Source organism: Platalea leucorodia, assembly GCF_965183815.1.
Source record: "Platalea leucorodia genome assembly, chromosome: 1".
Classification (NCBI taxonomy): domain Eukaryota; kingdom Metazoa; phylum Chordata; class Aves; order Pelecaniformes; family Threskiornithidae; genus Platalea; species Platalea leucorodia.
Genome location: NC_138823.1, coordinates 116,936,290 through 117,008,378, shown reverse-complemented (window position 1 = coordinate 117,008,378; position 72,089 = coordinate 116,936,290).

Sequence of the window (72,089 nt, the reverse complement as noted above, 5' to 3'; positions counted from 1 at the left end):
ACAGGGTTGTACCAAATTTAGGTGTATGTAATAGATCATGAAGGGAGAACTCATTTTTTCATGTTCTAGACAGCTGGTATATGGGAAGAGAAACAAGAAAATGGAGAAGTATTTGCTTAAAAGAATATATCTTGGTTGCCATGTGAGCTGCCTTATGGAAAGAGAGAGGGTTGGCTATGGAGACTTTCTTTCTGTTACTTCATGGCATAGGCCAGGAGGATAGCTACTGGGTAAAGTCATGAACAACATTATTGAACACATAATCTGGAGCTCTACTGTTGTCAGTGGAGCTTGCCAGTAAACAAATAAGCACTTGTGAGGTGAAAGTCACCTTAATACCAAATGTGACCAAAGCTGATGGCTCCAGTGGCGTGAGTATTCAGCCAGTTTATTCTTCCTTAAACTCGTAGTTATAAATAACTCATTACAAATGACGGGCATCTTAATTAAAGAAAAAGTTGATTTATAAAACTAAATATCTCTTTATGTGTTTGTTCAGCTAATAATACCATAAATTACTGAAATGGAAGCATATACTAAGTGTAAAACTTGTACCTGGCAGTGGCTCATTCTGTACTACACAGTGTTTTCTCTCCTGCAGCATTTCCTGCACTTTTTGGACAAATCCTAAGTGTTCTGACTTGGGGTTTTCCTGTGGTCATGAATCTCAGAAGAAATTAAACCTCTGTCAATGATACTGTAGATAAGCTACAAGTCTGGCTTGTGTTTGGTTTGGTTTTGATTGCCAGTTAAGTGGACAATTCCTAATCTTTTCTTGAATGCTAATTGTTGCTATTAAAGAAATTTGCAGATATTGATGATGTAAAAGGGGGAACAGTGGGACCTGTATTCATCCCTGGTTTGTTATTTTTAGGCTCACACCCCCTCCCCACCCGCCTGAAAAAAGATACATCTTTCTGTATGTGGGCAGGCCAGTCTTCACCTGATGTAAAACAGCATAGTCCTAATGATTTTGTGGCAATTAACTGTTTTACACTGTTTGAGAATTCAGCCTGGTAAAACATCACCTGAAATCTAGTGAGCTGCTAAACCTCTCTCTACCGTTTTTGGACCCTTGTGCTATTTTGTTCTTCAAAACCAATGCATTATCTAGTTAATATTAGAGCAAGCTGAGTGCACTGGCAGAGCATATCACCCCCCAGTAATCACACTATCTTTTTCAGTAACAACTATTTTTGTATACTCCCTTTTCCCAGCTGCAATTTGAATGCCACCATTACAGGGTGAAATAAAAAAGAGAAATGATTGTTTTTCCCAAGTGCAACCTCTTCAATGAAATTGAGGACTATACTGTGATTCCAGGAAAAAAAAAAAAGAAAAAGACATGAAATGCATATGCAACAAACAGATACATGGCAAAGTGCTAAAGCTGATGATTAACACATAATAAGTCTAGTAAGAAGATATTAGTTGCTGCCAGGTGACTTTCAGGATATCTTGCTGGGTAATGCTTTTCTAGAGAATGGAATTATTATAAAGCAAGCTAACTTTCTCTGATTGGCTACGATTGATTATTAGATAGCAGAAGGCTGTCTCACAGCTTCAAGGTAAAAATGTTTTGTCCTATTTTTCCTTTAAAACCTGCAAGCTAACTCCATGAGTGGGGAAGAGGTGCCTTCGGTAGAAAGAAGGCTGCCTCCATTGAGGGCTCATTTGTGCACAAGGGGAGACAGTAAACTGCCCCAGGGTCAGAGGCTGCAGGTGAGAAAGCTGGGGTGAAGGACAGGAGAGGCAGGGGGAGTTTATTCCCCTTGAATGAGTAAGGTGCAGCAAACCTCCTAAGAAAAAGCCTAGGAATACAGCTTTTTGGCCTCAAAAATTTCAGACTCCCAAGTATTACCTATATGGAGTTTGACTCAGAACTGAGAAGACATGTTGGGGGGGGGGGGAGGTTTTTTGTTACACTAATAAATCTGACTTTTGACCAATCCTTTTCCCCTAGCTTGAGTGAGTACAAAGACAGCTATCACTAGGTAAAGGCTAATGGTCTCAGGAGTCTAGACATAAATCAAGAGCATTGCAGAACATAGTATCAGTCACTGCCTGACTGCATGGTACTTCCTGCTTTTGCACATTCCCAATCAATTAATTCTGTGTTTTCCACCAAGAAAAGCAATTTGTCAAGAGTGTGTCAAATGCGAACAGCAGTTCTGGCCTTTAACTGAGCATCTGCCTCAGGTTCTTCAGCGATGGCCCCACTTCTTTGTCAACTGCACAACACTGTCCCTTGTGATAGCACCCATCAGGGAGTCATATCCACCCTTTTTTCCTGACCCCCAGCTAGGTGCTGCAGGCCTACGGGGATGGGAGCAATGGGAAGCACTGTCCCACCATTGAACCAAAGGAAAAGATTAGGAGAACAGCGGTCTCTCTATCTATCCTCACTCCAAGAAAAAAAAGTTTTGCTTAAGTGGATGGGGTTGCTTTCTCTTCTCCAGGAGGCAGACAAACAGGGAAGGCTGCTGTTTGTTCATTCTTTTTTACTGCCAAAGGATCGAATATCATATTGGAGGGTGGATCTTTTGGTGACAAGCTAAAATTGACACTTCTGACGCAAAAGCTGTAGCTCCCCATCAGCCTGCAGAAGTAGGCAACATTATAGAAGCCGCCTTTATGCATTACATGTAGTTAAAGATGCAGTTTTAGTTGTTAGTCTTACATCTGTAGCTAAATAGACATTTAGACAGCCTAAGTGTTCCACTTTGCTTCATGTTCCTTTGGACATCCTACAGCGCCTTTTCTATTAACTCATTATTTTCTCTGCTCTCAAATCACGCAAGAAGTCTTGAATTCTTACTGAGGTTTTCATGGAGGTATGTCAACATCTTTGCTGTCATTCACTGTAACTAAAAGCACCTCCTATTTCAGTGCCTCTGATTTCCTATTTCTATCAGTTTCTTTTGGGTGATATATGTCAGTCAAGTTCAGTTCATTTTCACACCAGCTAAGCAGATTGATATGTTTCACTAGCCTGATTATACTGCTATTAACCTTGCAGGGATGTTTTGATGAGTTCATTCTGAAATACTTAGTTATCTGACAAAAAATATTCATATATTAGCCATGCAAGTGTTTCCCTGGGCTACTATCAGTGATTTCAAACACCGGGAGATCTACTGGAAGGCTGTGAACTGCTAAAATATTTGCTAGCAACTGCATGCTGCTCCAAGATGTCTTGTTCTTCAGACAAAACATAATTCACCCAGATAGGTAAAAAGTTCATATTCAGGAGAAAATTGTCTTAGCAGTGATTGGCATGACAATCTGGTTTGTAAATGCAGTTCACGGTAGATCCAACAGTGACAAAGAGTGCATCTGAACAGAGGTTTTGTCAACGTAATCTTGTTTGCTGTGAAAGGTGGATGCCATCAGCCACAAAACTGTAACATCGTGAGTGTTCTGTTTGGATATAAGATACTTTTGCAAATAAGTATAAGCCATGTGGCAAAATAATCAGAATCCTGAAGCCACAGGAAAAAGACCTAAATGGTGTATCAGCCTTTCTCATGATCTGGAGACAATCAGAGATCTGCAGATCATGTAACTTCTTCATGATAGGGAACCTGTCTTCTAAACCAAGTCTCTGCCTACACCTCCTATGCATTAGGGGTCTCCTGGAGAAATTCTTTAAATGCTGGACAGAGAGACAGAATCGAGCATCCCAAAGAAGCTCTTTCAGCACTTGCGGCTGAAAGAATATGGGGTGCAAAAGGGGCTATGAGACACCACTGCATCTGTCCTTGCTAGCAGAGCTGCAACTGCATTTGTTGACAGATGCCTGAGAAAAAAAATGATGGGACCTGTAGGATGCCTTCATTGTGTTTCTAATTCCTTCTGCACTGGGGCAGTGCTAACCCATGTGCTGAGGAAGCATTGCCTCCCACCTGAGCTGCTCTCCCCACACAGACTCTGACAGGAGATGGCCCATCCAGGCTGGACAGCTGTTGACTGGATTTGTAGCAAAAGAAGTCTCTGGTACTGTTGTAACTAGCCTGTGTTAAACTGCCTAAGTTTAGTGTTCAGCGTGCACACTTGCTACAGTTTGACTCTCTTTCTTCTTTTAATGTGTCCTGTCAAATTCTGCCTGGTCCTCAGTTGATATAAATCACTATTGTTCCTCTGAGGACAATACACTACCACTGTTTTTCCCAGCTGGGGATTTGTCCCTGTATGTTGAAACCAAAGATGTTGAAGAAATAAAATATTCATTGCAAGGAGCTGGGAAATGCTTCTAATTTGCTGCTTCTGATCCTTGCTGTTAACTGCCTTTGGCTCCACAGTGGCTGGCACAATCACATCAGAAAATGGGTGTGCGGAGAATTGGGAAACATCAGTATTGTTTGGATGACTGTGAGGCATGCCACTGCGTGGGTGGTTTTATAAAGGGTTATGTGCAAATGAGATAGATTGAAAGGGAGTTTCTAGCAGGAGGACAGGAAAACTAAAACGGTTGTTCAGATCCCTCCTAATAGCCAGGTTTATTGCTGTAGGAGAGGATTCTGCTCCCCCAGGGTGATCACAGGACTGTTTTGCCAGAGAAAGAGATCAAAAGACACTGATCCGCTAGACCAGCCGTCACAGTGAGAACTGGAGAAAACCCAAAAAACCTATTGCTGCCTGAATCGGAGTTTGTCCCCCCAGCCATAATGAAGGTCTTGAAAGGAAGGCTAGTCACAGCTATGAGCACGCTGGGGCACTGTCACTTCAGAGGTGTTTCTGGAGTGCCAGCCAGCCACACTGTTTTGGAAAAGCGTTTCTTATGTTGCTGCACCCTGTCAGTGCTTGCAGGAGAGCACCTGATGGTGCCAGGCGGTTGGGTTCCTGTGCTGTCACAGTTGGCAGTGGCAGGGTTGTCACCCAGGGAATCGGTGGCACAGAAATGGAGGGGGCAGCAAGCGCTAATGCTTAGGAGAGCAGTGCTCCTGTGCTCCGAGCTCTCAAGAAGGGCTGTGTAGTCCAGCCCTCTGGCAGAGGTTGAGATGTCAGAAGATGAGGAAAAAGCCAAATATAACAAGGATGGTGTTCAAGAGTCCAAAGGAAGTTCTTCTTCTCTACCTGTCAGCAGTTTGCAGAATTAATATAAACCTTTCCCAAAACCATGCATGACATTCCTGTGTTTCTACTGCATAGTGACTGACTTTGGTCAGTGATGAGTCAATGCTGAAGGGTGCAGAGCTGCAGTCTGCTGAGAGGCCTGGGTGAATGCAGCGGGGAAGTACTGGGAGTTCATCCCCATCCCTGGAGGTGGGAATATTATCTGCATTGTTCTTGATGGATGGTTCCCAAATTCATGGTCCACCAACAGAGAATCAGTGACCATAAACTCCCTTTGGCTGACTGTCTCCGTGATTCATTATCCTACCACTAGGCCTTTTTCCCAATATCTATGCTAAATCTCCTTTTTTTTGCTTATAAATTCTCTACTTCTTTTTCCACCTTTAATGAATGCAGAAAAATATTTAGCCTTTTTTCAATAGAGATGCATCTCAAATATTGTGGAACATTATCATATCTCTCCTAAGATGTCCCTTCTCTAACTAAATGACCTCAATTCTTCAACTGTTCCTTAAGGGCATTTTTTCCAGGTGTCTAAAAATTCTCTTTAGTGCCTTTCAGAATCCCTTTAACTGGACTGTATCCTTCCTTAATTATATTAACTGTATGGCAGCTGAGGCCTTACTGATAAAGCAGAACTGCTTCATGTCACAGACAATATTCCTGCTACATTCCCACATGGACTTTTTAAACAAATTTTAGTCTCATACCTAGCTTGTGATTGACAATGATGTCTTAGTTCCTTACTGCAGTATCAAAGCTAGTCATTCCCTATATGGTTCTTAAACAGCTGATTATCCCTACCTATGTGTAGAGCTTTTTATTTCCCATATTGAATTACAGTCCTCTTACCCCAGGCCAATTCTTCCATTTTCAAGGTAGTTTTGAAATTTCTACCTCTTCTGCAACATGCTTGCCACCCCTCTAACTTGCTGAATTTGCAGATCAAATGAGCACTCCTTGCTCATCCTCTCCAAACCATTGATGTAAATCTGACAAGCCTCGGGCTCAGAGCAGACCTGAATCCCCTTGATGTAACCCACTAGTCTGAAAGTCAGTCATCGATAGTTACTTCCTAAATTCAATTTACCACCTATTTTTATGCACCTGACTGGTAATTCTATCTATTATCTTTAACTTGGTAATTCCATAGGCATACAGAGCAACCAATAATATTTTTCATGAGTTCCCATGTGACCAAATTGAGCATTTGCAGTCTCTTCTTGCAAGACAGACTTGTCATTTTTCTGAATTTCTAGTTGCCCTTCTCTGCTACTGCTGCAGTGTAAATGCACTTTTTATTTCTTGAATATGAATGGCCCAAATTACACTCAGAATGCCAGATGTCTCGGGATGCCGGCTAATCTTTCTCTTTCAGCTGGAAATACCGTTCCATTTACATCAAGGATCATATCTGTCTTTTTCCAGAGTAAATTCAATCACTGGCTCATAGTCATCCTGTGATTGATAACAGGTTCTTCTTCTTTAGTTTTCTCTTAGGAATCATTTGTTTACTAAGCTGTAATTCTCCCTTCCCAGTCTTGGAAAGAGGGGTTAAAATAATTTGCTTATGTGATTAAATTTTGACAGTAACATCCCACAGAATGGATTGTATTGGTTTGATGTATGAGTAATGATCCGAATGCTCCTAGTCTATATTTTTACTGTGCGCTCTCCTTCAATTTGAGAACACTGTAAACACTGAAAAATAAAAACACACAGTTGAGTGATACATTGATATTTTACAAAAAAAGGTAAGAGATGACGGGAACATTGTAAAAACAATGAAAACAATGTTTTCGCGCTTTCTAATGGGAAGTTTCTTTTGTCTTTAATTTTTCCATGTTTTACTTCTTTCTTCTTCCTCCCAATGCATTTTTCCCTCCTTCTATTTCTCTATGTATGTTAGGCATACAAGACCCAAAGTTTTGTTGTTTTTTAAAATAAACTTAATTGGCAACATAGGTGAAAGATGTGATTAAAGATATACAGCTCCTCTTTCATAGAGCTTGGACGAGATAAGGTGGGCAGCCTGCCCACAGAGGTAGTTTGGCCCAAGTGCCAGGGACCTGACCTGACTGCTGGTGTGAAGAGCCCAGCCTAGACTGCCTTTTCATATTCTAGCAAATGAGAGACCTCTCTGGTAGGAGGGTGAGCGCCTCCATGGGCCAGCTGGGTCTGTTGCTCCCTTCCTGTACAGTGACCTGGGCAGGCTGTCAGGTTAGTCTCTAACCTGTTTAGTGCCCAGACCCTCTTCAAACCCGCTCATGTTGTCCCTGTCTTCTGAGGACATGTTTGCAAAGTCACGTTTTAGAGATCAGGTAAAGATACCAGGGCTGCCATCAAAGACCTTTGATAAGGAGCAGTCTTATGGTTCCAAAGGATGACTCAGGCCTGGGGTAAATCCAAGCAGCTGCTGCCATTGTGGCAGGGGAGGGAAGGGCAAGGTGTTGCCTTCCCTTGGTATAGAGCAGAGTAGCCCTCATCCCCACACAGGGCCATGGAGGCACAAACCCCTTCACAGGCTGAGCAAGTTGGAGGAAGGTCCTAGCAACACAGAGTCAGGCAGAGAGGGAGAAAATGTCCTGAGACACAAAACTTTGGGGAAATCCTGGGGGTAGCGTATGTAACTCCAGCATTGGATACCATCTGAATAGGTCAGCAATGAGACATGCTACAAAACCTTGCTTTGGCCTCTGAAACTCATCTCCTTCCTGCACTGCTGCTAGTGGTAGCACAAACTTGTTTTCCCAGGCTACTCACAGATGGCACGGGGCTTTCTCTTCTGCCAACTCCACTATCAGTCCTCCTCCCCTCATCAGAATGAACTACAGTAAAGAAATGACAATTCCCTCCTCCAGCCCAGTCTAGGCTGTGGAGTAGTGTGCTGTGGTTTAAATTTGTGCAGCCTGAGAGTCAGGTCTTCTTCATACACAGCAAGCAAGAACTTTATGTGGTAAGGTATCGTGGACACCAACTTGTGTGTGTAGTGTTTGTATGTATTGGACCAGGCCCTCTGTAACTCTTTTTTTCAAGGATTTTATATGTTTTTCCTCTTTCAGACAAGTTATAAACAAATGTGGAAGGTCTCTACTTTTTTGACGATGGTATTTAATTTTTCTTGGGTAAAGTGTTTTCTTTGTTCTTCAGACTCTTAACATTTTTCTATTGGCAATTCAGGCCCCAGTGTAACAAATACGTGCCTGGTTTTGTCAACTATTTTCCTTTACAAGTTACCAGCAAACACCCAGCAGTCCTCCACAGAACCCCATTTCCACACCACTCAGTGAGGATGCAACATATTGCAAACTTAGTCTTCTTTGAAATGTGGCTATGATGGTGTCTCTCTAATTGAAGAAAAGCTTTTATTTTTATACTTTTGTTATTAAAGTAATGGAATAGAGAGTACTGACAAACATTTTTCTCTCCTGAGATATGTTTGAGCAGATTAGTAAGGCTGCCATCTGGAACAGCAGACACTCGCATTTTGTGTGTAATAGCTAATCAATATGATGGTTGTATTATTAAATGCCTTATTTTCAGAAGAGGTACAACTTGGTCAACTAAGGATCAGGAAATATGACTCTGCCATCAACTTACTATGTGATTTTGAGCCAGGTCATTTGGACTCTCAGTGTTTAAGCTTGTTCATATGTAAAATAGGAATAATAAAGCTTTTGAGCCAGTAGATAGAAATCTATGAATGAAAACAGTTATGGAAATAAAATTGGCTGACTTGCTTTCTGGCATTTAGAGAGTTATAGACATAGGAACACGAGGAAGATATGAAGCCCGTCTATTTACATGAGATGGTACAAGTTCATTGAAAAAAAAAAAAAGAGTCTATTAACTAGAAATGAAACTTTCATAGTAATGATATTAGTTCTTTAGTAGATTAAATTGTGGGATTAAACTTAGCTGTTTAAGAATTAAATTACCTTTATCATTGAACAATGGTAAGGATATAATTCAGGGCCCCGCTCTCCATTCCTTATTCATTGGCTTTAACAGATATGTGCATGGGAGAACTCTTCCCTTTAACGTGAAACATGGCTTTTTTTCTCCCAAAGTTTGTACTGCATTCATTCATTGTAGATTTGTACCATTTGTACTGCTGAGTCATTTGCCTGCTCGTCCCAGTACAGCTCCTCGCAACTGCCTTGAGGAGGATTTCAAAGTGCTTCCAGGAAAATCAAAGGGATTAGAGGAAATGTGGAGGGATTTAAGACTTTGTGGGTGAAGGTGGTGGAGTTTGGGGAGAACTAGGCAGGGACTTTCAGTGGCAGATTCAGAGCAGCTTGGAGATTTTGGCACCAAGAACAGCTTTGCGTATCCCACAGCCTCTGAAATGGTATTTGTCCTGTTTCTTTCATTGGCTTGCTGCAGATTCTGCTCTGATTTTCTAGAAACTTTGTTTCAACATTTGTTGGATCTTCAGTAAGAATTTTCCTAGAGCTCAAAATTTCTAACGACTTTCACCGAGACTTTCACCCAGATAATTTTTGGCATCTTTCTTTGAGAACTGCTTCAGCTTCCTTTAACTTGGGTCAGCACACAGGAAGGAGCTGTCGTTCCATTTGACCTGCCTGCCTGGCCAGCCCCCGGCACAGTGCTTGGGACCTCCTCCCTTCACGGGCAGCTGCAAACTCCAAGGAGGTAGTTGTGCAGTCAGAACCAGAGCAGGAGTGCTGGATAGCACTATTTGCAGAAATATATGTGGTGGCCGTAGGTTGCTACTTTGTTTAAATTTTATGAATCTATTTTGCCTGAGTATCCACGGTTAGAGGCATGTTTAATTTTCTGTTACTTTTATGGTTCTCTTCTTCTAGGAACAATGAATAAATTCACCAAGAAAAAAGTGTGGCAAGAAGGAAGAGACTTTCATGGGTTTAGAAATGATGTTAATATATTTAGGTCTGTATTTTGCTTTGAGCTTGGAGTATATAGAGGTAAATCCTGCAGTCCCTGTTTTACCCTGAAAAAAAATCAGAATGTATTTTGTATCCATAAAATAAGAAAAGATCTGTGGTTTATGTTCTAATAATCCCATATCTTGGAAATTAATGACATGGTTTTTGTAATATGCACCGAGGAACATCTTCTTACAGCTACGTAGTACTGTGCTATAATTCCCACTTTTGCTAACCTTTACCAAGGCCAATAACTTGGAAAATGTCTTTTACTCTTCATAAGAAGTGACTGCTGGGTCCAAATCAAATTGCCAAACAGTTGTCTGGGATTGAAGAGAAAGGATGAAAAGAACAAGCAAATTGATATATGTTGATTTACTGGGACTTTGTCCAAAAAAGAGTCCTGGATTTTCTGGTCTGCAGGGGTAAAAAAGAATTATGGAAACCTTGATGGAGAACAGGGGTTTGCAAAAAGGGAAGTATTTCCAAAATGCACTGGAGTTTTAAAAGAAGAGTGAACAAGGCTTTTTATCATTGGAAAGCAACATATTTCAAAATTGTCACTAGAAAGGTGTCTGTAATATGGACAGTGGCTACATTTTGCTAGAACATTTCTACTGATGGACATTACACAGAATATAGGAAATTGGGAAAACAGGGTACGATGTGAGAGAGTTTATCTTTTGACTCGCATAATCTCAGAAATTTACCAATGTCAATCAAACCTCTGTGTGACATTTGCTCAGTGTACCCCAACAGCAGACAAATTTAAGGAGTAAAGCTCGTAGTGTAGAGCTAGCCTTTGTGTAACTTTCCAGAAAGACAGTAGTACCGCTGAGAGAGTGGTTGCTGTGTAGTAATTCCTCTTTATGTAAGTAGTCATCAATGAGTTCGCGTAATCTCCCTCTGCCCCCGCTGTTCTTCCACTCAGCAGCGCTCTGCCAATCACCCACACAGTGACTCACCCAGAGAGCCCTTTCTACTATATACTTACGCAAAGGTTAGAAACATTAAGCTGTTCCTTTCCTGTTCTCCCTCTCCCCAGCCCCCTTCCTAAAATCACTTCAGACAACTTTTTGGCATAGCTCTCCCCCAGTTTTCCTGTAGAAAACTTCATCGTCTTATAAAGATAAATACTTTTGAAAGTTTTGCTTTGAAATAGTGAGATGGCTGGCATTGCTAGAATTCAAGACCAACCATTTTTGCCTTGTTTTTAACAAATCGATCCTTTAATGATTATGAAAATTAATATTCAAGTAAAAGTTCCTTCTGTCCCTAATAATGGATGGCCATAGCCTGATGATTTTGTTATGAAGCTGCTAACACCTTGTCTTAATTTTTAATGGAGTATGATGAAGAATGCAAGACTACACTAATGAAATGTGTAGTCCTCCCCTCTTCCTGGGTCTCTTGGAGATAGTTTCCTAGCAGTGGAAAATTATGTCTTTTTTTTCCTATGTTGTGCGTACAAATCTTAGTGAGGTAACTCCTTTTTCCTTTCTCCCCCAAAATCTCTCAACGTAACAGAAAGGGGATTCAAATAGTTCATTCAGTCCCGCAGAGTCTGCTCTTTCCAGTGCTCTTACACAGCAAAGAGTTAATATTGAACAAGCTACCTGGTAAGAAAGAAGGGTCGAAGATGAGAAATAGTCATTTTGCCCCTCTAGGCAATCAGCTGTTCCTCCCTGGGTCTCAGTCTAGGAGGACTTGAAGGTCGAATGAAATGAGAATTAGTTGCTTATTCCTGCTTGCCACCTCCTTATTTATTAATTTGTACATCTATGCAATAGTTCTGTGAAAATGTTTCAGATGGATTTGTATTAAATTGCTCGTTTTGTTGTTATGTTCTTATTTCTTAAATATTAATTTTGTATTTACTTACAAATGAAACATTAAATGAAATGACAGGGTGGGCAGAGAGACAAAAAGGAGATCTGTGCAGAAGTAAAGCTTCTCATCCATGAGTACTATAAACTTTTCTCTCCTGAACAGCATGACAGGTATCTCCTAAGATCCCAGTGCTCATATAAGTTCTCTTAACAAGGAGAAACAACATGGAGGCATAAAGGAAGGGAAAGTATTTTCCAGAAATGGCTTTTGATGTCAAGTCCTGACCTGGGCATACTTATTACTGCATAATGGATCTGTGGGATATTAATAGGAGATACCTACCTATATGTGCTTTTGTATGCAATCATTTACAGCAAGTCAAAATCCCATTCTGTTCTGAAGGAGCATTTGTGAAATGAAGGGAAATCAGTACGCTGGGCAGAAATAAGGTTTGACTCCAGGAATAGCCTGACCCAGACTACTTCACATATCTCTCCTGTTTGCAGTGACATTGCAGATCAGAGAACGTGTTCCGCAACACATCTTTATTTTCATGTATTTTGATAAAATGTCTAAAAAATGTACACAGGTAAATTTCAAGCACATCACCTTCTGCCTAAAGAGGTAAAAATGAAGAAGCTGAGTTTTAAGCTGTATCTAGAGCATGATACCATGGGTGTTTCATTGCTTGCAGGGACAGATGACATGTCTCTGGCTGTGAGAACTCTTCACAGTACAGCCTGGCTGCTCAGTCCAGGGAAGATTTTGTGTTTAAAGCCTTTACGGATCAGCAGTGTCCATTGTGAGCAGAATCTCCCCTTTCAATGGTGTTTAAGCTCAGAGCCCTTTGCATTCTGTGTCTCTTGTAGCTCGGAGACCTGCCTCCTCTGCTCTGCTCAATCCCAGAATAGCTTTGCTTTCCCTTCTCTCTCTTTAGGAGTTTCAGGGCAATAGGGAGGGCTCCCTCCTCTTCACCTTCACTTCGTGTTGTTTGCTGCTTTCTCCAGTCTGCTATTTTCATAGTTAGAGTAAATGAAATATCTTTGGGAAGCTCCTGAGGGAAAACAAGACCTTACCCTTTATGTGGACAACTTTCTTTGCAAGTCCTATATACTTTTATATACTGCTGTACTAGGAAAAGAATGCTGGCCTACTGGGATATATTTAATAAAGGCAAAAGTGCAAAGCAAATCAGCATTTCTTCTCTAAGGACAACAGAAATTAAAATATAAATTAGCATAAATAAATAATACAGATCAGCAGGAACCTCACAGGTTATATCAATAGTATTCATTAGTTAATGTGGCCCAGTTTTGCCCTGAGGCCCAGAAGTGCTCCCACATCTAGGCTCTGTGCATCTCTGCTGCCCATAGATCTCGCCTGCCCTTGCAGGAATGATCATCTGCTGCCTTCTTTGAGGAGCACTGATGGCCAGGGCAGTGGGAACATAGGGTAGCCAAGCTGGGCACTTCATGTCTCTCTTCATGGATGGGCTGAATCAGAGGACTCTCTGCTATCCCATGGGCCACTCTTTTCCCAAACCCCATGGTGGATGATAAGAAGTAAGTGGTCTGCAGGTTTTATTTGAAGGCTTCTGTGTAGGCATAGCTACGTTGCACCAGCTGGGTCACCTTGCCGTTGGCTGGGACTGGAGATGCTGTCCTCCCTACTGCAGCAGGTGACTCAAGTGCAACTGATGGGTGCTTGCTATGCCATTTCAGTCAAGATATTATCCCAGTGCATGCAAAGAGATGCTCCCTTGCAGGGTGCCTGGTGGTGGTGGTGGTGGTGCAGGCCACCTTCATATCTTGCTGCTCCCCATTAGCCAGGAGCAGGAGGGACTGGGAGCACAGCCCTCAGCAGATGCTCAGCAGCAGCCTGAGCTAACCCAGCCAACATCTCCAGAAGTCTCTTTAATTAGGTCTCCTTAATCCCTTCTGCTTTCTCTTCTGGGGTGTAGCAAAATAGCTGGGGGGGCAGAGAGGAGAGGAGCAAGATCTGCTGACCAGCTCAGCTGGCTAATTTCTTTCTGAATAGGTTCTTTGCTGCAGCCTGCAATGATCACCTTGGCCTGTGTTCATATGCATAGCAGCAACTGATTGTTGGATAAGGCCCTGAATGCTTCTGCCATTTTGCAATAATAATAAAAAATAATTTAAAAAACCCCTAATAATAACACTAGTTCATAAAAAGAGAGGTATTAAAGGTTTTTCATTTTCACTGAGTAATAAGACCTGGGGGGCAGAAAAAGTGAAGTCCAGATGTCACCACAGAGATTTCTAAAAGAGAATCTTACTGATGCACTAAAGGAAAATCTGCATGTTTGAGTAAATTACATTTACTTGGCAGTTCTGGAGCTCACAAGATATGTATTTTCACCTGAGAATAACTTTTCAGGAATTGAATCCCAGCTTGCTTCTCAACAGACGCATTTTTCTTTAGTGTTCTCTAAATGTATACTTTCTGTCTTCTTTCACTCTAATCGTTTAGTGGTGCCTGGATCTGCTGCTGTGCATAATGGCGAGAGCTCCAGTCTGTTGTGGTTGTTTTTCTAAACATCAGAGTGTGCTCATGAATTTGTGCACTGCAGAGCTACTTTGGGAGTCAGTCTGAGTATCTTTGGACTTAGATTGTGAAGTAAATATGTATACTCATATTTGAATAGACCCTTGTGATCACATGGGAGGTTTCAAATCCAAACGACAGCTGGGAGCCCAGCTCCTGACTATACTTTAATGCAATCTGAATCCTTTATGGTCGTGCAGGCCTTTGGAGAATCTCCTGATGTTTCACAGAAATACCCTTTTTGTTCTAACCCTGGGTTTCAGCCTGTCAAACTTGTATTCTAATATTTTCTGCAGTATGTGGAAAGAAGGTAGCGCATTTACCTTTCAGTTTCTGTGCAGCTTTGCTAGTTGTTACATTTACTCAGACAAACGCTAAAAAATAGGTAGTCACGTGTGCTCCTTGCAATATGGTAGAATAAAGTAAAGCCAGACAAATGTGAGAGAGAGATTTGCCACAGAGGGTAATACTGCTTTCTTTTCTTAACCTTTTTTGCTGCTTCTCCACTCATTAATTTTTACACTTCTTTCCTTCACCCCATTTTTGAGAAACATGGATGGTAGGGCTTTTGCTCCCTTAGAGCTGGCTTTTTGAACTCGTAGCCACAAGACAGCATCTCTTCTGCTTTTTATTCTCTCCTGTGCTATCCCTCAGCGCAACCAGCAGACTAGTGGTACCTTATTTTGGAAAGGGTCTCATTTCCCAAGGTCTGACCAGCTTTGCAGGCTGTTTCTCCAGTGCTGTTTCTGTTTTCCTCAGCGTCAGAAGCCGAGGGCGTTTCTTTCTTCTTCCCCTTCCCCCTGCTCCTTTTTTTTTAATCCACAACCAGGACTATTTGAGAGGGCTTGAACACGGCATAAACTCTTGCAGTTGTAGGTTTCCTAATTCTAGGTCTAGGCCATCAAAAAGGGAAGAAATCTTAAAAATTATCAAGCAGTAATAAAAACTTACGCATTGGCAAAGACAAATGCTGTTATAAACTTGGAGAAATGGGAGTTCTGTTAATTGAGATGAAGTGTTTTCACCTTGCAGGCTGGTTAATGTCAGTCCTTGTACTTTCCTGCAATGGATGTGAGCTTTGGACATTAAACAGGCAACTTGCCCTGACTGCGCGCAACTGGCCCTTGTGCCTCTACACACGAAAGCTTACAGAAAAAAATGGAAAGGATTAAATAAAGAAGCTGCAAGCATGATTTCTTGCTTGTGTAATCATGAACGATCTCATGAGCCCATGCTGCTTAGCTTATCAAAAAAAGGTTAAGAATCTACTGGTCAAAAATTTTTAGGCACCTATACAGGATGACAGTACTTAATATTAGAGGTCTTTTTAATCTCTCTTGCTTACTTATCCTTGTCTTTTCAAAACCGTGTTTAAATATTTCTAAGGGTATACTTTGGATATGAGTAAATATCTTCATATGAAATTTGGTTTCACTGAAAACAGCCTCTTTAACTAAGCAGAAGTTTCTGTGGAATGCCCCTTTGTTTTGAAGGAGTCCATCTTTTTGATGAAAAACTGAAAACTAAGTTTGGTTTTAGAACGCTTGAACTGAACACTTCTCTGTTTTCCAGCAGATAAAAACCATGAACTTGTAATTATTTTTGTAATGCGTTTTTTTGGCATTTGTCATGTAATACACTAGCTTCTGTCCAGCTTCAGTTTTACCACCACATGAAGTCCATAATTAATGGAATTTGAAGAACTATTATTTATAGACAGCTGTAGTAGCTGAGTTTGAAGTGTAGTGATTATTTTGAGAGGGGGGTTAGCAGCCATCATGTGACATGACTGAGGTTAGCAAATGAATGTTTGTACATATGGCTCTTGAGGTTTCTGCTTCTCCTTATGCCCATATAACACAATGAGGCTTTTCACACTCAGTTGCTGTATTATCTTCGTCTTCTGCTAGACCTGTGATGTGTTCTCTCCCTTTTTTTAAAGCATTAAAATACATGTATTCACGCACTCACTGTGATTCAAGTATTGTTCACCTGCATTTTTTCATTTTCTCCTTCATTACAAGAGCCCTCTAAGTTGCTTGGGTTTTTCGTGCTATCACTCATACTTTTGTGTCTTTTATTTTTACCTGAAAATCATTAATGACTCATCATTTTTCAATACTAGCAACTCAACTCTGTACGGCATTAATTTGCCTTGCAACAATCTGTTCTCTCTGCATACAGCTGGAATGCTCTGGCATCACTTGCTAAGAGCATTAGTCTTCAAATCTTCAGCTGTTCTGACGGAGTAATAGTCATTTAGGCCCTCTTTTTCATTAAATTCCTTCCTGAGCTTTTTATTTACTGGAAAGCCAGCTTTCCACTGCTTCTGACTACCACCCAGGAAGATGCTGTCATTAATTTAAAATGAAATGCTTTGTTTTAGTTATTTGTTTATGTCTTGACAAATACTAATTTTCATTTTCAGTTCAAGCATCTCTATTCATTAACTAGTTAATTGCTGGAAGTAAGTAAAATACCCTGACACTCAGTTTTATGATTCTGTAGAACTATCTTTTCTGCAGTCAAAATTGGCTCCTGACAAATTTCTTGATCATTGATATATAAAATATCTGCACCAGCATACCAGATGTTGATGAGGTAGGGCAAGGGGAGGAATGATGTCTGTGCAATTTTGTGTTTTGCCCCTTTGGCAGGAAATGCAGGGCAGTATGCCCTACTCCGGCATACACTGATATTAAGTCCTGTGGAAATTATAAACCCTGCCATTCACTCCAGCTTTGTCTACCCAGGCTAGGAGCACAGCCTCAGAAATGACCTCAGGTTTTAGGGTGTCTTTCCATGCGCACATATTAGCTACTCTTCTGCTCTTGAGCTTGTGTTGAGCTACTTGTCTTATGCTCTGTTAGAAACAGGTCCTTCTTCAACCAATGCTATGCAGTTCCTGGCATCGCCTTTCTGAAAAAAGTTACAGAATCTAATTTCAAGGGATGAGTTTTATCTTGCTCTGGCCTTTATTACAACCTGGGGATAATTTCAGAATCTCTATTAGCTTGATGCATTACTTACTGTGTCCTTTTTCCAGCACCCAGTTTTAGGTTCTGTGGCAGGAGTGAGGAATCCTTTCTGAATAGTTGTATGTTCAACAATCAATAATACAGTGCACTGTTAACAAGCACTGGTATTTTCCTAACAAGTCCTAGATAAAAAGAAGTACTTAACATTCCTTGCCAGACCTATAAAATGTTTTCCCAAATGGAAATGCTACATAAGTCTTTGTAATGCTCTTTACAGCCTACTTTTATTATCTAGTCTAATCGTATGTGAGACTTCTAGTGTCAGGAAAACAAACACCACACTGAAATATATTCGAGGTTCCAAGAATTTTTTTGTCCAACTTCTGGTAATTCCATTATTCCCAAGAAAAGTAAAGTTGGCCCCTATCTCTTCTACCAGTCCTGCTCCACTAGCTTGTTGAATATTTTAAAGAGAATTTTATAAATTCTTACTTCATTTCTCATTAGTGCTGATAGAAAATTCAAAGCTATTTTCACTGGAAAATGTTAAAACTTCCACTTTTTTTTTTTTTCTTTAAAAGGCAAAAAAAAGGTAAGCAATATAGGTTAATTTCCTATTCAGAAGATAATTTTAAATATTGTTTTTCACACAAATATTTTGGTTTTATTTTTAATCAAAATAGTTGAAGGAAAGTCACATTCTTCCAAAGTGAGACTGATAACAAGAATTAAAAAATTATAGCCGTTTGGAACAGTTCTTCAAAATGTTGTATCCTACTGCTTTTTTAAAAGCTTGATTCCTTATACATGTGTTAGCTGATTTTTATCAATATAGGCCCTTTGTTTGATCCTGGTCTTTTACTGCTTATTAAGGAATAACACTACTAGCTATCCACAGGTTTCATTTATTTGGAAAGCCTGGGTTCAGACACACAGATTGTGATTAAGAAGCTTTACATTATCCCTATGGGCAGAAAAAAGCACAGGTCAATATTTGAAATATTTTCTTGCTAAGAATATGAAACTACTTTTTTCCGGAGATAGCAGGATTGTGAAAAAACATTTTTCTCCACTTTAATGACTTGTGGGACAAGGACAGGACAGGAAATGGGAGATGTGTAACCAGGACACTCTCTCAGAGTAACATTGGAAAGCTGCTAATACGTAGGCTGTATGCCTGGACCGACCTGGGCACACTTTAAAGGAAAAGGTGGGAATAAGGGAAAAGTTATCTGGAATCTATGGGATTTCAACCTCTGTACTCTTTTCTTGCGCTCAATACATCTTAAGCAAGTACATTTAAACTTTTTATCCATGCTAGCTAATGACAATGTCTCAACTGGTAGCCTGAAAAGTAAATAAGGACTGCAGGATCAGGCTTCCAGGGTCTCATCTTGTCTCATAATGTCAATGCTCTGGGAGGGAATTATGTTGCTTTAGAATAGAAGTATAATGTAATCAGTGTGTGTAAGCATGATATCACATATCAGAGATGTAATATGCTTTATCCTCATGTTGCATTAACTCTATACAGATCATAAAGGCACTGGCAATTCAGTGTCTTTTTTGTTCAAATGATGACTGTTATAGGGTCCAACTAACATGCCTGGGTTGAAAAAAAAAAAAAACCAACAAACCCACGCATGGGTACAGGCAAGGAACTGATGGGCTAAAAAACCTGCTGAAAAGAACCTGTGTGTTATAGTGGGTGCCTGACTGGACAGGAGCCAGCACTGTGCTCTCATCATGAATAAGGCAAGCCGTACACTTGGCTGCATTAGGAGGAGTATGGGCATCAGAACAAGAGGAATTATCAACTCTACCTTCTGAGTGATGGTGAGGCCACCCCTGGATTACTGTGTCCTGTTTTGAGGCTCCCCATTTCAGGATGGCTGCTGAGAAACTGGAGTGGATCCAGCAGAGACCTGCCAGGATAAAAGCACCGAGGGAGAGAATGAGGGAGGGAGCTGGGCTGGTTTAGTCTGGCAAAGAGGAGGGTAAGGAGCAGTCTCATAGCAGCTACAACCGCTGATGGGGAACTAAAAAACGACAGAGCCAAACAGCAGTGTAAGATGGCGTAGCATGAGGCAATAGCTGCAAATTAAAGCTTGGCAAGTTCAGACTGGATATTAGGAAAAGCTTTCTATTAGGAGTTTGGCACAATGTAGGAACTTGTTACTTAGATGTAGTGAAATCTCCATCCTTGCAGGTTTTCATGGCTTGGCTAGCAAAAGCCACAGCTGACCTGGTTGGGTGTTGGCAGTAGTCCCACTCAAAGCAGGAGGCTGGACTAGATAGTCACCAGAGGTCCCCTCCCAACAACTTGTCTGTTGTATGTGTCAGGTGTTCATGTTTCTTGTCAAACTCAATATAAGGAAATCTTCATTGCTACAAATCCAAAGCCTTGCAAAGCTAATTAAAAGTTTGGTTGAAATGTTTAACTTAATTTCATTTTGTTCCTAATGACCGGGGTTCTGATCCTGCGTTAAGTAACAAACTTCCTTGTTGATGTGGACCTCTACAGGACCTCAAAATGGTGCATCTGAGAGATTACGATTGTAGAACAGGGGCCTGGAGTCTCCACCTGGTAGAGAGACTATTGACAGGGACTCTTCTGAAAAAGTTGCTTTTTCCATACATAGATGCTGATTTGTAGGATAAGGAACTTTTTCTTCTGAGAACATGTCAGTTTAATTGAGATATTTAAGGAGATTGTCTCAGTTTGAGAGGAGAAGATAGCTTTCTAAAGTAAGGCCTAGAACTTGATCCCTGAATAGGTGAAATGTGAAACAGAACAATTTCTGAAATCTCAATAAATCTTATGGAAGAGGAAAGAAGAAACCATTTGCCTTCCAGATATAAATCGGAAACATGTTCTAGACTGGGGAAAAATACAACTGATGACTATGGCACTGTATTTACTAAAGTGAGTGTTTTGTTGGATCTATGTATCAAGTTTTTACAGTCAAATAAGCCTGTTATGCATATTAATTAGCTATAATTGTGTTAATTAATTTTGGAAATGCAGTGATTCATTAAATGATAAATAAATTTAACTTGGACAGCATATTAAGGATCCCAGGAAAATCAGATATACTTTCTCCTGTTGCTTGCTTTCTTAGGGGAAATCAGTATCTCATTGCTAGTAAATTTATTTAGAACATTTATTTAACAGTTTATTCAAGTCTTTACAGCTCCTGTGATAGGATTCTTGAGAAAAAGGTGAATCATTCATGGCTGCAAATACTTCTTTTTCAAGCAAACTGGACATATTTGTGGATTTCATTTTTTTCCAGTTTCTGGGACTCAGCACAATGTTTTGTATTTTGGTTATATGAATTTTGAAATCCTCTCTTTCCATTAAAGTGTAGTGTGTCCCTTCTTTCCTTATTTTAAAACCAGTGCTTCACTAATTACTTTCCTATTTCAAATGGATTCAGTAAGTGACTTTTTTTTCTTGCCATATCTCTAAATCGAGTAGCTAATTTCATCTTTTTCTTTTGTTTATACTAGATGTAATTAGATTATTAAAGATACACTTAGTTTTCCTACTGCTCATAAGTGGCATAAATCAAGTCAGCAAAGATGGCAGAATTGTTTCAAATATTTTCTCTTTGTTAACAATTAGAATTTGAAAACCACTTCTCTCTGGCTTTTGAAAACCTGTTATAATTTCTGTTTTCACAATTTAATAGACCACTGCAGTTTTGTATAACAACACTGCCCTTTTACATAGTTGTTAAAATTTTCAAATAAGAGTTGACAAATGTTTATATCTGGTCAACAAAGTAACTGTGTCATCACATGAGCTTTAGCCGCCTTCATCTTTTGGCTGTGTCTCCACATGATCGTACTGAGCTTTTTTTTTTTCCTTGGTATTTCTAAGTTACTGGAATTTCAAGCCAGACAAAGTAAGAGATGAATGAGACCTATTATTGTTTCATTGACTTTGAAGCACTCTGCATTTCCATTCCTCTTCATGAAAAGGTCACTTTAATCAGTGGTGAATACTTCAGAGTTGATAGCACAAAATAATCTTAATAGGTTATTTGAATAGCAATTTGGTTCAGATGAAATTCCCTTAATTGGAAGAACATGCATTTGCAGCAAACTGCAACATATACTGGAGAGCTCCAAGAGGAGAGCCCTGTTCTCTAGTCTGACAATCAAGAACTGATTGACAGAACTAGGATTGCTTCTTCCAAAGGAAGAATGATTAAAGAAACACGCGACAGCGCTCCTTAAACACGTACAAGCATGTTGCAAAAGAGAAGAGAATACAGTATTCAGATGATCAAAGAGATGAGAAGTAAATTTCAGTAAGCAAGATTCAGGTTTGATGGTATGAAAATCTTCCTAGCGTTCAAGATAATGAGTGAAGCACAGGGATAGCTTGCCCATGGAGACTATGGGAATTTCAATACTGAAGGTGTTAAAAGCAGAACCAGTGTGTCTGATAAGCACGACCCAGGTTTAAGAGAGGACATGGTCCCCTTCTGAAGCAAAAGATGGCTTAGATGTCCTCTCAAGGATGCTTCCAGCCCTGTTTTCCATGCTTCTCCTTGTTCTTATATTTCAAACTTGCTCATGTCAACGTGTGTGTCCAGAAAATGTAATTTAGTAAGAAGGCTGGAGTGAGGTTTCTGTTTATTTTCACACAGCAATAACTTAGTTTCTAAATCAGTTTGCTTTACAAGAAGTTTTGGGGGTTTTTTTCAGCTTTTAAAACCACTCAGGCTTTCAAAGTCTCCTTGTTGTTCAGGTCTTGCCTGCCAATTTTGGGCTCCTAAATTGAACCTAAATTTTGTGATGCCTTCTGAGACAGTCCTCTTCAGTGAGATTCATCTCAATTTTAGCCAACTAAGAGCTAGGTATCTAACCTAATATGGTCATACAGGCACCTGCTATAGTCTATGGGGACAGGAAAGGTGCTGTTAGAGGATTTATCCTATATCCAAAGTGTTACTTAAAAAGATGAGTATCACTTCTCAGGCAAAATATACATTTCCATGCAGAAACCTGTGTTTCCTATGTATAAGAGAGTTGGGGTTGTTTAGCCTGCAGAAGAAAAGGCTCCGGGGAGACCTTATTGTGGCCTTTCAGTACTTAAAGGGGGCTTACAAGAAAGATGGGGATAGGCTTTTTAGTAGGTCCTGTTGCAATAGGACAAGGGGTAATGGTTTTAAACTAAAAGAGGGAAGATTCAGACTAGATATAAGGAAGAAATTTTTTACGATGAGGGTGGTGAAACACTGGAACAGGTTGCCCAGAGAGGTGGTAGATGCCCCATCCCTGGAAACATTCAAGGTCAGGTTGGATGGGGCTCTGAGCAACCTGATCTAGTTGAAGATGTCCCTGACCATTGCAGATGACCTTTAAAGGTGCCTACCAACCCAAACCATTCTATGATTCTAAGTTCATTGAACTAATTTCATGACTTTTAACTTCATTCAGAGAAAGTGTACTGAAAAGTCACATAATAATGCAAGTCATACATAGTCTGTGACACCACTCACTGCTTCAGTATATGCTTCCACTTTTTCTGATTACATGAAATATGTAAATGTGCAAATTTGACTTTTTTCATAATTGTTACATTTTCATTCACTGTGAAATAAAATCAGGATCATCCAATTTTATATGGAATCTAATCACAGAAAGTTGCTTTGATAAGTATGAAACTGCTACTGAAAGATGCTCAGCTCTCAAATAGACTTTGCTGGGACTGATGGAGCTTTCTAGGTCTTTCTGAGTTACATTCTCTTTAAAGCATTGACACTGATATCCCACCCTCAATATGAAGGATCTGTCTTTATTAGAACTATCTCCAAAGCAAGTAGTTGTTGCTGTGGCTGTTCAATGAGGAAAGCGTATATGGCTCTATGGTTGATACATCTGTGGCGATAAATCCACCAGAGGCTGTGATCGAGGATCATAAAACACAGCCTCTGTAAAGCAGTATGAGTGGATCCTTATCCAATGTAAGGAGTTTACCTCATATCTCAAGCTCTGATTCCTTAAACTGTTTTCCAGAGTTGTTCCTCCCTCTCTTACTGCAAAAAAGGAATTATGTAAAGAACACCCATCTCCTTCAGAGCATGTTTGCACTTTTGAGAGGCATGCTGGAATTGCTCCTGCCCACTGTCCAGGCATGATTTCCATATTAGGACAGTCAAACACCAAATATAAGCAACTAAACCAAGTGTTGCTCCATTCTGGTGAAGAATTTCACTTTGATCTCAAAGTCACTGAAGAATTGAATTCGGTAGTGTTTCCAGATTTTACCAGCATCTCACACTCATATATATATTTCTTGTTCAGTCCAAATTCACAGTGAAGTCAAAGGGGATTTAATAAATCAGTTCTTTTCCTGGGAGAAAAAAGTATCCCTGGTTAATGAGATTCAGTATATTAGAGTTTTGCAGGAAAGCTCGGGGGATTTCTTCCTGACTAGAAATTAGTAATAGTGAAGAAGAACTTTAAGAAAAGTGGCATATATAGTGGAAGGTAATAAATATACCTTAAAATCTATTGCCCTTGAACAGACAAATCTGAAATGCAATAAGAAAGTATTTCTGTGCAGAAAGGCATCTTTGACAAAATTTTTGTATTAATGCTGGACCATGAGAAATTATAATGCAGAAACGATACTAGGAAGGAGGGAAAACACAATTTAATTCATTTGTCTTCCTAAGCATCATTCCATGTATTACAAATAAAAAAGTACAGACCTCATATCTAAAAAACTCTCTGAAATAATCAACTGACAGTGAATAAATGTTATCTTTTCTCTTCTCAAAATAATCTGATTTGATAGCCATCTACCATCTAGTAATATCTTCTAATTGAAGTAAACCAATTATACAGTAGATGTACTGCAATATTAACACAGGGCTTCATCCATTGAACTTACCCTTTGGCTCTCCATAGCTGCAGCAGGATCTCGCTGCTATTGGGCAAGGCAAGCTTCTCTTGCAAATACCTTTCCAATTTTCTCTTTAAGCCTGTGGCTCCCTAGGGTGCACCTCAGGCTTGTTCAGGAAATGGGATTGAATTTCTGTCTGTGGCCAAGTTTTTCAGTGGTTGCTATTCTTCAGGATCTAAGCAGCTGGTTTTGTGTGCCGTAGGGAAGAGCTAAGTACTTGTACACACAGTTGTTCTGATGGCTCCTATGATATAAAAGGCATAGCTGTATCTACTCCACTGAAGGAAGGAGGGCCACAGGTAAATCCCTGGCCCGAAAATCATGTAAATTGACTGGATCATGTCTGCAGAATTTAAAGCTAGCTCTTTCTGTAGCAGATTAGTTTTGGAGGGAGGTGTCTGGAACAGTTCAGGACAGAGTGGGTGAGTGAGCTAGCAGTAAAACTGTGCAGACAATTAGGGGATAGTTCTTAAATGTGCTCCCTGACCCTCTTTTCAGGATACTTATCAGGATAGTTGTGCTCTATGGCTATGTCTATACTAAAAAAAATAAACAATGCTGTGTTCCCAGGTACAACCCACTCTAGTTGAACTGTTAGAATGGCCCTGGGATGATTTCATCCTGGGTCAACTGGTATTTCTCCAAAAAGGTCCAGTGCATTTTTTTTGGAGGTCACATGGTCTGGACACCATCCTTAATAAGCAGGCTGTATGTAGCTACCTTATTCTGAAGGTTAAGAAAATTTTATAGCATGGACCTGAGCCATTTCTTGCCTGTTGGCATGAATCCCAAAGAACAGTCCAGGGCAAATTTAATTTGCTAGTATGTAGCATATATACTAGCACGTATCAAAGTCCATGAAGGTCCTTCTCCAGCAGAAGGCTCTGCCATGCCCAGCTGCTGGTCATTTCCAGCTGCTGAGGTGGCACAACCCTGTTTTCTGTGTTTGTGTTTAAGTGTTTGTGCGAGTACTCCGCTGATTCACTCCAGGCAAAAACACCTGTTTGAACTGGGTAAACTAACCTTTCTGACTTTATCAGCAGTGAATTCAGGAGCTAAAGGGGAGGCAATAAACTGTCCTATAGTTCATTATGATTTCAAATCTAAGTAATTTTTGCCCAAAACTCTCTCCTTTTTTTTTTTCTGCTCTGAGGTATCAGTAGGCTATGTGTAGACCAACACTGTAACTGTTTCCATAGTAACAAAGACTTCAAAAGATCGAAAGAGCTGGAGAATTAAAAAAAAACATCAAGTTGTAAACAAAATAAAAATGAGTGGCAAAGACAATATCTGATGCTAAAGTCTAAAGGTTGTGTGGCTCCTTTGCAATGACCCAGGCTAATGTGAGAGTGATGCTATGTGTTCATCTCAAATTCACTAAAATATGCTCTTCCTAGCAGTCCATGTTACCATAGCATTTGTATTCACTGACTCTTTTCCTCTGGCTCTGTTTCGTTACTACTTAAACACACATGCTGGGTCAGATCCTTAGCTGGAGATGTCCACTTGGGTGTCATCCTTCCAGTACTGCCCCTAAAAGCAGTATAATCCAAATGAGGGATCTGCAGAACAAACTGGTGTTGCTCATTTCAAGGATACTGATTTACGCCAGCTACAAGTTATTTAGTCTGATCTCTAACCAGATGCACACCCCTGGGTTGTTCGTTTGGGTTTTTTTACACTAAATATCACAGGAATGGTTATCAGGAAACCTGCATTCTGTTTTTGAATCTGCTACTGGCATATATTGTATATTTTATGTTGTGTACCTGTTTGTGCCTTGGCTTTCCTACATGTACAAAGGGAAGTGTAATGCTTCTCCATTGTATGCTGGTTTTGAGAGGAGGATGTTTCGAGATGAACAGTGTTGGCAATCTTTTATCTCGTTCAAGTCTGGTTTACATCAAAAATGTATATAGTTAGCTGCAATATGCCTGATGCCTAAATATTGTAACGTTCTGCAGCAGGTTTTTTTTAAGTTCTGTGAACTCTCGTACTTGTTTTGAAATATTTCAGAAGAAATGCTTAGCATTTTGCCTAAACTTGGTGCTAGAAATATCTAAACTAAGAAGCATTCTGTCTACATAATACATGTCAGAATGTTATTGCAAATGGTTTTAGGCTGTGTAGAGTGTGATACTGTCTAAAATTAGTAGATGTTCTTTAAAATATTATGCACTACATGTTGATGGCCAGTTGCGAAGATGAAAATGTTTTCTATTTGCGGGCCCAGAACTCCTTGGAGAGTATCACAGCCCCACGCAAGGGGGTGGAAGCTCTTGTGCCAGGGATCCGGCCACATTTCAGAGGAAATGAACTGGGGAAGGTTTGGCCCACTGGTTCTGGTAATTGCTTCTGCAGTCAACCCATCACTCAGCTTCAAAAGCTGTGGGAACTCCCACATTTGAAAAGCTCGTCGGACTCTCCAGCTGAGACCTCCCAGGCACATGCATTCATATCTCAGAATTAAAATATAATTTGTTTTGGCTAAACAGCCTCTAAATCTTTTCTTCCTCCAGATGGTAGCATTTGTGTAATTAAGCATTTGGCAATGTTGGCGTAAGTAACCATGTCCCTTTTGGAATATTTTCAAAACAAATACAGAGTAAATGTGGATAGGGTGATCCAAAGTCATTGTTTTTTCGGGAAAGGGTTGTTTGTTTTCTGGTTTTTTGTTTGTTTGTTTGTTTTGTTTTGTTTTGTTTTCAGGGTCCATGCTCCTCTAATGTGCAAAAACACAGCCCTCTGTGGTAGTTTCAATCAAGCCTGGCATTGGGGTTGATGAAGGATGATCATGTTATTGATTTTTTATATATGGATGGCAAACTTTAGCAAAGGGAAAGATAATAAAAGAGCTTGGGGTGGGAAAGGTGTGTCTAAATTTAACCTGGCTAATCCAGTTCTGCAGTGATCACCCAGCTAAGGCCAGGAGATTGACTTAGACCTGTTGACTTGTCACGATAGGTAGGCTGTATTTAGGCTATGTACAGTGGGAGTGAAACACAACTGGTAACAGGCTTTTCTCATATCCCCAAGGGCTAGCATTTGATGCCCATTGGTATAAATGACAGCAGAAGTCACTGGGAGACCTAACTCCAACATTATATCGATAAAACTTTAGTAAAGTTTGCTAAAGATTTATCAATATAAAGTTGGAGTCAGATCTTCACAGATGCCAAAGGAAAGAATAGTCAGATAATAGGTACCTTATGGATTTCATGAACTCTAAAACATAAGTAAAGTTGTTGATACTAGATGTCTAGCATATCTCAGCCCACACTAGACAGACACAGTTATTTCCTATGTCTCTTAGAATGAGAAAACTGTACAATATCAAGGCCGTCTGTGTAATGACTGCTGGCATGTTGCGACTTCCGAATGACTATTACTGTAATTTAGTTATTAGATTATTTTAAATGTATTCTGTGAGATGGGCTGTCTGGTTAGGATAAAGTTAGATGTCTTACAGACCAGAATCGACACTGGCTTTCAGTAGATTTTGTAGGAAGGCAAGGAGGGCAAGGAGAAAGGTGTCAGCATGAAGAGCAGGAGGGAGAAATTTGATAACTGAGTTTCACAGAACATTCAGCTTCACGTGGTTTTAAATACTGGTGGTCTCCCTCAGGAATGGTGTTCACCATCTCTTAGTCAGGAATGCGTAGGGTTTGTATGAGGAAAAAAATCTTGTGCTCCAGTTTTTTGTCCTTTATCTAAATAGAGACCAGATTCCTGATGTCCAGTTTGGATTGAAAAGCTCATTTTTTCTTCACACCACTAACTAGTTCTGAGTGTTTTACAAAGCAGTGCTTTGCGTTTTCTATGTGTGTTTTTGTTTTCTTTTTTTTATGATAATTCTTTTCACTTGCATCAGAACTCAGTCACCTCACTGCCTCGCAAGCCTCTGTTAGAGCTGAAGGCCTCCAACCTGCCCGCATGGAAATATGAGGTTTGGGGACTTGTATGGAAGCTGAGCCTGCTTAATCTGACTCTATAAACACTCAAACTTCAGTGTGTTTGGTATTTTACTCCAGCTTTGAGGGCTGTAGTTTTATCCTGCTTTAATATGAATCAGCTTTGAACTTACACGAGACTTCAGTCTTTTAGGTTCAAAAAACATTGAATCAATTTTGGTTTGATTTTTATTGTTCCAGTGTCAGAAGTCTGTATTGAGCCCTAAGTGAATAGAGAGGGAGGAAGGGAAACAATAAAACAGTAATTGTTGTGTCTTTTGACCCAAACAGTGAATAACTGTTCCCAGGAAAATTTTAGTTCAGCTCCTTGGACAAAGATGGTTAGATAAACTGAAGATAGAAAGACAGTCTGAACTGAGTCTGCAAAGCTCTTCAGTCTTATTTTTCATCTTAATTAACTTGTTATTGAAGTCTCAAGAGCCTCATGAATTTTCCCTCACATAAAATGGAAAAAGGATAAATGAGACAAAACCTCTGGCTTTGAAGTTCGTGAAGGAGACAGTATAGTTGGAAAATTGCAAAAATTGGTTTAGTTTTGGCCAAATTTTTTTCCATTACCCCATAACTGCAATCACTTTTTGGTGAGGGTTGTTACCTGTACGGCTCTCCATCAAGGGCAGGAAGGCAGCTGTACACGTCCTTTCTAGTTACTTTCTCCTCCTGCCCAGAGGCTCTGTTTTATGGGAGGAGAGCGTTGAGGTGAATGTACAGTGTGTCTGACATAAATCATAGTCTATTTGACACTGAGTTTGATATGTGAAGTATAAAAGCCATTTGCAGGAAATAATGGTGGTTTCTGCATTTCTGGTTGGTGAAAACAATTAACTTCATGCCTCTGAACATATCATTAGCTGGATCTCATTTTAAAGGGCTAAATATTGTGAATATTTACAGGGTCTATTTACAGATCAGCCATTAACCTCAGTACTTGTGCCTGCTTTGAAAAAAAATCCCATTATTGCATCCTAGAGTGAAATAAACAAGAGTGCACCAAATCTTTGATGCATTATATAGCATGAGAAGTATTTTTCCTTGACAGTTAAAATCTCCATGCGCTGTCTGAATGCCTGAGAGGATTGCCTCACTGTTCGCACACATGGACAGCTATGCCACTATAGCTCTTGGAAATAAACACGTCACTTGATAGAACAAAACAAGGCAAAAATATTTTTTCTTCCTGGCTGGCCTGGATCGTCTGTGACATTTTACAAAATTCCTGTCATTATGGTATTCTGGCAGATGGCCTGTCTCTGAGATCACCTCATTACTGTACATGTGTGGGAAAGGCAGTAGTAAAGTGAGGTGAGATCTGCATCGCGTTGCTTAGGAGAAGATCCTGCAGATCAAGTTGGTTACACATTTTTTTTCTGCAAAGGGGGATCTATAAAAGAATAAAACTGTTCTCTCTTGTACTGTTTAACAGAGGTTGCACAGTGTCCTGGTTTCAGCTGAGATAGAGTTTATTTTCTTCCTAGTAGCTGGTACAGTGCTGTGTTTTGGATTTAGTATGAGAATAATGATAACGCAGTGATGTTTTAGTTGTTGCTAAGTAGTGCTTACACTAAGTCAAGGACTTTTTAGTTTCCCATGCTCTACTGACTGAGAAGGCTGGAGATGCACAAGAAGCTGGGAGGGAGCACAGCCAGCCCAGCTGACCCAAACTGGCCAAAGGGACATTCCATGCCATATGATGTCATGCTCAGTATTTAAACTAGGGGAAAGCTGGCTGGGGGAGCGCTGCTTGGGGACTGGCTGGGCATCAGTTATCAGGTGCTGAGTAATTGCATCGTGCATCACTTGCTTTGTATAGTCTTTCTTAAATTATTATTATTATTATTATTATTATTATTATTACTACTACTACTACTACTACTACTACTACTACTACTACTACTTTATTTTATTTCAATTATTAAACTGTTCTTATCTCAAAGCACAAAGGTTTTTTTCACTTTTACTCTTCTGATTGTCTCCCCCATCCTACCGTGGGGGAAGTGAGCGAGCGGCTGTGTGGTGCTCAGTTGCCAGCTGGGTTTAAACCACAACACACAGCCACAGAGATACTGCACCAAGGATCTTGTCCAACACAGTCTTAGGGGATGATGCAGTGGGGCAGATCAGGTCCTTGCACTTTGGAGTTCTCCCTGCTGTCATCCTCCTAGAATATTTTCCGTGCTTGTGCTTGTGACTGCCTAATTTAAAAGAGCTGTCTGTAGCACATTTATCTTCAAAATAAAGGATATTTTATAATTCCCCAAATTATAGGGCACCCAGTGCCTGTTCCCCCTCTCATTAATGAGGTCCGTGAGTACCTTGACAGGGCTTTCCACCAGGTTCCCTGCCTCAATTCTGCTTTCTGGCCTCGAGCGATTCTGTTTTGAAGAGCTGCACCAAGAGAGCTTTTAATGCTGCCCTGCTTCCCTTGTTTTATTTTCTCCTGAATTTAGGTCAGTGCTACAACTCTGTCCTTAAACTCATCTTGCCCCCACATATATTTCATAACCAGACTACAGACCTTATGATTCTTTCTTGCCTGTTTTTTCTTCAATTAATTTTTATTTGGAAGGCAATAACAGGAGTTTGGCAGTTGGAGCTATTTCTTAAATGCCCTTGTGTCACACTAACCAGCTGACATTTGTTTTGTAATCTTTGATGATTTTATTGCATGTATTTCCAAGAAGATCATATTGTCATAATCAAATTGTGCCATCAGATTTTTTCTTTTCCAGTCTCTAGAACTGGGTAAGATTGGGACATGAATGTGAAGGAAGGAGATTACATGAATGTCTTGATGTGCAAGTCCTTGGGCAGTGTTCAGGGAGGAGAAAGATTGATTGTTGCTCTCTGTGAGGTTTGGTCCTGTCTCTTGGTTGCCTTACGGCTACCTTTTTCAAACCTCCCACCCAAGCCAGGAGGGCAAAATACAAACCTGGAGTTTTGTTCTGGGCTCATTTGTTATGGTATCTGGGTTATGCACCTTTGAAGAATTTTTCTTTCTCAGTTCAACTTTTTGACATTGATTATGTTTTCTGTTGCTGTTAGTCAGGTTTTTTGTGAGGTTCCTCAGTCTTTTATGTGCCCTTTAATGATTGTATATGGCATTTTTCTATTTGGGAAGCATGAAATGTTCAGGTTGATGTTGCATTTGTTATCCACGGTTTGTCTATGGAATAGAACTGTGAGAGCAAAAAGCTGAGAATTAAATGATTCTGTGACCTTCCCTCTTCCTTGGTCATTTACTTTCTGCAATGATAAGCAATTTGGGGGCAAAAAGCACAGCATGTTCAGGTGGAAGGTTTGAGTTTAAATCGAAGACTTGTAATATTTATAGCAACAAATAAATAAACAAATCTCAGAGAGAAAACCTTGGCCCTCAGGAATCTGTCATATCTCAGGCTGTAAACCTCATACAAGCTTCTTGTATCTTGCAGAAAATGAGATACTACAGTAACTCGAGTGTGCTACATTGGTCCAAATATCTGCGTAAGCTGTATTCTACAGTGAATGTGAGAGTGCTGGAGCAAAGAAAAGGTAGCTTTTATGTAGTTTTGCAGATGCATTTTGGCCTTAGATACTTCTTTTTTTCTGACTCCCATTTGGCTTCATCAGAAGTTGGATGAACATGTGTTAGTAAAATTGTGCCTTCTGGTCTGTATTTGTCAAACTCGGTTACTAAATCAAACTTCTACATTCGTACTTGCGTGTTTCTTACATAAAGACTCTGCTACATGGAGATGCTGATAATTGTCTTTCTCCTGTTTACTTCTGCAGCTTGTTGGGTTGTTAAAGCTGAGTTGTTAAACTACAAGAAAGATCAGGTTATGAGCTAGCAGCAGGCTGTACATCAGCCCCAACCCCTCCAAGACTATCATGACATTCTCAATGTCTCCCATGAGTAGAATTGCATTTATGGACTTGTCTGAGGTTCAAGTTGTGAGGCTACAAATGTTTCCGTTCAGATGTCCCTAGGCTTGCCTGTGGATGTCATCTTTCTCTTTGCAGGGATTCAGTCTACTTCAGTGATATATAACCTGATGGAGGCTATTGCATGGGGGAAGGGAACAGCCCCATCCAAGAAAAAGCTGTCAATTGCCTCCTCTCTGGGGAGCTATCTAAAGACAGCCATGATCGTTATTCTCCTGCTGTAATTCCTTTCTATTTTATTTCACTTCCTTCCCTCACTTTCCCACAAAATACTGCAGAGAGACAATGCTTCAGCTATCAATTCCTTTTTGCTCATGTTAATGACACCGATCCTTCCTCAGGTGACTCCGTATTAGAGTCGTTAATCAAATGTCATGGCCTACGAGCATACGGTCTCTGTTCATTGCCAGGAAGCAGTAATTGGCAGCAAGGTAGCAGTAGTACACCCTGGAGAGAAATTTTTCTTAAAAGTGAAAATGCCGCTCTCCCCTCCCATGATCAGAATCACTGGAGTGCGTATGTGCAACTGTATATAGCCTTTCCTTACAGCAGCCATCCCATTTGTAATCCTCTCTTGGCTATAATGCTACAGTAGCTTGGATTGCAATGTACCATTTTTAGTACTTATCACATAGCAGCAGACAGCTGGGTTTTTACATTACAAAATAGCCAGCACTACAGCAGTGGCTTAGATGACAGTGAGGTACTGTCCATAATGTATGATCTTGAGCAATGTCTAGTAGCCAGAGTAAAAATCAATCTGACATCTCAAAAGACTAAATGTAGCTGAATGGGCTTGTCAAAATGGGCTGTAACAACTGAAGCATGCAGCAGAACCAGGAAAAGAGAAGATACATTTGCTCTCAGGCACGCTTAATTATCTGCGTTACAGATTACTTCTAGGTTTTAGAGGATAACGTCACAACAAAAGCTGAGGTTGTACTGCAAAATGGGGTGCTTAGGCTGTCTCTCTTGAGAGTTACTCTCTAGGTAGTTCCATCAGCTTTATCCCAGGACAGATAACGACCACTGCACAATGTCCCATATTCAGTACTTGACCAGTGTGCTCTTTATTGTTCATTCACTATTAGTAGTAGCTTCGGTGAACAATTTTATTTTGCATGTATATTTTGGGAATGACTGTTTGTACAAATATGTGGTTTTGCTTATCAAAACTAATGGAAGTATAAGCTCTGTCCTTAAGGATGACTTGCTTTATTCCTTCTCAGTGTTAGCCACCCAGTTAAAGAGACTGAAACAATGTGGCTGGTCATTCTTATTTAAACAAAGAAGTGAAATTGTTAGGGCCCAGAAATTCTTGAACAACTCAAATAGAAGAGATTCTGTCTGAATCAGTCAAAGCAGAGAAGAATCTAAATCTCCTACACTGCAGGTGGACCTCCTAAACTCAAAATTGTAAGTCAAGCACATGATATAATCACATACGTTTTACCAGTCCAGAGAGAAAGGAAGATTACGATCTATTGTCTGTGATGAGGGATTGCACTTAGCCTTCCCTGCTTTGGGCAGGGCTGAGCCTTGAAGTACCATCTCTGAGGGAGCTGCATATCTACAGGGAGGCCTGATATTAGCTTGAGTAGATCTCATTCACTTAGAAATATGATGGCTCATGTTTTCTTCTTATGAAGACTGAATCTCAGAACCGTACAACTGTTCAGAAATCAAAATACTACCCTCCCCTCAGGCTAACCTCAAAATCAAATTTGCTCAAAGACTTCCCATTTCCTCTTGTAGGTAGCACAACTCGCAAGCATTTTCACTTGCCTTGTGCAACTTGGCAGCAGTTGCTGGAAGTGGTGAAGAGGAGCTCAGCTGGGTTAATGCCAACCTGCTGTTGCAGGCTCTTCGTTAACGTACACAAACCAAGGGGAAGGCTGCTAAGATGTGAATAAACTCATTTGACTACCTGCAGAGAAACTGCAGTGGGGGCTCAGGGAGGAAGGGTTGGTGACAGGATTTATTGCAGAAACACAGTAGGAAGTAGGTTCTGAGAGAAGGGGAAAATTTGGAGGTAGCACGAGTTGAACAGCCTAAACTGAGGTGAAGCTAGGCACTGTAGTGGAGGATAAAGATTCCCAATAAACTTGAGAAGTCTAGAATCTGCTTATAGGACGCAGTGTGTATGCATTCAGTGATACGCCAGGTATTTACTATTAAAACATTGATATTCCTTATGTAGGGGGACACAGAATGAATTGTCTAATTTAGAGAATCGTTTTCTGGAACCCAAACTGAATTTTTCATTATGTTGAGTTCAGCTTTGCTAAGCTCACAAGTCCTAGAAGATCTTTGTTGTGCATTGAGTATGATCTAGGATACAGGGTGGGAACTGGGGAAAAGGTAAATTTAAATTGGAGATTAGTGTAGATTTCTGTAAGACAAAAGTCTGGAGTGTTGCACAGCTGCAGCTACAGACAGCTGCAGTGAACTGTGGAGAGAAAAATCCATTCTCTGGAATCAAATTCCAATGGGACCTGATCGAAAGCCCATTGCAGCGAGCATGAGCCTTGTTATCAATTTCAGTATACTTTGGATCAAGTTTTTAATCCCTTGGCATATCTCTCAAATCAGAATATCTAATGGGTTTAAGTTGTGCTGAACTCAAGAGTTTGCATTTGGTGCCGGGTGGGTATTGCTTTTTTCATATGTAAATAGGTCTCCTTTGTAAGATGTTCATCTCTGGAAGCTTTAGCCAGCTGCCTTCAAATGTATGCATTTCTTGTAAACTTTTCTGCACATGTAGCTAGAGAATACAAATCTGAAGAGTGCAAAAGGAACGTCTTAAAACGTTTTTTTCTCACTCTCATAAGGCTGCAGAATTCTTCACAGACCAAACTCATGCATAAGTACAACTTATGTCATCATATTAATGCACTCAATGTGGGACTTCTTTTTTTTTTCTTCTTTGTTTTTTCTTGGTGTTTCGTATATTGTTTTGTTGCATTTGGAGGATCAAGGAAATATACAATAACAAAAATATACCATGAGAGAAAGAAGAAAAGGAAGCAAAAATTCAGAGAATAACCAAAGACTTTAAGTTACAGGTTTAATACATCTTGTCCATCCTTTGTTCGTTGGGAAGAGCAAAGGGACCAAAAAGGGCCTGCACAACACCTCTGTAATTTTCTGTCTTAGGTTTCTCCCAGTCCTCCAATGGTCCTACTCGAAACCCCATTGAAATCAGCAGTACTCCCGTACCAACTTCAGAAGTTCATGTTTTAGACCCCATAAGCCTATAGCTATCTAGGAAGGCAGGACACTTGGTGGTGGAGAGAAGAATTTTATTTCTCAAAGGGCAAGGGGGACCTTGAGTCATTTGTAACAGATGGGTCAGAGTTACCTGCCCTGGCTCCCTGCTCCCCTGGAGGTGGTCCATGCAGCAAAGTCTGCATGGGGGCCTGGACCAGCCCTCAGCTCCTAGCAGCAATGGAGGAAGCACGAGTGTTTGGTCTGATGGGAGCACTTTGCTGGCTTATCAAGAACAAGTGCTGCGGGTGGAAATTGCAACAGCAAGACGCCTATCTGCTTGTTCATCTTTGGTCCAAGAGGAAGTAATGAGTCATCAGATGACTGTAACCTTCACATCTTCCTGCTTTTCACCATTAGTAAAGCAGCAATGATCTTGAATGGGATTTTCCAGTGAGAAATATATATAACACACTGTGTTGCACCTGATCCACAATAAATCCTGTCGTTTCGGGGCACATTGTACCGTTTATACCATGCTCGAATGGCGAATCCAGGCAACACTTCATGATGCCTGGATGCTGGAGGACAAGCAACTGTTCAGGGTGTACACAGTAAGCCTGTTATATTCCTCAGGCACCTGGCTGATTGTATGTGTCCTGGACAGCTGATCTCCAAAGGTGCCTTAGAAACCTTGGGGGGTCTCCGTGAACAGCAGCTCCGTCAGATTTACAAAGCTGGGACCTTTTGGGCTGCTGGTCATAATGGAAGAATCTACATCATCACATGCTGTTCTCACAAAACATGAGTAAACTGGGAGAAACCTAAGTGAGCAGTCACATGGTTACAGGAGTGGGAAAAGCAGGGATGGTGGCGCTGGCTAAGATGTGTCCAAAGCCCCAGATGTGGATGGTGTAGGACCAAGCAGCTAGGTGGTGGGTGAGGTGGTACCTGGGAAGCTGGGGTCCCAGGTGCGTCCATTTGTCTCTGTTAACTGCAACTCCATCAGAGGAAAGGACAAACCCAAAGTGCTTATCTCTGGGGGGGGAAAAAGCCATAAAATGTTAGACTTGTTTCATCACAGCCATTCTGTTCATGTGGTCCTGTCAATACGACCGTAATTGTAAGAGTCTTGTAAGTACTTCAGGAGCTGCAGTTTCACTAATTTGAAGTGGAGAAGTGCTTAGATACTTGCCAAGGTATCTCAATGGGAGGGATTTCTTTTAAACTTAACGGGGTAAATGCTTTTGTCTCCTGGAACATGATTGCCCCAGATGATAGACTGAAGACATATATATAGCTCACTAACAAGGAGTGCTACAAGCAAGGCAGTAAATTTGCATGTTAGGCTACATTGCTGAAAGGACTTTTTTTTGATATATGGAAAGGTGTTGCAGAGTAGAATAAAGAAGATCAGAAAAAAAAAAAAATTATGACTCTACAGATTTTACCTGAAAGTCTGAAGTGTTCTGAAATTTCCATCAAGAGTTTTGTTGTCAGAAAAGGCAGTCTTAACCAAATAGGTGCAAATTTTATTTTGATATCTAATAGACCATCAGGTTTTGTATTTTTCAATATTCTATACTGTATTTTTATTGCAGTGAATGTCAGTTGCTACTTAAAACCTTTTTATTTTTCCTATTCGAGCTGCAAAGCAGTACTTTGATGCTAAGGTCAAAATATTCTAACTATTTAGTGATGGCTGTAGAGCAAAATAAGCTCACCTGATATTGGTACCTTGAAATAGAATAGAATGAAATGGTGACGCAGACTTAATGTTCCAAAGAGACTGTTCTCCAAAATTACATTTTAGAGAATTCAACTTTATGGAAAATTTGGGGGGCAGGGAGAGGTGTGGAGGGGGAAACCCAAAAAACCACCACCTTCACTTTTGGTTTTGTTTAGAACAAAATGAAATTCTGCAACATGAGAATTTCAAGTTTTAAGGGCTATGATGCTATGCTTTCATGCTACTTGTGCCATGCTGCTGTCTTTACAAAGCAATAGGAGCACATTCATAACATAAACTTGAAGAATTGTCTTACAACTCTCCTATGCTTATAACCAGCAGCACATGAACTACCTCTGTGGGACTTGCGTCGTGGCAAGGGTACTAAACGAAAGCTGGTTTTGTGCCAGGGAATTTTGGTGAGAATTAAGCAGAGGAGAAATTTGAGCCTGCTCTTATATGGGTCGTTGCCTCTCACTTTGCCTGACAAAAGTCAAACAAAATCCGAAACACTCAAACATTGTGATTTCCCCCTGAGGTAGTCTGTGGATAAGTTTTAACTACTCCCCCCTCTACTCTCTATACTTGATAATCGTTATCACGTAATAATATGCCATATAAATTTATTTAGCAATTGTTATTAACAAATGCCGCAATAATTCTAATAGTATTGTAATTATATTGCTATTAGCAGTAGTAACTGTAGTCACGATACATCTCTAATAGATCATGACTGTCTTGGCTGGCATATCAGTAGGCTGGAGCTGATCAGCTGCTGGTATTTACTTGCATCATGCTCGCCAAATGCCATATCTCTTAGAAGGTGGAGATGCCACAGTTATTTACACATACAGATGAAATCGCTTACTAATAAGCGGTAGATACTATTGCCAGGCGCTTGGGAACAAACCAGGCAGCCAGCAATGTTTTGCCCTCTGCACTCTTGCCCGGTGATCCGGGCCTGACCTGGCCAGGGCTGTTCTTGAGCCACGCATGAAACCAGGTGTGACATGACCCAAACACAAGCCAAAACACTTACCTGTTTCTGCGTTAACTAGAAATTTCCACCGCAGCTGTGTGCAGTGTTAGCCCGCACCAGCAGGTGGGGCGGTTACAGTGCTTTTTTAGTCCACTCTGCAATAATCTCGTTATTCATGGAGTGTGTTTTCCCCTGCAGAGCTCTGAAGCTTATTTTTCATTAGGAATCAGCTTTTTGTGGTTAATGGTATTATTGGCTATTGCCTGGCTTAATTCAGCAATCATTGCTGATGTATGAGTGTTTGAGGCACCGTTTTTCAGGGCAGCGTCCCAGGGGCTACCTCCTAACAGCGTTTTGTGAAACAACACGGAGGTGGCCCATAGCAATAGCAGTGAAAAAACGCTTAATTTCTGTTTAGTGAGACAGGTAATGTTCATAACAAGCTCCCCACCATTATTCCTGTTTACAAGCCTGAGATATGTACCAGATTTAAAACTTCAGTAGTTTTTTGTGTGAGATTTCAGTGAGAAGGCACAGATTCTAGATAAACTGTAGCGATAACATTTTTATATGCAAAGTTGTGCAGTCCTTTATTATTTGGCTTTGCAAAAAAGATGGTCTCTACATACACGTGCTTTTTTTCTCACAGTTAGGTCATAAATTAAGGATCTGGTTTTTTATGTCCCTAAGAAATCACATATGTAAATCTGTTGTTGCAACTACACATTTTATTCTAAGTACCCTGTTATTTATCTTAACAGAAGAAAGTCTGTAGAATCCAAATAGACTGGTTTTCTAAGGTTAGTTATGACTTCTCTTTGCAAAAAGGTAGTTTCTCAAAGTTTAAACTTCTTGCAGGAAGGAATGTGCTTTCACTTTTATATTTATTTTATGAGGGGAAGGGGAAGTTTCTTCAGACCAGATGATACTTCCAGGGTAAAAGTCAATAGCCAGAGCAATGACCTGGGATACTGGAAACTTAAGTTCAAGGTCATTCTGCTTGTTTGAGGACTTGGACCTGAAACTCCAAAATCTTTTACCTATTCAAGGCAGGGGTTCTTACATCCTGACTAACGATCCTATGGCATGTATAAAATTTGTGAGCTAACTTCAGTGACATACTCACTTCTGATGTAAGCATTCTTGCCTATTTACATTCGACTCAACATTGAAAAACGTCTGCAAAATAACATTGTGAGGTGTCAGTTTATCAATATGCAAGTAAGCAAGAAGGGTTCCCCTCTCCAGCATGTGCTGTTCTTCATGCAAGCTTGCTATGTCGTCGATCTTCCCTCAAATGTCCCATACCTGCAAACTTGCAAATTGGCTATTTTGTTAGGAGAAAAATGCAGAAACTGTGATTCAGCTCCCTCAGTCTCTTCATGTAGCAGTTTTCTGTTAAAGCTTCTTGGCTGAACTCTTTCTTTCATTTAATGTTCCTGCCAAGATCTCCCAAAATATACTTGGCCTTTCAACAGGGACAGGGATACAAAGCAGGGAAGTTTAGTCCAACTGTTAAGCTGGACCTGTAGAAAAAAATAGGATCATGAAGCACTTGAAGAACAACTGCAGAAAAAGAAGAAAAAACACCTTGAAGAAGGCATTTCTGTGTTGAGTGATGTGACAGCTTCTCTCTCCTTCAATGCAGTTGGAGCTACAGCTGCTCAATACAAATGGAAAAGAAGCTCAAAGTAACTCAAATAGGATCCCATAGAAAGCACAAATAAAAATCACATCCACTTCAGAGGAAAAATGAATTCTGTAACCCTGTTTAGCTTTTGAATCTGCCGACTGTGTTTCAGACATGAGGAAGTGTTTGTATACCTTCCAGCTTTTCTAAGTTTTTTTTTTTTTTAAAAAAAGCATTGTCCGTAATACTTGTTTCTCCTGTGTCTTTAGACCATGACAGCCACAGCAAAATTCCATTTGTATAATCCTGTATGGAGTGATGAGTTTATTTTAACATTTGATCAGAGGAGGACAATGTATGACCCCACCAAGAATATCAGAATACCTTTAAAAAATCATGTCATTTGTTGATGGTGGTCAGCAAAGACTAGAGAATACTTTTGTCTTATGATGTGATCAAAATTAAGACTGTGTTACAGACACGAATCTAAAACATGTAAAAAACTTTTTACTAAGGCCTCAGATGTTCATGGTCTAGGATTAATGTTGTATATGAAAACAGTACAAAAATCTCTTTAGAAACATGATACAGCTTAAACCACTAAGCACCTTTGAGTGAAGCAGCGCTGTATGATGGGGATAAAGAACTGGGAATCAATTCACCATACAAAGTGGTTTTTCACCATTCATTTCATTTGGTAGCTCTGAAAGGCAAACAGTTGTCATAGAAACAGTAAAATAAGAAATCCATTTGTTGGGACAGGATGATGTGCTTCCTTTGAAAATGCAAATAAAGGTTCACTAGATAGATTTTTGTCAAGTGTGTATCCTGCCAGAACTTTTAGTTTGGAATAATATGCTTCTGGTTGTGTTTGTTTCATTTAAATGGCTAATCCTTTCCATGCTGGTTGGACTTTCGCAGCATGCTGTTCTAGTTCCTGTAATTTCATATTGCAACTTGTAATCTTAGACATTTCAGACCATATCTTCCATCCTACATCCCCACACAGGAGCTTTTCAAAATTTGCCTGGAAACAAACATGTCAGGAACTCTCATTTTCCTACTATGTTCTCATCTCCTTTATTAGAGCCATTGTGCAAATCGAAGGCACAGACTGCAATCAGGCTTTGCAAGCTTTTAAGCTTTCAGTCCTCTGACTGTTTAAAGGGCTAACAGTTGCACAAGTTGCTGTTTCAAGCATCACAGTCTTTGGCCCTGTCTAGTATGCTATGAAATAAATGGCTTAGGGGTGCATGGGAAGGACACAAAAATGTAAACTGCATCACTTACTCTAACACAAGACAAAAGCTGGGAGTGAGCCTGAAATCTGGGTTTAGAAGTGAAATTTTTTCTAGCCTCTGGAAGGAGTAGAGCTAGAGGTACAGACTCACTGCAATGACAGCAGTAGCATATACACCTCCAACCTTTCTTTAAACTATCTCGGTTTTCAGTACCAGTGTCATTGCTGGAGCTCAGTGCAGTCTGATCTACTTTGCCTTTTTGACAAGAGTTCCGCTTCCCTTGTCAGACTGTTACTGGTACTCAGGCCAGCTAGTGTAAAGCAAATCAGACCTTCACAAGATGTACTGAAAAAGCCAGTTCAGGCCTCTCAGAACACCTCAAAATATGTTTGAGCCAGCACATGCTGTAGTTACACACTGACTGTCAAATCACATCATGAAATATTATAGGTACTTTATTGGAAAAGATTAACATGATGTTGGTACCCTGAAAAACTAGGAACCCCAGAAAAGTAATTTTTAAAAAGGATAACTAGGATAAAATATGTAAATGTCTGCATCTCTTTTTCTGAACGGAAGCGGAACCCAAGAAGCAGACTTCAGACACAAGCTCCCAGCACACATTATGCACGCACAGCACGCATCGTGCCCTTCAGTTTCACTGAGCTCCTGTGACCTCCGGTCTTCTCACTGTCCGTGGCCAATACATTCACATATGGCACAGTGCATCAGTATAGTTATAATACTGCATGTTTGAAAATGAAACATTCATAAAATGTCCAGTTGTGTTTTCCGCAAGTTGCAAGCAATGGAGAAGAACCGAACTAAGACTTTGAAAGTACATAACCGTTTTAGGACTTTTGGTTCTGTTTCCCCACTTCCGAATACAGACAAATGTTTTGTTCGTCCTTGCTGAAAAGTCAAAATTGAGTCTGTAGTCACTTGAAAAATCGAAGTCCTGGCTCCAGCCTGCATGCATGCTGCACGGATGAATGCTGGGATGTGAGAAAACCTTACCTGACTGAACAAGTGGTTTTGAATTGGTGAATTTAGGGCCACTTATAAGACATTGAAGGTAAAGTGTTTGACAGAGGTCTTGAAGAGAAAAGAGCTTCTGACTGAAAGAAGTCAATCAGGCTTTTACCACTGATTTAAGGACTTAAAATTTCACACTAAAATGTTCCTCAAACTATGGGAGCTGCATTTTGAAAAAAAAATAACATAAGCCTGTCATTTGAAAAGTAAAATATTTTACCTTCCTGCCAAGCTCTATTTCTGACAGTCTTGCAGCATTATATATATATCATATAGACAGGAAAAGATAAGTAAATTTAGTAAGTCTGCTTAAAAAGCTATAATTCCTTGATATGTAGAGTAATAATAAAACCTTGAGAGAGTTTCATATTGCTATTTTATGCTCAGTGACTAACATAAAGGAAATGATTACCATTCCTTTAACTTCAAGTGGAGAACCTCAGCAAAAAATATTCATTCATCCAGTTTTACAAATGCAGATGTCGTGTATCCAAATGTATCCAAAGTGTGTCTTGAAGCAAGTATTTGCATCATTTTTTCATTAGTTTTCCTAGAGCTCTCAATTTTAGAGGCAAGTTACAGCGGCATGGCTTCTACACTTTAAGAGTGGAATGTGAAAATAGGCACATAGGGAGGAAGGGATGGGTTTGAAGTGGATAAACAAAAAATTGTGTGCTTTTCCCCAGTTTCCAACTGCGCATCTTCTCAAGTTTTAAAATGTTCAAAATGTGTTTTTTTTCTCTGCTGTTGGTCTCTACATGGCTGTGGTTGTTGGTATGGTCTCGCCAAGACTAGAGGCAGTATTGACATGACATAGTAAGAGCCGTCCTCCTGAGACTTCTTCCCCAAGCAGAACCACAACATTCTCAAGGACTTCTTAAGAAACTTGCTATTGAGAGGATTTCATTCCAGCATTTTAGATGAAGAAAATTTGAATACAAGTTGGAGAACCCTCTGCATGTCAAGGTTTTCTTTTTAATATTTAAAACTATAAATCTTCTAAAGTTCACCTCTTATTGGTGTACCAATACACTTTCATGAGAACTACCCCACAGTGAAAATATTTCTGTTACTAGGGGGACAATGCAAATGGTAATGTTTCCTTTGAAAATATCTTGATTCAGGGATACCTAAGGATTAAAAATGTATACATATGTATAAAAGCTGGAAAATAAAGATAGCTCAATTATTTACTATGTTAACAACAGAGAACAGGCAGGTGTAGAGAGATAGAGGGGACAGTGAGCCAGGGGACAGCGAAACCGTATCGCTCCAGGTAAGCGTCTGGCCTTTGGCATATTACTGATAAACTCTTCTACATCTGTCTTGTGGGAGAACATTGAGACAAAATGCATGTTTCCATTCTCCATTTAATATTTTAGTGAGTGACTGTCTGAGAGGGGTTTTTGTGTTTGGGGTTTTTTTTTACATTCAACAACTGCAAATATTATTTGAATTTGGAGAATGCTTAGGGGAAGGGCAGTTGACAAATTTTAATCAAGAAACCACTTGCATAACGAAGAAAACAATGGAGCAACTGGAGGGAGGCAACACCATCTGGAGAAAAAGATTGATGGCTTATTGAGAAGCCAAGGGTCTGTGAAAAAGAGATGTCTCTGGGCTACATAATTAACTTGGTATTTTATTTCTTTATGGTGTGTGGGTTGCGGGTTAGTTCAGAGACCAATGAAACTCATGCAATACTCTCTGAAGTCTGGGAGGAGAGATGCACACAACTTAAAACAAAGCTGGGACATTTTCTTTATTTCCATTTCCTGGAAACCAATTTCTTTATCTGAATTTCCTGGAAACAGAGTCAACTGAAATAACTCACTTTGTTTAAAGTTTTCATCGTCTGCATAATTTGACATCTCTCCTGGGTTTGCTGCTTCCAAATGATGCCATGATTTGGCAAATGTCACAGCTGCTCTTCATATTTGTCATAGCCTAGTGACCTGTAACAGCAAGAGGAGACCAAAAAGTAATAATTAGGCTATTCCAAAGCATTTAGTTCTTCAGTATAAGTCCAGATTACTATTCTTTATGTCCCTACTCAAGTGATTTTCTCATGTTGGTCATCATTTTAATGGGCTGCACTATGCTCTGTGAAACATTTTCATGACACAAGAACTTTGCTTCAATAGTTATGGGGGAGAGGGGAGCTGGTGCCATCCAATTATCATTCTGATGTTTCTTTCTCCTTTTCATTAACCTAGAATAGATACTTGCAAGAATAAAATGCTATGCAAGAGATACACCTAATTCTCATCAAAAGTCATCTAGTCTTTCCGTGGACCCAATAAGGATGTTTTTACGAAATAACGTTAATGGTTGGCTTTCTGAGTATTTTCTCTCTGCTATTTTTCTGAGGTGACTTTTGTGAACTGCGTTAAATAACCATTTTTTTTCTTTCATATCTTGATTTCTCCATTGACTTTTTGCTTTTGAGATTTGAAACGCTACATTTGTAACACAACTGCATCTCCCATGGTGAAATATGAAAAACACATTCTGTGGCTGTAGTGCTGGTCTACACAGAAGCATAGGTGGGTTTTAAGCATATGTTCACTGTGCTGCTTTAATATTTAATTCCATCAAAGTTGATTTGGGGAATCTCTTAAGCACCTTCCTCAGGTTTCTAGCAGTATTACAGCCTTTAAGCTACACATAAAGCTGGAAAAACAAAAGCACACTGGGCGATTGAGGGAAATAGAAGAATAAGAAGTTCTTATAACTACAGTGGGAACAATTTAGCCATATAAAAATGTAGGAGAATCTGCACTAGCTAACAACTGTTGTGTACATTTCTGGGTATAAGAATATAGATTATGGTTTTGGAGAGAAAAGCTTTTCACCTAAATGGGATCACCAGAGTTACAAGCCTGTATAATAGTAAAAATCAGAAGCTTCCGCTGAGTTTAATGGAGAGGACCTAGTTCCCAGTTTCTATGCTGGGTGTGAAATTGCTGTGCTGTGTTAGCATAGAGCTGGTGAAAGATAGTGGAGAATAAGCCTGACAGATTTTACTCAAGTTCAATCCGTTGCTACATGAGAAATGGATCTAACATATGCCGTCAGAAATAAAATCCCTGAGGCTGTTCAAGGTAGCAGTTTCTTACTAGAAAACATGCATTTATTTCCTTCCAAGCAAACATGAACTGTTAAAAGAGCTGGTACATTTAACAGTAGATCATGCTGGTGAAGGGTTTATTTCAGGTAAAGCCCAGTTTCACCAGGCACTGCAGGCATTCACGTGCTTGTTAACAGCACCTCATCTCCATGAGCTGTCACCCCATCACCGGCAATCTGATAAGTATTCCCCTGCACAAGCAAATGTGACTTTTGTGCTATGGACCTAGCCTTCAGCTGTAACGGCTAATACATCGAGTCTGTATTCCTCCCCAGCCTGGACCTGCTCTCCCATTATCATCCCCTCGTTGGAAACCATCTGTAGCCAATCATCCCCCACTCCTGCAAAAACAGTAAGGGGGGGGAAAAGTGGTGGTATTGTCTCTTTTTAAAGAGCAGGTACTCTGACAGCTTTCTAGTGATAGTAATCAGGGAATTTTAGACTGATAGAGAAAGATGGCAGGAGCTCTGAATGAGGCCAGTTGGCTAAAAAGGAAAATGGTCTCCAAGTGTGAAGTAAACAGCCGATAGTGCAACTCTAGCTTCAGGGGAAGCTAAAGGAAGTAAAATCCAAACATACAGGGAGGGTAAGGAGTCCATTTACCTGCATACGTAGTTTGGGTTTTTTTGATAGCTCTTATTTCTACCTCATTAACTTGGCTATCAAAATAGTGAAAATAGAGAAATGCTGCGAGAGTTTATTATCCTCTGTTTCAGCGTAACTACCTCAGTTTAGCCCCAAGCAAAAAGCAAAAGTTGAATTGGGCTGCAGGGGAGGGGTGGGAGGGAGTGGGGTCGTAAATGAGGACACAGAAAAAAACAAATTAAGGTCTGACAAACTAAACAATACAGCTGGTGCTGGCCTTGATGGAAAGAATGAAATGGGAGGAAGGAGTTATATCAGCCCTTCTTTGCTCCCTCTCACCAGCAGTATGTCAGACCCTTTCCATGGGGGAAACTTACCAGCCCAAGGCTATCTCTGTAGCTGTGTTACCTGCTTGCTCATAAGGTATCTTTGCTAAATAATTTTCGATGGTCAGTGGCTGTCCTTGAAAATGTAAGTGCTTTTGTTCTGAAAAAAGATCTTTCTGCATAGATTTTACTTCAAGTTCTAAAAAGTGGGGTACAGATGGTACTTGTTTCTTCATATGAAAACTCTTAAATACCATAATATTTAAGAGCAAAACACAGATATATGTCTCTTTCTTTCCTTTCTTCTTTCTCTTTACTCCTCCACACATGTGCTGGAAGTAGCATTACAAAAGGTCCTTACGCAGGCCGTTCGAGGCAAAGGACAAGTGGCAGGGTTTCAATACTTCCTCCCTGCCTCCTCCTTCCCTGCACACCGCCCACCCCTACACATGCTTGTTTGCTTGCCCACAAGCCTGTTACAATCTGGTTCTTGCTGAAAATTACTTTTATTTCTCACATGTCTTCAGAAGATCTTGGGAAGGCACTTTCCCTTGTAATGTGGCCGATGGTTAATTTGGGGTATGTTAGCACTGTAGATGAGGAAGGTGCTGGAAACTAGATCTTGTGTTTTATTTGTGTTATTGTGAGGTGAATCATGATAGCTCTTTAAATTTTAAACCATTTCAGCCCTTCTGCTGTAAATGGAGCACTGATTTCCCATTAGAGGAAGGCCTGTAGAAAGGTGTAATCACACATTCAGTGATTCAAAGATGTTTTGCATGCAAGGTTGCTAGCGACTGAAACGTCAGCTCCCCTAAAACCTAAAAAAGAGCTGCTTCTAATGCTCAGGTTGTTTCCATATAAAACTGATCCATAAAGATGTTCATATAGGCTGGGCTCAGAGGCAGCCAACACCCCTGAAAGGTAAGCGCAAGAAAAATAGCTGGCTCAACTAGGAGAATTGCTCTGTGATTTTCTTTTGAAAAATCTGACAATTACATCACATTGCTATTTTTAGGCAGATAATAAAGTGGAACACCGGGTTAATGAAAGCAGCCTGTGCAAGCTGAGTGCTATGGAATAGTCACCTAGCGTATGTATGGTAGGCTATACGTCTGAGGGAAACACATGCAATCCACCTGCTCCTTAACTGTGCCTTAGATTTTTGCTTGAGAAGAAAAGCTGGCTCTATTGGCAAAACTGAAAACGTAATTGGAAACAATTTATCTCTTAATCCACTCTTTACTTCTTAAATTCCTTGAGTTTATTTTAGAGGCGAGAGAGTGCTAATGCCATCATCTGAACGCAAATGGTGTCGAGCTGCAGGAAGGGAGGAATTTGACGTATGCACTGGTATTCACAGTGCTCTTCTGCAAATGGTCTACGTGTTTATTCTACAGTGAAATTCCCTAAAAGCTTAAAAAAAATGCCTTGAATTTTGCAGCTCCATTGAGCGTGCACTAGTAGGCTACACAAAGTTTTTAAGGTTTCTCTGTTTGAAAGTCTTGCAAGTTGCAATGCCATTGGCGTTGTTGTTTTGGGCAAAAAAAATGTTGAAGGAATATCTGTGGCCATAATACTTTTTATGATTGTCGAAATCTCAGTTTCAGATATTAGGGACAAGATGTAGATGCTTCCAGATCCAAATGGCTGCTGCTTTCAAATTGTTGCAGGTTTTGCTTGTGCAGTCAAAAGGGAGCAAGCTCAGCCCAAAATTATAAAAATATGTAGTTAATACTAGAAGTGGCATGCTGAATGAGAGAACGTAGTGTTTATTATAACTTACTGTGATCTGTACAAGAGGGGACCTGCAGAGTTGTTCACATCTTTATCAGTTGCTATTAAACATGGTGGTCTGGATGCAGCCTCTGTTTTAGGAAGCCCCTAAATTCCTGATTGCCAGAGGCTTGGAGATCACATGAGGGGGAGCAGTGCTCTACACCTGCCTTATTTCTTTCCCTTCTCCCTGAGTATCCTCCTTCCCAGCTGTGGTCAGGGACTTCCTTGCCTAAATCAGGATGTTATGATTTCTGGGTGATGAGAAAAAAGCCAAGTGGGGATTCTCTCAGTCTCTGAGATTACGGTGAAGCACTGACTTTAATGAGACAGCTCATATGCTGGAAGTGAAGCATATATCAAGGACCTTGCTGAACCTGACTGTATGTGGCACAGCACGCAGCTGTCAGGTTAGGGAAGGATTCGCGTGAGTGGGAGAAGAGAGCTTTCTGTGCAGCTCCCCCATCTCTCAAGGCCTAATAGGGATGAATTAGAGACTCTAGAGAAAACAGAAAATCTTTTATATGAAATATTTTTTTCTCCTAGAATGAACAGATTAAGGGTTGATTAATTCATGCTGATTGTCAGCTTAATGAAGAATATAAAGATCACAGGGAAAAATCGAGCGTTTTCTGACTTACAGGGTCTGATTAGAGCAGTCATCTGGAAAGCATAAGCTATGATGGTACTTCTCTGTTTCCAAGAATAGATTAATAACTAAATTGGTTGTTCTGTAGCCTTTTTAAACAGCTACACTTTGTCTCCAGTTATTACACTCTAGGTATTGTATGAGTGTATTTTCAAAGGGCTGCTGCTCAGTCTAAAGATCAGCATGTATTCAGACTTCTTTCCAGTTGAAAATGGCACTTATTAGCTGCTGGGTAAAGGATACATCAGAGGCAGCTGCCGCCTCTCAGTAGCATGGGGTAGGAGTAGGGGAAGTAGAAGGGGTATCTAGATGGAGTGGGGGTTGCTCTTCCCACCCCATAGGAGGGTCAGAGATCCTTGTCCCTGCCTTATCCTTATCTCCTGTCTCCCATAGCAGGAACCACCACCTAAATATTTCCCATTATCTGTTGTTGGCTTCTGGCAGTCTCCTGCCTCAGGCAACTGACAAATTTGCCTGTGCCTGAGAGAGAGCCATAGAGTAGATGTAGGATGATAACATTCACTCTCCCCCACTTGCCCCATTTTTTCCCTGGAGACATTATTTTCTTCTAAATCTGCATTATAACATTAAAGCTCCATTTGTGTAGCTGAAAGCTATTAATGATTTCTACTTTCAATTTTGTTGTAACTGTGCTTTAGCAATATTGACAGACAGAAGCAAACCAAAAATACACTTGCCAATTCTGCTGTTCAGTGCAGATCCGGCTCTAGCCTCTATGTGTATTTGCCATAATTAAAAGTTTATGTAGCTAATAGTTATCCCTGGTGTGCTACCTAAGTCCTGTAATGTATATGCTACTCATGCTTGAAGTTTAGTTTTTACTAAACCTGTTGTGATTAAACAGGTAACTTTTATTTCTGATTTTATTTATTTATTTCAGTAACTTTTTTATTTCTGATTGTTTTAACTGACAATCAGAAATAATCTTGTCTTTGCCTACTTGTTTCCCTATGCTTTTGAAATTTGTTAGAAATTCTGTATCTTTCCATCTATGACCTGATTTAGCTGCCAATGAAGTTGGCAGGAGTTTTTCCACTGTCTTCATCCAAAACCAGATCAGGCCACTAGAGAACAAATGACAAATTACATTCATAAGCTGGAAGTTACCACTGGCGTTGATCAATACACACACAAATTTCTGCCTAGGCAGGTTTTGCAATTTGGCATCTTTCCCTCAGTAATATGAGGATGCCCTGCATGGTACAGTGAAAGCTGCGTATCTAAAGCGACGCTGGGTTTCATTGTCCCTCTGGGGCCTTATTTGGGGCAAGCGTTGAGACCTTGTCAAGGGAGTTGCTGCGGAAGGTATGTTACTTCAGAGGTGCCTGGCCATGAACAGCAGCATTTCTCACTAGAGTTTCTTTTCCTTGTATTTTGAGGCCACCAAGTTCACTGAACTGCCCCGTGTCCTTTTTTTCCTTTTTATCGCTGTCAGTAACAAAAGCTGAAAATTTTGGTGTGAGAGTATTAAATTTTTTCATCCAAAATCATTAGCTCTTCAGTAAAATGGTGTGCTTAGATTTGCAAAAGCACATAATTTCAGAATTCTTTACCAAAACAGAATATTCCTCAGTTTAAATACCTTTTTTCAGATCTTTCAGTCTTTTAAGTGTTCTTTAACCTGTTAAGACCAGCTATTAAATGTTTTCAACTTCAAAGGGTAAAAATATTGAATATATAAAGTGAGATTCTTTTTTAGACTGAAAGCATGACTATTATCTTTCTTTTCCCAGGGAACGTTTTCCCCATTATCTGACTTGACAAACAACTAGTCTCACTAATAAATAATTCAGCAGCAAGAGACTCTGGGGCTGTCTGTATAAAGTTATGGCATACATTAGCTGATGCCCTCACTAGGCAGGAGGTTCTGGGAGAATTATCCTTGACAAAATGGCATTACTAAATCCCTGGATATCTCCTTAAAAACTGTCCCCTAAATTTTCGGGTCTCTGCAGTTAGAAACTGACTGCTCCACTGGAAAAACAAGGGCTAAAATAAGTTTTGATCCCCGCCCCCCCCCCCCCCCCCCCCCGCTTTATTCTTTCAGAAGCTGTTAAAGCTGTCTGAATATCTTGTTTTTCTTGTTTTACAGAATTCTTCATCTAATTCAAGATTAATTGAGCTGTTTTTTTAATTTGTGTCGGTCATTTTTCTTTTGCTTTACTAAGAGAAACATTTTAAATGCCTGTCAGGTTAAAAGGGGAAATAATAAACAACCTCATCACTGAAAGAGAAACTGTACTCGGTGCCCAAACTATCTGTGTTAAGCTGCGTGTGGGTAAGGCATATTCAATATAAATTCTTGAAAGCTTGAGGGTCGTACTCATTTTGAGTGAAGTCTTTTATCTCACGGATCTTTCTTCCAGTTGTGAAGATTTCATTTAAGGAACAAAAAGGCTGAGAATAATTGGTACTGTACTTTCACATGCATTACCCCTGGGTTAGTTACTAAAAGAACCCATTTGTTGGCAGCAGCAGCATGCGTGGAAGTCAGCCCTGGGAGCTTCCCTGCCCTGCAGGGCCTCCTGCTCCTCCTCCTGCTCCCTGCCCTTGCGTACCTTCACCTTTGGAGGCAGAAGCAGTGAGAAGACAGTGCTGTGCAGCTTTCTGGAAGGTTTGGACTGTGTGAAATTACTACGTAATAATTTTGAAATGATGAAAGCTGTACATATAAAAATGCTGCCATTTAGAGAAGACCTGGCTTTTAATAATAGTCTTATCTTTAAAAGATAAAGCTTCAGCGAAGTTGTTATGAGGGGTTTTTTTGCTGCAAGTAGGCTCTCAAGCCTTGTGGAACTGAAGTCAAAGCAGAAACTGGTGTATACATCTTCTGGCCTCAGTGTACGGTTAGATTTTAATGTGATACAGTTTTATTCTGGATTTGGGGAGGGGAGGTGTTTGCAGTTATCACATAGAAAACTTAATGATAACCAACACCATACCTGTCCACACACCTAAAACTGCAACATCATACAGGCAAGATATACAGTGGGTGGGTAGGGAAAGATTTTATTGTCTGTCTGTCTTTTTTTTTTTTAACTGATGGAAAACTGAGGCAAATAAAGTAATTTAAACAAGGTCACACAGGAAAATTGGGGAAGGCTCAAATATTAACCTACACTCTGTGAACACAGTCATCTTCTTGGTCAGCCAGTCTCTTACACTTTGCTGGTTCTGTCAAAGACTGCATTTTAGCAAATATACTGCTTCACTGTTATAGGAGGACACCAGGGGAAGAGACCAGTTTAGGCCCAGGGGCTGGTAGACTGCCCAGCCTATTGGTAGACTTCTTCATTTTGAGAGATAGAAGCTAGGGAAGCAACTGTAGTCCTGTGGGAGCTCTGCAGTATCTGAACCCAGCCAAAACTATTCATTACTGTTTGCTGTAGACAACTGAAGTTTTCACCAGTCTTGCCACTTTTACGGGGATCAGAATAATTAATGCAAAGAAGACAAATCTTGTAGTGGTAAGTCCCTTGTTCTGCTAAAGAAGGGCTGTAGGTAGTGAGGTTTCCACAGACTCATTGCCTGCTCCCACTTATTTTGCTTTGATTTTTTTTTTTTTTTATTTTAGAGTCTAATTGTCAGTCACTTAAATTAATTCTCAGTGTCAACTGCAAAAATGTCTGAAAGCCTTCACCATATAGACTTTGAGCAGTAGGCCAAAACTCGTGAGGTACTCCTATTCAGTTTTCAAATAAGTCTATCTTTTGAAATTAGCAGTTGGAAAGAAGATTCTGGAGCATGTAATCACTCAGGGAGAGCCAGTGGTAAAAAGGGGTTAGAAAACTTTAGAACTTGTTCATGTTTTGATTTTCTAGGGCATGCAGACCTTGCCAGAAGCATTCCTTCAACCCAAAAAATATTAATCATATGAAAGACTGAAGCAAAATGAACTGGATCAGTACCTAGTTTCAGTTTAAACTTTCTCTTGACATATTGTTGCATATTCCTTTTGTTGTCCTACATCCAAAAGATGATGTTAGTTTTATCTGTTCTGGCTACTGTGAAAGGATTTGGGGAGTCCTGTGCTGTTTCTGCAAAGACATGTTGATGTAGAAAATGCACTGTTTCTTCCACAAATATTCATGCATGTAAGTGTGATGTCTGTGTCCTGTGCTACAGAAATCAGTAAAACCATCTTGTACTAATGCTTGTTGAAAGGGAATGGAAAGGGGACTAAGAAAGGATAAAGAAAAGCTGCTACCTAGCAGAAAAATATTTTTAATTTCAAGTTTGAAATTTGCCCTGATTACAAATTTTGAGGGCAACTGTTATGTCTATGCAGATATTGAAGAGAGAACTTTCAGTTACTGTAGTTACTTAGGTGCTGAAGGAAAATTGATCCTCAATAATATGAGCTCAAAATCACTTTGTCAAATCACTGTTAGATGTGTAAGCTACAGACTGAATGAACATAGCGAAGAAAAATTATGAGAGAATGTCCCATAGCAACAAAGTCTGTTAGCTTGCCATTTTTAATGGGAAAGATATATTCTTTCCAAAGTCATAAAAATAGAACCTTAAAACATCATCTGTTTTCCTAGCTGGCATAAGATCTCATATATGTGCAATCTTCAGCTGTGATTCGGCAAAAAAACATTCAATATTTATTTATTTCCTCTTACATTTTATTATTATTAATGGAAGGGCCCAAAAATATAATCGGGACTCAGACCTAATATGCCTGATAATATAGAAATAGCATAGGATATCTGTCTTGCACCAGAAGACTTAAAAGAAAGACATGAATGTACGTAGTTATGCACGTGTATCTAGTTGCCACCTTCAACCCCTTACACTATTTATCTAAAAAATAACGAAGCCAGTTGCCTCTGAGATTGCACAATGTATCTGAACTGGTGGATCTGAAAGCACTACTGAGTTTCTGGGTTCAAGAGCTTGCCCTTGTCTCACCCTGACCCACTATCAGAGCAGGACCAAGAGCCTGCCAGCCAGCCAGCCTCTGTAACAGCTTGGCACACAGGCCAAAATGGAGCCCAGATATTTTTTTGGCCGTGTTCTAGATCTGAGCCCATTTTTGGAGAAAACCCTAAACTGAGCCCTAAATGATTTCACAAATGTTCTGAAATGCAGTGTCCTGAGGAGTTTGGAATACCCTACCACTCAGTTTCTAGTTTTCCAGAATAGGTGTCAAAAGTTTTCATTTAGAAACAATACAATTTTCAGTGAACAAAAATAAAGGGGCAAAATAAACCCAGTAATTTCATTTAAATAATCGCTAACATTTTCAATCTTGACTATAAGGTTTGTTGTGAAAAAAAAAAAAGCATTCATCTTGAAAGCTTTTGGAAGAAACATAGAGGTGGTGTTTTTTTTAAAGTGCTATGTAAACTGTCCAACTTTATGATGTACTAATATGATTTTTCAGGTTTTGTTTGGTTTTTTCCTTCCTATTTGCCTTCTCAATTATTCCTCCACTTTGATCCATTTGCTTCTCTCTAAAATATAGAGAAATAGGTGCTCTCAAAGGGATGAAAACCAAGATCCTCATCCTTTCCCCTTCCCTTCCTTTATAGAGGGCTGTTGCTCAGTGATGTGTGGATGGTTCTTGTCACCCTCCAGTCTTGTGACTCTCTTCTGGTTGTCGAGTGGCAAAAAGCACAACTCTGGGAAGTGAACTGTCACACGGTCCACGTAGCCAGAGTCTGCTGCAACCTTCAGCAAGAAGGCAAGGCAATTTGAAGAGTAACAGCAAAAGCTGATAGCTTCCTTTTCTGAAAACTCTCTGCCATACTCTGGATCCTCAGTAGAAAGAATAAACAACATAGAAACCTAAGTAACTCTTTGCAAATATGAAAGGTTGAGCTGACCTCTGCTTGAGAACTTCTGCAACCTATAAGACCCTGGAGGATCAGCTGGCCCTGCTTTGTTAACTGTAAAGGTAGAGTTTTGTTGAAAATCATCCCTGGCTGTGATTTACAGCTGGAAAACTTATACTGAGCCATACACCAGAAGGAGTGGGACAGGGCTAAAAATACAGTTCTTGAAGAGAAAGGTTTGAGTCTCAGACAGTGATACCAGGTGAAGATAGCTTTATCCCTTTCAGATTAATTTTAAAATGTATTAAGAACAGAAAGTGTGAGATAGGAAGGTTTTTTTTTTTTGCTTGTTTGCTCAGTGGATTATACTGGTTGATTATGGAAAGAAGCCTGGTAGAGAGACTCTCTTACAGATGCTAGGATGTTCATTGCCCGAGTTTGTCAGGGAGGCAAGACTAGCCTCTTAGTCTCTTCTGGGAACCAAGGTACTGACAAAACTATTTTTAAAAAGCTGAAGCTTAATAGAAAATATCAAAGGGCATGTTTAGACACTGTTTCAGAAGATACAGATGTGACCCTTCACAAAGGCAAGGTAGGAATATAAGAGGGATTGTCTCACAAGTAATTAATTAGGAATTTGGATCTAACTTTAGTCTGTACATGCAGCTTCCAGTCAGGTTTACAAAGGTCTGTGCTTAGAGAGGCTTAGAGCAAGTACATAGCTCCCTAGAGTTTAAAAAACAAACCAACCAACAAAAAAAAAACCAAACACCCAAGAGGGGGTAAGAAATGCATGAAATTTCCATTACAGTAATGACTAATAAGTGACCTAGAGTCTATTATTCAGAAAATAAATGTGCAGTACATTTCTTTCAGACACTAATTGTCATGTTATTGCTATTGTTCTAGCAAACACAAATAGGCAAAACAATACTGTAAAATGAAATTAGCCTTGATAAATGTATTGCGCGATCTGTGGCAGTGGAAAAAGTCCTTTGGATGAATGTAAATCTCCTAATCTGTCTTTAGAAATTGAGGCTGATGTATATTCTCTAAGCCTTTTCTCAATAACGGCAATTAAAAAAGCCTTGCTATTCTGGCAAAGTGTCTCTCCCTAAGATCCAGATCACATGAAGTTGTGCATCTCCACGCAGTCAAAATGGGACAGAAGAGAGAAGGTACTTGATTTTGTTAAATCTTTCACCTGATGCTTTTTCTTAAGAGATGGAAATGTCCTGTTGACTCTTCCTTTTTGAGGACTGCTTCTGCTAAAAGCAGGAAGTATGCTCAAAAGTTACTACTTATACTAATGTTATATCAAACTTTTTAAAGGCTAACTGCGTATCTGCATTAAATTTCCTGAAAGACCAGTTGCAGTTCTAGTTCCTCCTGTGATGCAGAAGGACTGAAGCTCTTGCAACCACCACCATGTGCTTTGGTTTGTGCTTCCACAAATCCTACCTAAATCTTCAAGGGTAAATCCTGAGCATCTCCTCTTAGTTTCAGGCTCAATCTGGAGGTACCGAAACTCATACTTTTCTAAAGGAAGGTAAAGTTATGCCACTAGGAGGGTTTATCTCTGGCAGTTAAGCTCCAGTCTGTGCTTTCTTCTTGCATCTCCTGCACAGCTGCATGGACTGGGTGCCTTCTGAGTGCACCCACTGAGATGTCCTATGCAAAGCAGAGCACCAGGCAAATGTTGCTGTTGTCCTCTGCCTGGGCACTTGTTTGGAGCTGGTTTCCCCTTGTCAGAGGGGATGTGCATCAGCATCTCCCATCTGGCTGCTCAAGATACCAGGCATGGGCACATCTGGGGTAAAGCTGCTAAACCACTCCACTTCTAGAGCGTGAGTGAATCCTTACCAGGATGATGTGCCCATTTCTGAAGGTGTTTAAGTCTCCTCAGGTGTTGGCTGTGTAAACTGAGCACAACTCAGTGCTGTAAATTCTATACTTTGTTTCAGGTGGCCTGATACTTTGGAGTAATACTAGCCAAAAAACCCTATAACTGATCTGCCTGGAAACCTTGTTTGGCAATGGAGCAAGTATTTGTGCCCAGTGATAATAAACTGGAGAGTTGTTAGGATTTGGTTACAAGACCTAAGGCATCCAAGATTTCCTCCCCCTCCCCCCCCCCCCCCCCAATTACATGTTTGACTCACCTTCATTGCTTCATGTGGGACCCAAGATGGATATTTTGTATTTGGCAGGCACTTGACTGTCCCTATGGACACAATACCTTTTTTCCTTTCTCTTTTTCTTTCTTTTGGTGGGGGGAAGTGTATCAAATGTGGAAGATTTAGGAAATGTGGGACATAAATGTGAGGCTTGTAGAATGTTTCCTTTCAGAAGAAGCACCTGCAAGATACAGACACAAGGCATTGACACTGATACATGGCTGAGGAAGAGCTAGGATTTGGAGAAATGGTGAGGGTTCCTTCTGGAGTTCTCTGCTGTCTTGGAGACAGTAACAATCTGCAGGGAAGAATTTAGGTACAAGGGAATTATTCTGAAGGGGAAAATAAACAAGAAAAAACAACCCAGAAAGTTGTGTATACATCAGAGACAATAAAGAATGGAGTATGTTGATTTGAAGCCATCAAGGAACTCGGTAAGAGCAAGATGTCAGGAACTTCTTTGCTTGATCATTGCAGTCTACAGTGTTGATGTGATTAGCAACACAAATGTTCTGGTGTATACAGAGCTTTGTTAATTGACTCAGCTGTGGGGATGGGTGAAGCTATCTGAAAATTTATCTTCAGTATCATGTATAGCAAGTTGGACTCACCGTTTTGGGGCAGATCAGCTCTGTCCTGAACACGTGCTGAGAGTAGGCTTGCCGCATGCATGTTGTGATGTGTGGGCTTTGCCTGCTGTGTGATGATGTTGTTGATGACACAGGCAGCAGCTGAGGATCTTCTTGCGTGTGCTCAGAGGGTCTCCCTGGCACTGTGGGAAAATGCTGCACTGATGATGGGTACCATTTTGAGCAAAGCAAATGATGCCTTCGTAGTACCAACATCAGACTGCATTGAGGAGATGAGTCTTATTGGAGTTTGGTTTATCTTTGAGTCCAGCAGTAGTCTTTGGTATTGCACATACATGAGGACCTGTTGCCATTGACTGGAAAGCATGCTTTCTAGGAAACTGCCACTGCGAGTTATTCGGTGGGGCTTTGGAGTTTGGGGTTTGTGATAAAGGGGGAGCCCACATGAGAGGTCGCCCTTACTAAGGAGGGATTCATTTCTGCTGTCAGCTAGGACAATAAGAGTCTGGAGAAGCCAGGATTTGCTCACCAAGATATTGTAGACCTGCGTAGTATAGCATCCTGCTGGAAGCAGGCTGCAGTCCAAAATGAAATGTATCACATCCTGATGATGTGAAAATGTGTCTACTGTTGTTGAAGATTATTGCTAGGCACGTTGGGGTCCTTCGCTTAGCACCATGATGGCCACATCCATGGTACAGAGGAAACTGAGCTATCAGCAGTGGCATTCAAATACATGCAAAAGCCATAAGGGGAGTCCCCTTGCCTGGTATATTGTTAGCAGACTCCTTATGTTTACCACATCCCCCAGATGCAAGATAAAAAGCTGTGGGTACAAGACACAGGTTGAGCGGGCAGAGGATTGTGCATGGGGCTTGCAGAGCGGGGACTGTCTCCCCCTGGAAGCTCACAGGTGAGCATTTGGGAGCAGGCAACACTGAGGGGTGTTAGCCAAGGAAGGTTTGCCTGGTGCTGCATTAGCCAGGTAACAGCCACCTGAAACACCCCTCCAGGGTGGAGCAACTTAAGGAATCTAAAGGGGAAAACTGAATTGTTAGGTTCAAAAGGGATTTCCCTTGGGAGGCTGAGAGTGACCCTAACTGTCTGAGGGTCACAAGCTGTCAGAGGCAAGCAAGCCATGGGAAGCAGCAAATCACACAGGGATTTTGTGAATGCAAAATTGAAAGCAAAACTGGGAGAGCTTATTGATTAAGAGTGAATAGGGGAGTGCGTTCCTACTGGTGGAGCTCTGGTTTAGGTTGCAGCAAAAGGAAGATTTCTGGTTGAATTAACAATTGTGTCTGCGTTTAGTACGTATTTGCCTTCCTATTTTATGTGTTCACTTTCTTCTTTGTTGCTCTATGTTCTGTCTTTGATTCAAGCCGTTCACTGCTGCCATAATTTTTTTTAATGTGTCAACCCACCGTGAGCAAGCATAATGGAAATTGGTCAATGTGCGTTAATTGTAAGTCTCTCCACATGAGCCACAGGTATGGCTCACACATGTAAACAAAATGAGTGGCAGGTTTCTGGAAACAGCACTCCCACTGTAACCATCATGCAGTTTGTTGCTTTTTATGTTTTTTTAAAAAAGGTGTCAAAACTGGCTCACTTGGTTAAAAGAACATTTGCTAGTAGCTTGTCGGGTCTGTTGTAATTTTCAAGCAAATTAAGATGTTGGTTTGTTTTTTTTTTAGTAGTAAAAATCTGGAGTATGACAGCAAGTTGAAATATTATAAGACTATTGGGAAGTTTTGATAGTCTGTGCTTGTGAATTTTAATGTCTAGCAGCAAACAGCTCTTAAGCAGAGCTCTAACGCATCTTTTATGTTCAACTTTACGATGTGCACCAGGCAGTGCCAAAACATGTATACGAGTGCAGATGTGCTGAGCAGGGCTAAAGAGTTGTGATAAATATGTGTTTAATGTACTTGAAAATTTAAGAACATTTTGGAAGCCCAATAAAAATAAAACTTTTGCCCTGTGATGCTTAACTGAGTACAAACAAGAAGTTACAAATGCAAGACGTATTCACTGCTTTTTCACAGGATAAAAAAAGGAAGGAAAAAATGTATGGTCTCTATTCTTTTGTTCTTAAAATACATCCTTTTTACTACAGCCATGTTGTCATTGTGATTATACAGCCTAGGTGCTGGCTTTCTGAGTATGGAGAACATACCTAAAAATAATGGTGGTGGTGTCCCAGTTTGAGTGTTTTTAGAATTTGACCCAAACACGTATTCCTTGAAAGATATATCCAGATCACAGGAGGAAGAGAGGTGAAAGCCTATGTCTGGGAAATTTCATCACTGAAAGATAGGAACAGGCTCTGCTAAATCCCATTTCTGGTGCGTATAAAAACTGCACTCTTTCTGTATGATGCAAATTACAAAATAAAAAGAGCTGAAAATTGGTATCTGTCTGTTAAAGGGGTAGGTGCTTTTAAGCTGTGTGGCATTAAACTCAGTCATTCTTTTTCAAGTTTTCTGCTGTGTAATTTAATTGAGAAATTCAGAAGTACCTTGACATTCTTTGTCTCAAAGTCAACCTAGACCTTGGAGGTCTAAATAACGTGTATCAGGGCATAGGTGCTGCCATACACAAATAGCTGCTGTTTGAAATTAACTTGTTTGCTTGTCTGTTTCTCTGTAGCTGGAACATTGGGAGCAACATGGGAGTACAAATTGGGTACAAATACTCTATGCTATACAAAACTAGTTTCTTGGCTGAGTCCTAGGCACTGTTCCTGGACCGTATTAGCTTCAATGGGAACTATACAGACAAACTGAGGCTTATTACGTGCTGGAAAGATCAGAGGATATTTGTTACAAAAATTACCTGAAAGCATTTTATTGGATATTAACTGCCTTTTTTTTTTCCTCACTTAGTCATTAAATAGGCCATTAATCTTTTAATAGTTAAATTGCTCAGTTTTCCCCCTGCACACAGGCCCACAAACTCCCCCTATACCATTAACAATGATGTAGATCAAAAAATGATATGAATAAAAGAAAAACTGCGCAATTCTATTAGCTAACATTTAAATCACAAAATTACTTTGGCAGCTGTACTGTTCATACTGGGAATCAGTATACTGGCAGTGACTGGGAAACCAACTTCTCAATATTTATCTTGTCATTATAGACTGTCTCATTAATTTTTAAGATCTGTGATGGCAGTGTTCAAGGCTCTTTTGGTTATTAGCATGGCTGGCACGTGCTTTGGAAATCACTAAATAATAAGCCAGGTGCTTGTTGCTGCTTTAATCTTTTCTCCAACTGAAAAAACTCTGATTTTAGTGTATAATGAAGAAAGCTTAAAGCTTCATTTCTTTTTTCCTCTGGGGAGGTGCCCTTAACAGTTTTGGTGGTTTATATTTGATATCCTAGTCGCTTCCTGGCAGTAATGGTGGTTTGAAGTGTCTTTGGAATTGTCTGAAACAAGCTTGTGATACTAGCTGGTGTTTTTTACCTGATGGTAACCACTTCTTTTTAATGCCACCACTGATCCTGGAAGATTTGAGGACAGTGTCAGCAGTAGTATGTGTAGTCATTGAAGCAATAACCTGGTAGCTCCTGTAAAACCTAGGCAAGCCATGTGAAATGCATCATAATTTTCAAAAATCTCAGAAACTTGCTTTCACATTTCACTCTTGGTATGACTAGTGGCAAACCTAGTGGCAAGTTGCTGCTTGGTGCATTGCTCCAGCTATGAAGCCTCGTGATGTATTAGCTGTGCCTGAGTGATGCATTCTTTCAATCTGTGAGCCCTTAAGGAGAAGGGAGAGGAATCTCCTAGTTTTCCTTCTTTTTTTTTTTTTTTTTTTTTGTGGCATGCAAACCACAGACTGCCTCAACTCTCATGCTGCTGTCTATACTGCCTGCTTTGGTCAGTGGTATTACCTGACTGCTATGCACAACATGGAAGTAATACATGCTGTGTTTCTGAACGATGAACCGAAAGCTTTTTCTACAGCTACTGTGTTGTGGTATAATGTACTCATGAATGAGTAACTAAAAGTTGTTGGAAAGCAATATTATGTAATTAAAAATCTCCTTTACAAAGACATTTGTAAAACAGAAGGGCAAGAAAGTAAATTGATTCCAATATTTGCAATTGAAAGTATCTTCATGGTATCTGTGGGGTTACAGCATATGTAGTGCGTTATTACACATGCAAATTGAGTGTCTAGGCAATTTTTTCTTTCCATCCTTCCTACTGTTAATTCGTTGGCAATCTTTTACATGAGTCCCATGCTAAACAATTACTTTGCCGCTTCCCTTTTCTTTCACAGTCTCAGTTATTTCAATTCCAAGTAACTACAATAATTTAGAAACTACAGTAATGGTTTTATAGCAATTAAATTGATGACAATAATACAATTGTAGAAATGGGAATGTCCTAGAATGGGAGAAGAGAAAGTTCATATTCTTGCTCTGTTCTGACTTACCTCAGATAAACACCCTGTCCTTTATTCCTATTTTAAATTGATACATATGTAGGTAAGATGCCTCAACAACTAAGTGATCCTGATACCAAAAAAACAGGTAAGTCAATACAGAGTTCCTCTTTGCAGAAATACCTGTCAGGAACTCTTCTGCAAAAATAGTAATTAGTAATTAACAGTTTTGCAAAAGTATTGCAAAATTCTCTGCCCAGTGAAAACAGTCTTTAATGTTCTAATATGTTTAAAAGCTCTAATCCTTGTCTTGATTTTCAGAAGAGAATTTAAGCCTGCATTTTCCTTTTATAAGATGTGGGGAGAACAGGACCGTAGGGCTGTTCTAAGTCTGGAAGGAATGGTAGTGAAACTTTGGTTGGTTGTGTCTGGGCAACAGTCGCCTTGAAATCCTGAACCAAAGGGGTCTCCAGAGGCATGTAAAGGAAGTTAGTCCCAAGGCTTTTCTTCTTGTGCTGTGACAGTGTGGCCCAGATTGTTCCCCTCCCCAAGTTAATACAGAAATGAGGATGAGTTCCTTAGCCAAAACTGTGGCAATTTATGTTTTTCCCTTGGGTTCATCCCTGGCTATGCTGGCCAAAGGATGGTGATCCTTATGCAAGTGAGGCTCCTATGGTTGTGGGATAGCTACTGCGATTTTGTGTAACACCGCAACAGCCAGGGTAAAAGCACGCACAGTGCTATGGATGGCTGAAGTGTGTAACCTCTTGTGAGCATGCTTTGTAGCCGTGTTACTTCTCCAAGGTGATCAAGAGGGAGCCTCTGGTGAGATAGCCAACCTGTGGCAATGCACACAGACTCTTCCCCATCCCATCTCCTTTCTACCTACTTCCATGAGCAAGCCCAAGGGGTTTCCAATGGCCATGGTGAGGGGGATCAGAGTGAAGAAACAGCCCTGCCTCTGACAGGCAGGCGACCAAGCTGGCCTAACACAGAGCAGGAGGAAGGCAAGCCCATCTCTCTCTGGCTGCACACCATGGCTGGCTGCATAGTGGTTTTAGGGGGAGACTTGGAAGGACTTCTCAGGTCTTTGGTTCAAGTGTCTGCTTCACCCGTGCCTGTATCCACAGTTGGCTGAGATGTGGGTGAGCACCATCCCCCTTTTCTTGCAAAATGGTGCTTTTGTGACATGGATAGCTTGGTACATCAGCTAGGGGGGAAGTATAGCAGGCTCGACACAACCCTGGCATATGCAGAGAGCACCTGAGCAAGGCTCGTGCCCTTTTGTGTAGGGAAGTAGTCTCCAGAAAGCCGGCACTGTGAATGGTTATGTCTCTGAAAGCAGAGATAGTGCTGGCACTGGGAAGAGGTGCTGTCAGACCCCCCTGCAGGAACAAACAGATTTAAATAACATTCTCCAACTGATTTTGGAGTCCAAATGACACAGAATTACCTTCTGAAGTCACTTTTGAAACTGTTCCTTCATAGTTTTTCTGGTAATAGGACTCCTGCCTGCGTCTTTATTTTGGAAACGCTGCCTACTCGTGCCAATTTGAGGTTGTGTCACAGCACTGTGCCTGCTTCATCTCTTGTCCCTAGGGACTGTGATCCATATGCGGCCAGAGGCAGTGGCTGAAACTTCAGCCTTGACCTTTATTTATTTATTTGCAAAATCAGTCTGAAGTTTACTGTGGCCTTTGGATGTGCTTCAGCTACTTAACCATAAGTATGCTGGTGCTAAGCTCTCCTATTCAGGACACGGAAGCAGTCCCAGGAGAGGATTCTGTTGTGATTGCTTTGATTGCTGTTAATGTTCCTGCATTTAGAGGGGCTGGGTGGGGTTTAGTGGGGCTTTTTTTTCCTGTTTTTGCAAGTCGTCTTTCTCACTTGGCCTTCTTGTGGGTGGCTCTTTAAATTTAGACAAGGCAGAAAGCTGCTGGTTCAAAGTGACTGTTTTTTTAACTGTGCATCTCCTGTTCTTCCTTCTGGTGGGTATTTTTAACTTCTCTCACGTTGTCAGTAAGTGTTTCCTTTTTATTCCTGAAAGTGCAGACGATAAAGTTTGGATCCACCAGGAGAAGCAGTTGAGTTGTGCGAGTGCCCCTTCCCATGATATTCTGACCCCGATGTTAAACCGCCAGTGTTGCAAGTGTTTTGAAAGTTCAGGTCCTTTCCAGCACAGTTGTATACAGTCTAGGAAATTAAAGAAAAATAAAAAAGCATAGTTTCACAGGTGAACAACCTAAAACTTACGTTTTGTGTTGTTTGGTAGCCATTCTGAGCCAAACCCTCTGGCGGAGGTCAGCTTTGCTCAATATCTACATTAAATTCTTTGGTTTTGTGCAGCTACAGCCATTTTCCAAATGGTTGTGGTGAGATTGCCCAAAAGGTACTCTTCCCCCTTCCATCATCTGTCAGAAGTATTAGTAATAAAAAGAAGGCATAATTATGATACATAAATAATTATTGCTAAAGCAACAGTCATGATAGAACCTTTAAAAAGTATATGAACAACCTGCTACTTAGCAGTTTTCTGAGGCCTTCTGTAGTTTTATGAAGCTTGGCTGTTCAATAAAAGTCCTTTGTGTTCTGCTTGTATTTTGCCTTGGAGAGTTGATGTGGTCCCAGAGCCCAGCAGCCAGCTCCTTGCTTCTTACCTCCCTTCTCTTAAGGAGATCTGAAAGGTGTTGCCTTTTCCCCTCAAAGTATCCATTTGACTGGTGTAGTCTCCCATGATACTGCTGCTCACTTCTGATTGTGAAAATTCATTGTCAGGAAACAGTTAGCAGACCCTGGGCCCTGAAACGATAAAAGTTTTATGTTTTTCCTCTCTTCATAAAACTATGAGGTCTGAGGTACTGTGACTTCACTAACTGGTAACATTTTGTCCTCTGTTTTCTGTTGAATGGGCTTGTCAGCAGGTAACCATCTGTGCTTCACTGGGTAACCATACTAAATTTGTGTAAATAATCCCATACGTGGCTGATAACTGTTTAAAAGCATGCTGGACAAACTGAGGCCCATTAGGTGTATGATGTCTAGTGAGAATGAGTAAGTAATAAATCCAGTGACTACTTAAATCATACTATCTGTTGTTAATGATAGCTGAACACAGTGAATAGATTTGCTTGCACCCTCTGCAAAAAGGTCTTGTGCAATTTTTTTTTTCTTCCCCCACTCTGGGGCCAATTTGTCCTGTGGTACTGGAATGGACTCTTTTGCTTGACTTGGCCTGCTTTTTTGTCATACGTGACAGCGTTAACGGTTTTCTCAATATTTCTGTTCATCTGAGGACCCATATAAAATATGTTTGGCCCTTTTTCTAGGTCTGTAAATAACCTCTGTATCCTTTAGAACATGTTCCTCTGTAACATCTAAGGAGTCAACATTCCTTCAGCATTAAGCAAAATCCTCTCTAGTCCCTAGAACTGCTTTTTAAATTGATAATGCTGCTGAGGCATTTGCTTCCCTGACCACCCTATGCTTGCAGAAGGAATTAAATTCCTCAGATGCTGCTCCTCAGTAGAGGCTCTGGTAATCATAATTCACGTAGTCTTTGAGACCAGATGTTTGTTTGTTGGTTTCTTTTAATGCAACAGAAGGTGTATTGATCACATTTATTGAATGCTCCAGAGACTCTGCATGTAATCACTGAAACTCCCTTGGTTTGGATTTTTCTGTTATATATTTGGAACTGAAAATGCAATCCCTCTGCTCTCAAGGGTGCGTTTTTTTTTTTTTTTTTTTTTTTTGCTGTGCCCTTGTATCTCTTGAGTGTTTTCATGTATCTGGTGGGGCACTTAACTGCTTTGTCCTTCCTCTAAGGATATTCCAGTTTGTTTGACTCCAGGTCTCCAGCATTCTTCAATAATCACTTGGAGCCAAGCTGCCTGGAAGAGTGTGGGTTTATTGGGTGCCTGACTGTCCAGTACTGTGCGGTGTAAACCACCGCATGGCACAGTGTCCGATTACAAACAGTTTGCATCCTGGAGACCCTTAGTTGCCCATATCCATGATTTCTTTTCTGAAGATGATGTATTTTAGCTTAATATTTCTGCTGTCGAAACATAGAGGACCAGAGATTCTCTATGCCTTTGTGGAAATGAGGTCAGTCAGCCTTGCTGCTAGGAAATCTATTTGTATTCCTCAGTTCAGGCAAAGTAAGCCTTAAGATAAGTATCAATAGAGACATCAGAATAGATCTTAGGAGAATAAGAGCCCCTGCATAGAAATTTTTTTCCTTGTTTTCACCCACACCACACCCCCCCCCCCCCTTTTTTGGTGTATTACTGTTTGATGTCCTTAACTAAGAATATTCTTAGTTAAGTGCCTGTGTTTTAAGTCTCACTTTAGCTTTCCTCATGGAAAAGGACTTTGTGCCAGCGCTTTGTGCCCTCTTTATTATGCAGACGTAGTAGCTTGCTGTGGCTTTGTTAAAGATTTGAGTATGCATTTCAGTACTTACGCTTGACATATTTAACTTTCACACAAGTCAGTAATGTCAACTCATATCCAGGAAAAATACCAAACTGAAAACTGTGTATTACTTACTACAGCAATAAGAAAAGGGCCTTGATTATAGTAAGTAGTGCAAAAGATTATTGTTTCTAAGGACATAAAACACATTGATAAGCAGTAATTTCAGAACAATATGTTTCGGTAAAAATCCAAAGGATCTCTAGAATGTTCACTTTCCACATCCTCAATACAGTGAAATGCAATACAACACAATGATAATGTTCTGAGAGTTTCCCAGTCCAGTTTTTGGTTTGCTGAAGAAGGAAGGTAATATGCAGAGTGTTGTTGTTATTATTTCATAACTCCCTACGCACCACAAATCCAAGATTTAGTGTCAGGAAGCAAATCTGTCTTAAAACTGGTTAATTTTTTTTTTTTTTTTTTTTCCTTCCTTTGTAATGGAGGGCAGGAGGCAGAAAAACAACATGATTCGCTTTCTGGGGTCGGTGGAGATGTTGACTAACACACATTTCCTGCTATGGGAAGGCTTTGAGATGCTGACTTTGATGTCTTTGGCTTTCTGCATGTGACATTTTATTAATCGACTTTTTTTTTTTTTTTTTTTTAAAACTTCGGCTTTCTACTAGAACTGAAAGGTATAATATGAGGGTGTTTTGGGGCCAACGGTATGAGGTGGCACTCTGCTGACCCTTCTGGAGTAAATGCTGCTTCTGTGGTTTTGCTGCAACAGCAGGGGAGACGGCATTCAGTGACCCATTTGCCCTTCCTAGCACAGCTCTCCAAAACAAATCGTGGTTTATATGTCAAATGCACACAGCCCCCCACTATCTCTGAACAGAGCTTCCTACAAGCTACATGCTCTGGCATTCACTGTTTTACAAAGAAGTCCTTGGATACTTTGACCATGGATGATAATAAAAAGTTAACAAGTGAATAGCTGTGGGATGGAATTACAGGAACTCTCATAGGAAAAGGGCAGTTTCCTGCAAACAGTTCACTGCTCCGTAGTGTGGCATTGCTGCCTGATTATATGTTCTCTAATAAGAATGTGTTTGTTCAGCCTCATTTGTGAGGCATCTGCTAGTAAAGTATTCACTCTCTCTTTTGTGAAGCCATAGCTTTATCATGGAATAAAATGTCTTCTCTGTTTTATGAATAAAAAAAAAAAAAATTCAAACTTTTCTTTTCTCCCAAGATTTTTAAGGATGACTTATCACTGCTGCTGTTTATCATTCCTGATATTTGCAATATTTACTTTAATGTATGTTTGATTTCTTTGGGCCTCTAATTTCTTTTTGTGGGTGAAAATATTAACTGTCAAAAGAAACTGAAAAAGGAAGTGGTTAAAAAAACCCAACCAAACAAACAAAAATCAAAAACCATTGAGGCTAGTCATTGCTGTTGTGATATGGAAAGAAAGTCATCAAGCTATTGGAAAAACCTGAGTCACTGCTCATTGGGAAAAGGTTCGTGTCAGGGACTCCTCAAAGTTGTTTTAGTCTTGGGACATATATTCCTAGAAGTTCCACTTTTGTGAATTTTACAGAGAGATGCACTAACACAGTGGTCAATGTTGCCCTCAAATCAGTGCTCGCAGGAGATAAACACTCTGTATCCAGCCCAGAAGACTGGAAATGTAAATATCAGGGAAACTAGTCGAAATATCTGGTACTGGTGGTATCTCAAGACCGTAGTCAGTAAAATATGCTGCAGAGGAAGGTGTTTAAAAGTTTAAATTCTACTATGTAAAATAGTGAAGTAATTTTCTTGGCAGGAGAGTGTGGAGTTTGACATAATTCAGAACGTTTTGGTCGTGATATTTGTAAGCCTGCCTACTTTTTTTTTCCTCTCAAGAATGCCTTGTCTTATGAAATACTTTCGCTAAATATTAGTTATTATTAATTTTTTAATTTTATGCAGTGTTCCTGTTCGGTATTCTGATAGCAGTAAGTAATGATGTCTGGCTGACTTGTCATTTGAAGGAACAAATACCTCTGAAAGTCTCCTTTCCCTGCCCCCTGCTTCCAGCTTAAATAGGCTTATTCATGTGATTTTTCCCTTTGGTGGAAATCTTCCCATCTTTCTTTCCTTTATCTTTACATATTGTGCTGATCTCCTTTCTGAAATAGGCTTGGCAAACTATATGCAGTAGTCAGGACAGGGGCAGAGTGGTGGCTTCTTACTAGCAAGAAAGACTAGTATCAGTGCTAATACCCAGTGTTAGTTCAAATTCCGTTTTTACAGGAAAACATCTTGCTTTCTTCTTGCTGCCACTTTGTGTTGACAACATGGTCTTGTTTAACTGCCCACTGTGATACTCAGGTCTTCTCCTTGAGTGGTTACAGATGACAAATGAATCACATGTGAGCAATACAAATTGCTTTTTCCCTGTGTTTCAGCCTGAGTTTTTAAAGCAGAAATTTGTCTTCTGTCTTGCTCCGGATGCTTGCTGCTCTGTAGAAGAGTCATCCATATATGAAGCTGAATATCCCCATGCAGATCACAAGCTTTACCACCTTGTTATTCCTCCACATGGTTTAAAACTTTGATACAGTCCAGCCTGTTATTCTGTACTAGTGCCCTGAAAAATTTTGTTTATATACTACCTTGTCCCGTCAGTTTCCTTGGCAAAGAATTGGGCCAAAACCTGAAACAAAACTAAAGTAAATAAACTAAGCAAACATCTGGGCTAAGCTTAGTTTAATCTCTGCTTTCCAAGTTTTGAGTTAGTTTTCCAAACCAAGTTTTTAATTTAAGTAGTGAAAGGAAGAAAATTTCTTGGACATTGAGATCATAAGGATAGTAATTTATCTTCAGATAACATTTATGGGAAAGAAGAGGAGGTAATGTAAAACAAGATTAAATATCAGAGAACAACAGATGTACATCAGGCAAAATTAATCTATGGGAAATGATGGCGGATCACAGATTTCATATTACACCATCCTGTTTCTCAGGGAATGCATATACTCAAGGGGAGAAAGATTTAATTTATCGTATTTCAAGCATCTGATGCTATTTCTAATGGTTCTAAGCAGAATATTACTTTCAAATGCTCCATGCCATGTACTTTGTCTAAAACTGTACTGTAGAGTTACTTCAAAACATTCAAGAAAATAACATATTCCAAAATATTATGACACCCGGATGGCTTAAAAAACTATGACTATGTTTTTAACTCGTGTCTCTTATCAATTACTTTAGGTTTTTATGTTTAAGACTGATAGTCTAAGAAATTGTTTGTCTCATTAAAATTTTTGAGCTATAATACTCTACATAGAGATATTAATTTGGCATAGCACAGAAATGGGTTGTTTAAGCTTCATCAGCTTGTGCGAGACAAGCATGTGGTTAGGTGTGCTTCTGAACAAAAGTAAAAACTTCAGTTATCATTTCTACAGCTGGTCTGCTGTTACTCTGAATGGGGCTCGATACTATCCTGTTGCATGAACTGCTTTGTTCTCTCTTGAGCCACTTTTTTCCAGATGCAGAGGCTGCAGTGCAGTAGAACTGAAATCCACTTTTCCTAGCAGAAGTGAGACTTCATTTTCTGTGACTGCTGCAACACTCGGGTCAGAGGTGCCTCTGTACAGTGAATAACACGTTGCAAAGTAACAGACAAAGGAGGGTAATCCAGTTAAGACTACAGGACAGTATTTCAGGGTGAGACTTGGCCACTGTGGCTTTTTGAAAGTCTTGCCTAGAAAATGTAGCAGTTCACACCACTGAGTGAACACATTGCAGTGTGACTTTTTATCTTTTTGTTCTGGGGTATGTTTGCAATGTCATGGTGAATCCCCTGTGCCTCAAATCTCTACCGTTAAAATATAGAATAATTTCTGAGGTATGTAAAAGCCATAATCATTATTTCCTACCTCATGGTTATATTAACACAAACTTCAGAGGTGCTGCAGGTGTGCATCCAGCCAGAAAGGTAGGGAAATGTCCAATGGATGTGGTAATATGCAGCTCCAGTAGCCCGACCACTACTGCTAAAGGAGAAGCAGTGATCTCAGATGGAGCGGGGAAAAAAAACCAGAAACCTGCAAACCCAAAAGATTTCATGCAAACTGGGCAAAATCTTAATTGCAGCGGTTGCAGGTGAAACTGTTCAAATTTGCAACGAATGTATTTTGCACTTTCCTAAAACTCCAGAATCCTAATGAAATGTTTGCAATGTTGCTTGTTTTACTTAGTAAGCTAATTTCTACAAACTAATAGACTTCTCAGAAAATAAAAAAATAAAGATATTATACATACCCTTAAATAGCCAGAGTACTTGAGAGGATTAAAACAAGTACAGTTCATACACCTAGTAGTAAGTAGTTAGGAAAACTTCATAAATCTAGTGTATTAGAGTGTATTATTCCATCAGTGATTTAGCCTGACAGCAAAATTACAATGAAACTCCTCTGAAATAAAGCTATTTCTTTGATGAAGGTCCAAGTCTTTGAAAAAGGAGAAGGTGAACAATTTTTTTGTTCCTCTTCTCAGATCTATTGATGTGCATCACTTTAACATCAAGTGATTACTACTGAATAGATTAAGAACATGAGTTAAATGAGCATTGATTGTCTTTAATCCAAGGAAAATATACACTTCAGAGGTGTTTGCTTTCTCCTCTTCTTCTTAGACTCTAGCTCAAACAACTTATTGAGGGACTACCCAGTGCCAGCCACTGAGAAATGTGCCTTTTTTTAAAAGCAGACACCATAGGAGACTGCTGGGGACTGCGCCATGTGTGGATAAAAGCCTCTGACACAGAGTGCTCAGTGCAGACGTGCAGGATGGTTCAGTGAGAATCTGAAGTCAATGGGTTATACAGGAGCCTGATCTGGCAGATTTCACTTCCATTTACAAGAAATTAATCCCCTGTTCAACAGACCCAAAATAGAAGTGCTTTTGCCTGCCTGGTAATTAGTCTCTTGCATATTTGCATCTCATTGGCTTTTTCTCTACACTTAATGGCACAGCTGCTTTTTGCTCATGATAAATTAGAATGGGGATCAGGAAAACATAACCATTTGGTCGTAATGGTATGTCTAATAAACTTGTTACCTCTTGAGTTTCTTGGTTATAATGGTAATCTCCTATTAGTTCCAGGAATGCTTCACTGCTTTCCTTCCTCCCTCTCTGTTCCCTGTTAGTTAAAGTACAGGTTTAGTGAAACAAATTTCCATATCAGCCATCTTCTGCTGAAATCTCAGCTATCATTGAAAAGTTCATACATCCTATCAGCCATTCTGAATTGGTGCCTGCACAAATCTACAAATAAGAAGAAGGGGAAAGAAGAGCAAACTAGGGAGCAAATGGCTAGTGCAATTTAAGCAAGGGAACATGTGTTTACTCCATTGCCCTTCACCTACAAGCTGCATGTAGCCAAATTAATATTGTTCGTGTCTGTTGCTTCCATGTAAGGACTGAAAACCGTCCCTTCACATCATGATTTGTATGCACCCTGCTTTAGCCAACAGGAAAACAAGGCAGGCCCTAGTGTTTAAACAATGTGCTGCTTCTCTCAGCCTTCAATGGAAACAATGAGTACAGTGGGGAAGTGAATATAAACAAATTGCTAACTCTTTAATTTGAATAGCTGTTGAGAATTTAGGCTCTTAATTAGGAAGAAACATCAATGATAGAGTTATGAATCATGGCAGAACTCTGTTGACCACCAGGTGTAAGTCAGAAGCTTCTTTGTTGAGGGCAGGGGGAGTCAAATAGCCAGAGACAGATTTGTTGGTCATTAACTCAAGGAAAATTAAGCCAACGTAGGCTGTATGAAATTTGAATCGAGAGTTGGAATTGGAACTTGTTCTGCACTGGGTTGTGTTGCGTGAAATCACTGCAAGGGAGCAGGGGCCACAACAATAGCTCTGTCACTAAAATGTTACCAAGGAATTCCATGGTCGCCTTATTTCTCTAATACAGAAACTGCTGTGCAACCACAGCAGATTCAGTCTCAACGCTGGGCTCGCTGGAAGTTACAATATGTTGAGGACCCTTTCTGGATAACAATGCAAATGAAAGGGATGGTTCTAAAGAAAAAAAAAAAAAAAGCCTGGCTCATCTGCAGGCTCTACAGAATGTAAAATATGCAAGATGTGTGGAAAAGCCCTAGAAGAATTGTTTAAATTCTCTTTTCCCTAGCCAATAGCTGTTTGCCCTTATTTCCCT